Below are 72,089 nucleotides of genomic sequence, written 5' to 3'. Positions count from 1 at the left end.
GTCATGGCATCCATCAACTATCTGGAAAGGCAAGTACTGGTAAAAACATCTGTATAATATAAACTTTACATGGGCCTAAACTTATACTGTTATACATATGGGCTACATTGGTGATTAATGGCCCTTATTTAATTGGAAATAGAATCATAGACACATGTAATTTTAGAGTTAGAATCGATCTTTGACACTGTACAATCCAACCCTTGTAGTTTTTGGTACGATCCAACAACGACAAAGCCACCTACTAATTCACTCACTTATGTATTTATTCAATAACTATTATTCATTAGATATTATGCATGAACTATTGTGTAGGCACTGGAGATACAGTAGTAAATAGGATAGATCTGGCTTTCTTATGGAATTCATAGATTAGGAAGGGAGTAAAAACATTAAATAGCTATATACACAGTTATTTCACTACAACAGAAATACAGACTGCTAAAGGAGCATCTAATAGGGAAAATACTCTCTGGTAAATCAAGAAGGCTTCTCTGAGGAAGTAAGGGTGTGGGGAAGAGTGATGTAGGCAGAGGGAACTGCATGCCTCAATGCTGGAAGAAGTATCTACATCAAAAACTCTGCAAGAATCCAGTGTGGCTAGAGTATGCTAGTGAAGGGGGCAGTGGGTCAGCATGGAGTTAGAAGAGTAGGCCAGGGCCTTATTATGCATGTTCTTATAGATCAAGACAAAAATTAAAAATTTCATTCTAATTAATGTGAATTCACTTAAAAGAATATATTAAGTAAATTATATAGTTTTCTTGTTTATTTTTGTTTCTATACTTAACTTCTTCTATACGTAGTATTCTCAAGAAATGTTTAATACATAGAGTGCACAGACTCTGAATTCTGGCTTTTCAGCACCTACACTTTTTATTTTTTATTGTGAAAAAATATGTAATATAAAATTTGCCATTTTATCCATTTTTAACCATTGAATTTTATAGATATATAGCAGAGACAAGTGTTGTAAAAGCCATGCCTTTGAACTCAAGCATGAGAGAGTAGAGGTCCTTTGACTAGAATCATCAAGGAAGGAAGTGAGCACAAGGTTTATCCAATGAAAACAGATTGAAAAGAATCTGTCTGATAATGTAAGACTTGGTTTCAAACAAAAGGGAATAGTATTGTGTTCAAATAGTTAGAAGGGGAGGGAAGTTAGGAGAGGAAACAACTAGAGCTTAAAAGTAATGAGCCTCTGAAAAGTGCTCGGCACCCTGACCCCTCCTCCATGCAAAGAGTCCTGAAAAGAAGCATAAGGAGTACCCCATGTAAGCTTTTTGGGGACTCACAGACCAGACAGCATCCTTGTTGTCATCTTAAAAAGAATACAGGACACCATTCATCTGTTCAAAAAGCCCTCTACTTGATCAATGGATGATGTCAGCCATCTCTTGCTGTGCAAACTCACCCCAAAAGACAGTGACTTAAAACAAGAACAGTGATTTGATTCAGTCATGGTTTCGGTGAGTCATAAACACAGAGTGGGCTCAGTTAGGTGATTCTGGTACAGGATCTCTCAATGTTATTGGAAAGTTGACCCTCACACCTGTATTCCAGACACCAAGAAGGGAAAAGAGGAAAAGGGTAAAGAGGTTCACCCTCCAGCTGAGGCATTTCCCTTTGATGATTGTCTTTTTTCCAGGAAGGCCTTCCGGGAAGTCTCACATATCATTTGAACTTGCATCTCACTGACCAGAGCCATACATAGCTCCAAGAGATGGGAAAATGTGTCCTTTTATAGAATCCCAGATAAAATCAATGTTTCCTTGAAGAAGATGGGTATCTAAAATATAAAGGGAAAATAAATTGTGATAAGCAATTACCTAGAGCAGACGAAACTTTAGATCATGACAGACTCAGTTGTATGGCAAGACTGATTAATTGCCAGAATCCAGGTGAGAGATGGTGATGACTTGGACTAGGATGGCAGTGATGCAAATATGGAAACACTGAGTTTCATGTGATATTAAAGAAGTAGATTCATCCAGGCTTTGGGAAGAGAATGCCTTAAAGATGACTTGTAGACTTTGGACTAGAATATCTGGATGTGTGTGGGAGGGGGTGGAGGGAGATTAGAGAGGAAGGTAGTGATACATTTACTGAAATAAAAACTATTAGGAAAGGACCCTGCTTAGAATACAATAATACGTTTTATAAAGGAAAAAGGACTCATGGACATGGACAACAGTGTGGTGATTGCAGGGGGGAGGGGCATATAAGAACGTTGAATGGTAATGGAAAAATACAATAAAAATCTTTTTAAAAAGAATGTTAAGTTTAAAGTGTTTTTGAAGCATCCAAGAGAAATGTGAAATAGGCAGCTGGGCATTAGGGTCTAAAGTCCAGAGAGGTCTGAGTCAAAAATCTGTATCTGGATATCAGCCTATAAATGGTGATGGAAGTCATGTTGTGATAAAATAACTTAGGATGAGTTAATAAACTGAGTAGATATTAAAACTTCAAGGAGGTGATTGACCAGCAAAGAAGACTGAAAAGAAACTTCAGAAAGTTGGTGAAGAACTGGGAAAGAGAAGAGGCACATACGCCAAGGAAGCAAGTGTTTCAGGAAGGAAGGAGAAGGAAGACTAACATGTTTGCAAAGGATCTTATCATATAGAAGTCACTGTGACCTTGCCAAGAGCTGTGTCAGGGGCGTAGTGGAGGCAGAAGCTAGACCAGGGTAGAATGAAGAGTGAGGGAGAGGTGAGGAGTCAGAGGCCATGAGAGCAGTCTGCTCCTGAGAAGTTTGTCTGTCAAGGGAAGGAGGACAATGTGGAGTTGGATGGAGGCCTTTTTTTTTAAGGATTAGAAATTCATAAGAAATTAAGAAATTGCTATTGTCTTATGTTTTTTTGTCTTCTTGTCTGTAACTTACTTTAAACTACTTAAGCAATGTGATATTTATGTGTAATTTAAATCTGTATTTTAGGGACTATTAGTATTCTGATTAGGAATGCACTATCTAGGAGTGTTTAGATAGCATGTTCAAACTTCTAATTAGAAGCCCAGACATCAGAGGTGGCTCTATGCTAACATAACAAATATAATAAATGGCTTTTCATCAGTGAGAGTTGGAAGTTCATGATACATGGGTAGGTTAGAAATATTGTAAAATTACTTCTGTCCATGCATAGACAAAATAAAAAAATCCATTCATCCCAATGACCTGTACCCTTCAGAATTATACCTACAGCTTAATTCTCAATCCACTGAGCTACGCCAGCCAGGGCTCTAAAGCTTAATTCTAAGATGGTCCCATGTTCAGTTACTGGTGGAAGATTCTGGACTTCTGAGTCTGACTATAATGTTGGTTGAATCCTGCTCTAAAGTTTTGTAGTATTTGCCTCAATGAACCCATTTTGAAAGTACTGTGAAAGAATCTAAAAGGAAAAAATAACCATAGCTTCACCTAATGTCAAGCTGTTGAACAGGTCATGTGAGTTCTGTGCCTGCAGGTAAATAGCATTTGCATATGGTAAAGAATTCAAACTGCATCTTGACTGTAACTTCTCAGCAAGGTTGTGAAGGGTCAAATCTATAGAGCTTTTCTACATTCAGATATTAGAGGCTACTAATTAGTCCCCCAAAGATTGTTGTAATTGTGAATGAGCGAATCGGCACAGGTGTGTCAAAATCCTGGTGAACAGGTGATAGAAGCCCTAGCTAGTTCTAAGGGGGAATTTGAAAAAAGTCACAACTTATGTGTAGCTTGAGCAGGACACAAAACTCTTTTAGGAGCCCATAACACCTAAACAATTTTGCATGGGGCAGGTGAGAAAGGCCAATAACCTGATAATACACACAATGTTGGCAAAAGGTGGGCACTGGATAGGTGTTAGCTAATGCTTCTGTCAGGCTCCTGGCAGGGAACAGATGACCCACAAAAACTGGGTAATTTGAGAGTTCAGAAAAGAAATGCTCTTAAAAAAGCCATTTAAAATACATGACATATATTTCTCATGGAATATAAGAAAAATGCTGAATAAGCAGAATGAATCTGTTCTAAGTTATGTCTATTGTTATGGACTGGACGTTTGTCCTGAGCACATTCCTATGTTAAAACACTACCCCCTGAGGTGATGGTGTTAGGAACTGGGCCTTTGGGAGGAGGTTGGGATTAGGTGAGGTCATGAGAATGGAGCACTCCTGATGGGATAAGTGCTTCCCTTCCCTGCTTTCTGTGGTGTGAGGATACAATGAAAAGCCAGCAGTCTGCAACCTGGAAGAAGGCTCTCAACAGAACCCGGCCGTACTGGCACATCAATCTCAGATTTTCAGCCTCCAGAACTGTGAGAAATAAGTTTCTGTCTAGGGCTGTTTGATACAGAAGGCCAAACCGACTAAGACATTGATCTTGTGTCTCGGCTCAAGATCTGTTGTTCAGGCTGACCAGTTGTTTGGCCTAGGTTGGGCAGAGGTCATTGGTTCTCCCTTTGACCAGGCAAAGTGGGTATCTTCCTTTTTTACTGTGGTAAAATGTGCATAACAAAATTTGTCATATTAATTATTGTAAGTGCACAGTCAGTGCCTTAAGTTCATTTATAGTGCTGTACAGTCATCACCACTATTTATTTCTATTGCCACTATTCATTTTGTTACAATGAGAAGTTAGTCAGATATTAACAAAAAGGCAGGGAGCAAACAGAACGAGACATCTGATTAAACTGAACTAACTAGAAAAGGACAGTTTCACAGTTACTCTGAGTAAGCAGAAAAGACATTTTTTAGTAACCTGTGGGAGCAAACAGGTTCCAGATTAATGGGGGAGGGGAGGAAATGGTGAAGAGAAATAGTAATTCATGAATTAATCTATAAGAATGTTATAAATTAAAAACAATAATTAGTTGTTTTTAAAAATTAATTGTTAAACAATAAAACAATAATTAATTGTAAAAAGTGTAACCTTTTGGAAAATCTTAAGACTAAAAAAGACAGCTTAAGTATCATTAGCAATTATATGGCCATAAATACCAATAGAAAAGAGAATAAATGTTAGAATAAAGGTAAAACTTAGTAATAGTATATTTCAAAGATTACATAACATGAATAATTTTTAGGAAAACATGAATCACATAAAATAATCTTTAAGAAAGTAGAACACTGAATAAGCCTATAATACAGTACAATTGGAAAGGTAGAAGGGCCCAATAAATTTATGGATGATTTCTACCAGAACTTCAAAAAACTGGTAATCTCCATAATCCATAATTATTCTAGTTCATCAAAAATTTGGAAAGCTATGTAACTAATTTAACCAGATTTCAAAAGTTTAGCAAGGGATTAGGAAATAGATTAGGAAAGCCTAGAACATTCTTACTTATAAATCAGAATGACTATCATCAATAAATCAACAAACAACAAGTGCTGGCAGGGATGTGGAGAAGAGGGGCCTTTCTGCACTGTTGGTGGGAATGCAGACTGGTGCAGCCACTGTGGAAAGCTGTACGGTGATATCTCAAAAAATTAAAAATGGATCTGCCTTTTGACTCAGTGATTCTACCTCTTGGAATATATCTGAAGAAACCCAAAACATTAATTTGAAAGAACATAAGCACCCCTATGTTCATTGTAGCATTAATTACAATCACCAAGATATGGAAGCAGCCCAAGTGTCCATTAGTAGTTGAGCAGGTAAATCAACTATGGGACATTTATACAATGGAATACTGCTTGGCTGTAAAAAAGAAAATTATACTCTTTATGACAGCATGGATGGACCTGGAGAACATTATACTCAGTGAAATAAACCAGTCAGAGAAAGACAAATACCATATGATCTCACTTCTATGTGGAATTTCATGAACAAACTGAACTAACAAGCAAAATAGAGACAGACTCATAGGTAGAGAGCAGGAGGACAACTATTGGCAGTGGGGAGGCAAAGGGGTGGAGGGACTGAGCAAAAAGGAAAAATGAGTCATGGATGTGGACCACAGTGTGGTGATTGCAGGGGGAGGGGAATATAAGGGGGTTAAATGGTAATGGAAAATACAATAAAATTTTTAAAAATAAACAAAATTAAAAGTAAATTGCTTAATCTAAAAAAAATAAAGGCTATCTAAAAATGTTCTAAAAATAAAATGTTAGCAAAGAGAACACTGATGCGGACTCTGGTCCACAGGGTCTGTGTGTTGTGGCTACAACAAACAAATTCACACAGACCGCAGACGTCCTATGGAGAAAAAGGGACAGCATGGCTGCTCTCTAAGTGAGAGAGCATCCCGACCCCTGCCTGGACAGGTTTTTATTGCTTTTCTGGGTACATTATATTGAGGATAGTCCTCATTTACTATGCACAGGTTCACTGTAGGTGATTACCTTTTCCAGATAACAAAGGAAAGAATGTTGCTAATTACTTCAAAGAGAAGGATGTTGCAGATCAAAGGGAAAAGTGGTTGAACTGGTTACACTCTATACTTGGGAGGTTTAGCACAGACTTTAGGAAGCCATTTTTAAAGACATGTAGTAAATTTGCTGCCTCAATCCAGGGTGAGGGAGTTTTAGCAAAAGCAAGCTTCATAGAAGCCTAGGTACAATGCAGGTCTGAGTCCCCACAGGAAAACTGATCCGTGGTCTTGGGTCCTGTGTGCTGACTCGCTCTCCACTGGCTTTTTCGAGTCAGGGGCTGGGCTACATTTGCCATGCCACATGGAATGGTTCCCTGTAGAACACTACTCTGTATTAAAGGAACAATGCCAAGCACAGGACCAAGGAGTTATCCTAGGAATGCAAACATGATCAATGCAAGGAAATTTCTCTTATGTAATTTAGTATATTGATAAACAGATTAAAGGATAAAATAGCTATTGTAACATGAATTTAAGGAAATTCACCTCAAATAAATGCAGAAAAAAAATTTGAGAAAATTCAATGTCCCATAAATCATAAAAATGTTTAGTTATACAGAAATAAGATTTTAAAAAAAAATTTAGAGTATCTAACAGAAATCTAAAGTAAACATCATAATTAAAGGCAAGCTATTAGAATTTTTTCTAATTAAGTTTGAAAAAAGACAAGACTGTCTAAATCACTGAGACTCTAAACTTTGTACTGTAGATATTAACCAATACACTAAGACAAGAAGTAAGAGATGTATTAGAAGAATCATCATTTATAGCAAAAAATGATTTTTATACTAAACATCAAAGAGAAATATCTCAAATCTAGTAAGAGTTTAAAAAGTAGCTAAATATGAGAACCACATATTAAAATTAAGTAGTCTAAAAAATTTCGGGATAGTCATGCCCACTTAAGGATGTTTTGATGAACAACATGCAGTATATACAACAGGGCTGCCATAAGATTATAATGAAGCTGAAGAATTCTTACTGCCTAGTGATGGCGTATCCACTGAAACATTACAGTATAATGCATTACTCATGTGCTTGTGGTGATGCTGGTGTAAATGAACCTACTGCACTGCCAGTTGTGTAAAAGTATTATATACCATATTTTAAGTGCACTTTTTCTACATTTACATATGTTTAGATACATAAATATTTACCATAGTGTTACAATTGCTTACAGTATTCACTATAGTAACATGCTGTAGAGGTTTGTAACCTAGGAGCAATAGGTTATACTATACAGCCTAGATGTGTAGTAAGCTATACCATCTAGGTTTGTGTAAGTACACTCTATGATGCTTGCACAGCAAGAGAATTGGCTAACAATGCATTTCTCAGAACATTGTGATTTCTGAGAATATTGTTACTTCTGAAAAATAACAATATTTCTCCACATTGTTAAGTAATACATGACTGTATTAAAATAAATTCAATAATCCAATTCATTTTTAGTTTTGGCCGAGGTTCCAAGGCAATAGGTGGCAATTATTCCTACATTTCAAAGTGAATTATGGACCACCCATAAACTAGTTCTGTGGCACCTGAATCTTTTACCCAGCTCAAAGGTATAAAAGAATTAAAACTTTGTAGTTGGATACTGAAGACCTTGTTTCTTTGGTGTAAAAGAGACTTCAGAAGGACCGCTAGAAGAGGCTGATATGTATTTCCTGCAGTTGAGAGCCCGAAGGGTAAATGTTCGAAACCTACCTGAGTACCCTAAAGATGTAAATAAACTATATGTGTGTTTTAATATTCATATGTGTGTTTGTAAATCTGTGTGGTATCTGGGATTGGGACAAGGGAGACAAAGCTTTAGCTGAGTTGTTTGAAAGAGACATTATATTGCTGTATCAATGACTTGATTATATGCTAAAAATTTGCTTCTTCAATTATCTGTATCTGAAGAGAAATCACTGGTAGGTCCACATCCATTTGGAGATACTGCTTTTGATGACACCCTAAACCCTTTCCAACAGTGAGGACATAATTCACTTCTATAAAAAACCCTTTATTTTTTACCTTAGAACTTTTCACGAACTTTATTTTAAATCTGACATATTCATATTATAACTGTGTACTTATAAAAATTCAAATATACACTAACATAATTGACATTAATGTTTTCCTTCACTTCTACTTCCTCTTGTCTTATATACCTCTTCTCAGAGGTAACCGTTGTTATCAGCCCAGTGTGCATCTGTTGAGATAATCCTGGTGTATTTACTTGTATATTTATGTGCCTGTAACATGTTTACATAAATTAAATCAAACTACACACATTATTCTGCAGCTTGCTTTGGGACATAGAGATCTGTCACATTCTTTAAAATTGGGAGTAATATTTTAGTATGGATGCCCTATAATTTCTCTAACTATTTCCCTATTAAATATACAACATTTAGATTTTTGTACACTTTTAAAAAGAGTTTATTTATTTATTTTTAGAGAGGGAAGGGAGGGAGAAAGAGGGAGAGAGAGAAACATCAATGTATGGTTGCCGGGGGCCGTGGCCTGCAACCCAGGCATGTGCCCTGACTGGGAATTGAACCTGTGATGCTTTGGTTCGCAGCCCGTGCTCAATCCACTGAGCTATGCCAGCCAGGGCAGATTTTTGTACATTTTTTACTGAAGTGAACATTCTTGTACGTACATCTTGGGTTACAAATTAAAATATTCAGATGGGAGTGGGGTAAAATGGTTTAAAGAAGAATCAAGGCACTCTTACTACCAGAAGGATGGGTGGTGGGTGAGTAACATTACCAGGCAAACCCCCAAGAAGGGGCTTACCTGTTCAAATAAAATGTTTTTTCACTTTGTAATGTGATTGAACTGTGTGAGGATGCTGATGGTGTGCTTGGGTGTTAGTGTTAGGTTGAAAATAACCAACCTACAACACATGAACGGGTAAACTTTAGTCTTTCAGAGGTAAATTGAGACTGACCTTAATTTTATATAGGCCCTTTTATCAATGTGAGCAATAAAATGAAGTTATGTACCATATTGACATTATTCTCTTTTATAAATAATTCACGTTTTACTGTATGTTTTTTTCTCAAAGAAGGTATAGGGTGATATATCATTCTCCGTGATGGGGAGGGCTGGCAGGTCTTCAGCTCATCTTGATGCCTGAAGAACTCTAGTTAGGGTTCGTGAGGCTTCACTGTGAAATATCTATACTAACTTTGTAGCATGAAGTTCTACAAAATTTGATTTTATCAGTTGATTGTGAACTCTACCCTTTACTCTGAGTTTTGTCAATGAAGTCTCAATGACTAAATGGTTTTGATCTAGGAGTTCTATATTAGATATGGGGATCCTCCTTTCAAGTTCCGTACCTTCCTTTAATCTTTCCCCTGGACCCTAATGGCTTGGCTTGAGTGCTAACCTGTTAGCGGGATCTGTAAGACTGGGCCTTTTTATCCCTGGATGGGGTGACGATCCCACTATTCCTTAGCTCATGGAGAATGTCTTGCAGCTGTCTGAGGAACACAGATCATTAGTGATTTTGGCAGGACTCTGTTGGAAGTACAATGCTGAAGATGAAAGGTCAGTTTCATTTAACTGATGAAAACAATGAGTAGCAGATTATGCTGGTTTTCTGGTAAACAGTGCCATTACTTTCCAGTAAATACTGTCATGATGCCTTGATGAATAACATACATGGAGATAAAGAGGAACATCTCTCAGTGATGGAAAATTAGGTATCTCCATAAACTCAAATATGCCTTTAGTTTTCTTCTTGGTGTGATCTGTTCCCTAAAACATTTACCAACAGGTCATTTGGTCATACTGATGGAAAAAATGAAGTATGTTCTGTTGAAGATACAGTCTACAGAAAAGGGCCAGCTTAATTGCTATTCTTTTCATCTGCCTGAAGTGTTAAGACACCAAAATAAAACAGTGTGTTTGTTCTGTGCTACCCCTGCATTGCCCGCCCCCTGTCAAGCTGTGAGATGAGCTGGAATGAAGTAAGACAAGAGTCCATCTAATAAAAATCAAATGCTGTATGCCAACCCTTCAGCATCCCTCGCTGCAAGATGGAAGACACAGTTTTGGCCTATTTGCATGTATTTTTTTAAGCGCATACTAGCAGTGCATGCAGAAAGACAATCTCTGACTGCAGACAAAAAGTACATGGTGATTCCTATCTGTAGCGTTAGATTCTCCACAGTATCCCAGTGGCTGTGTGGTAGTAAATGCTTAGGGTGGGTGCTTAAGAAAGGGAATTAAATCTTGTAAGGTATTTTGGACCAGTAATATTTTTTTGTCATTGTACCACTAATGTTAATTAAAATGATAGCTAGCATTCATGGAATGCTTATTATATATATGCTATGTGGCGTTCACAGTGCTTTTCAGGGATTATTCTATTCAGTCCTCACAATAACTCCGAGAGAGGAAAAAGAGACACAGGAAGGTTGATTACAGAAGTATTCCAAGTTGTATGGCTAGTGTTGAAGTTGGGATTTGGACCCAGATGGTCTAGAACTCCTGGACCACACTCTCATCAACATACATAATACCACTGAATTGTCTCCTGAAGGCCTGGAGCAACAATCTCCAACTTTTGATAATATTTATGGTGGCCAGTTTTCTTTAACCCACTCTGTTTTCCCCTAAAGAACTGTTTGTGGTATAAGTAAATGCTATTTATGATATAAATAAAGGGAAAAACTTGAATCAATTAAACTATGTTTTTTTCCTACTTATTTTCAAGATTTTGCAACACCCCTCAAGACATTTGGAGGCACCCTGCTTAGTGGTGAAGCAGATAGAAGTGCACTGGTCTGTGACTTTAAGTGACCGAATTTCCTGAGCACTTACAATGCTAGGTTTTCCATTTAAAATTATTTTGAAAGATCCTGATGCCTAAAAAAAGAGAGAGTGAGAGTGCACCAGCAAACTGGCAAAGGTGAGGGGAATCCAGCTGCCTCCCACTGTCTGGTTTGTTGCCTCAGATGTTAAGGGGGAAATCTTTTGAAACCATTTCTTAGTAGTGGAGCTTTTTGAACATTGATTCAGAACTGGTTTTGATCTTTTGGCCTTGTTTTTATTGAAATGATATATTGTTTTATAAGCGGTACTGAGCTCCAGTCCCACATTCCTGTGGACATAGCTGTTATTCTTTCATGGTCTTAGCATCTTCTCTGGTAACCCTATGCATAATTTTAAAAGCATCTAGAAGGATATGTGTACATGTCTATGCACGTGTGTGTGTGTTGGGCGTGAGGGTGGGGAGGAAAACCTCTCAGTGGAGTGCAGGATTGGACACTGGAGTCCACGCAGGGCTTTTTTGTTTTGTTTTAAGTATAAACAGAAAAGTGCTATACCCAAAGCACCATGTTTACAATGCAGACAGTTGGTGCAGCATAAGCAAACTGATCCTGCTGGAATGGAATGGGTGACTTGGACGTGTCCACTGGGGTGACATCTGGCTTCAGGAGAGCACGGGGCAAGGCTGTTTCCTTGGGTGAAAAAGTTTTCCCTTGGAATGTTTCTATAGACCTCTGTTAATGTGTTCCTTCTTCTTTCTACTTTCCAAATGGAAATAACAGTGGAGGACAAAACCCAATTGCTTTGTAGCTCTCTGAGACCTTAATCAGTGTTGCTCAACTCACTGGCCAATTTGTATTGTATGCAGGGCATACTGAAATCTCGGAAGTGCTTCTTACATCATTAATTATAACAATACTACGCATTTCTGTAGCATGATGATTTATAACCACCTTCAAATAATCTTGTCATTTGATTTTCCCCTAAATTCAGGAAAACCATGGCAAGCAGTATTATCCCTATTTTATGGAAAAGAAAACTAAGACTTAGACAAATTAAAAGATATGATGAATGCCTCCCAGCTGGTAAATGCTGGTTATGGAACCAGACTCAGGAGTTTTGATTCTTATGTTGAGTTTTTTTTTTTTTTAACTATACTAAGACCCCTCTAGTCTTTAAATATGATATTAAGAGTTCCATAGTTATAATATAAAGTATCACAGAAAAACTAGAAAATATAAAGGAGAAAAATCACCAATAATCATACCAACCAGAGTTATTTGCAATTAAGAGTCTGTATTTTTTGTATACATGGATATGCATGCACACATGTATAATTTACTGTTGTGTATATTACTATGTACATTTATGTATATATACACATGCACATAGATATATTTGTTGTTAGTGCATACACATGGTTTAGACTTCAAACAGTTAGCTAAGGGCTCCATGTTGTACAGCCAATCTCTAGAATTTATTCAGCTTACAAAATAGAAACTTCATTGTGCACTTCAAAGTATTTTAAGAGGACAGATCTCATGTTAAGTGTCCTTACCAATAACAAACAAACAAACAAACATACGGAAACCCCCACACATACCACACAAGAATACAAGGAAATTATGGAAGAGATAAATCTCTGTAGCAGTGACATTGGTTGTAGTGAAGGCCTCATGGGTATATGCACACATCTAAAATCAAGATGTATACATTAAATCTGTACAGTTTTTGTATATCAATACCTCAGTAAAGCTAAAAATAAACTTCAAAAGATGTATAAAGTCTTTCTCTGACCATTATTCTCTTGGCTTACAATGTTTCTATATGCTAAAATAATATTAATTTCTTGAATAGTTCTCTGCAGATATTTTATCTAGAGCTATTCTGTCCATACCAGTAAACGTGTACACATGCACAGGCACATATATATCTATTATATATAGTCACACATAGTATGTATGTATAATATACATATGTATATAATATATGTATATACAGTGATGGACAAAAGTAGGTTTAAAGTTGTAATACAAATAAAGAATATGATAATTAATAAATAAGAATATAAGAAAAAATTCTGCATTTTGATTGCTCAGAACTGCAAACATACTTTTTGCTCACCTCTGTATGAGATGCACACACACATTTTCCTCATCTTGTATACAAGTGCTGTGACCCTTATTGTGCACTTTAAAATTTTCCAAAATTTCTTTGGTTTTATAACCTAACAATTTATCTTGAAAACTTTTCCAATAAATATGTAAAGAGTTTCCTAAGTACTGAGGAACATTTAGATTGTTTCTCAACCTCATTATCACAAACTGTGTAAAGTTATATACAAGCTATTTTTAGTGTATGAGTGTGTCTTTTCAGATAAATTCTGAAAGTGAATTTGTAAGATCACAGGATGTGTAGATATTCAACTTTGTGATGTGTTTATGAATTGCCCTCCACAGAGGTTGAACCGATCCAGGTGCCCACCAACCATGTGCAGGTGCGCCTCTTTCTCCGCAAGTATACCAATCGAGTCGGTTATCAAACTTCCGGATATTCCACAATTTGACACATAAAAATTGTACTTTTAATTTACAACATATCACTTGATATCTTCTTACTCTGTTTTTAATGCAGGGATTTGGAAGATTTAAAGAAACAAGCCCTATGGGGACACGGTTGTCATGTTCTCACAATTCACTTTGCATTTTTTTTTTTGGACAGAAGAGTTAAAAGTTTTGTTGTTGGTGATGGTATTGTTTTGTTTTTTGAATTTTTTTTCTTTTTAGGAAAAACGGGCCTTTGACTTTCAGGTTTTATTATTAAAGTCTTAAGTTTATTGATAGACTTCTAGTTCTGCTGTGTGATCAGGGATGGTTTGTGGAACAAAATATTCATATCAATTTTATCTTTATTGTAAAATGCACCCTTTAGCATCATAAAATTTCCTCTTTTATTTTATTAGTAATTCTGCACCTAAATAGGTTTAGTTTTTGCATATTATTTTTTATTTAAATAGTGAATTGTGCACTAGAGGATTAAAGCTGGAGAAAGATTATTTATATTTGTGGCAGGCAGGATGATGTTCTCCCAAAGCCGCCCACATCCTAATTCCCAGAACCTGAGAATACCATGTTACAAGGCAAGGGGGAATTAAGGTCAAAGATTGAATTAAAGTTGTTAACTAGCTGACCTTAAAATAGAGAAGACATCCTGATCCCCAGGTGGGCCCAATATAGGCATAAGGGCACTTGAATGGGGAAAACGGAGGGAGCAAAGTCAGAATCAGGGAGACATCATGAGATACACGTTATCAGTCATTTCTCGCTTTGCAGCTGCAAGTGGACCATGAGCCAAGGAAGGTGGATGCCTTTAGAAGATGGAAAGTGCAAGGAAACTTTTTTTCTCCTAGAGTCTCCAGAAAGGAATTCAGCCCTGACAACACCTTGATTTTAGCCCTAATAAAACCAATTTCAGACTCTTAATGTCGAGAACTGCAAGAAATTAATTTGTATTAAGCCACTTCATTTGTGGTCATTTGCTAAAGCAGTAATAGGAAATAAATACAATCTTTATATATGTATTTACCATTTCCAGCCCTCTTCATTCCTTTATAAAATTCCCAATTTCCATCTGGTATCATTATCCTTCTACCTGAAGAGCTTCCTTTAACATTTCTGGTTGTGCGGGTCTGCTGTCTGAAAAAGACTTTGTATCAATTTTGAAAGATTCTTTCATCTGCTGTAGAATTTCAGTTTGGGTGTTTGGTTATCTTTTTCTTTAAGCAGTTTGTTGATGGCAATGCATTGTCTTTCGATGTGCATAATCTCTAATTTTGGCATGCTGCATTTATATATATTTTTTACATATATGTCTTTTTTTCCCTCTGGTTGTTTTTACATTAAACTGTTTATCATTAGTTTAACAATCTTGTTATGTGTCTTGCTTTAGTTTCTATGTTTTACTGGCATGTTATCCATCAATATTTTGGTCCTGTGGTTTTATAGTTTTCATAAAACTTGAAAATATTTCAGCCATTTTTTCCCAATACTTTTTCTCCCTCATCTTTGAAACGGCCCATTATACTTATATTGTACTAGTTGATGCTGTCTCTGAGGCTCTCATAATTTTTTTCTGCTTTTTCTCTGTTTCATTTGGAGGGGTTCTATTGATATTTGTTAAAAGTTATTCATTTTTTCTTCTTAGTGTCTAATCTGTTAATTTCATAAAGTGTACTTTTCATTCAGACTTGTTTTTCTCCTATACATGTTCCATTGGGGTCTTTCAAAACATTATCTTTTATTCCTTCCCCAATAATGTTCATACTTTTCATTATATTCTTGAACATATCTGCAACATTTATAATTTTTTTTTTGTAGAAGGGCCTGTGTGCTAATCCGTCCTCTATCTCATGTCCAAGTCTGATAATAGTGATTGGATTTTCTCTTAACTATGGTTCATTTTTTTTCCCCTGCTTTACATGTATGTTAATTTTTGATTGGATGCTGAGCACTGTAGTTTTGCAAGGTAGAGTGATGTGTTTTGTTGTATTTTATTAAAGAGTTGATCTTTGTTCTGGCACACACTTAAGCAATTTTGGATCAGTTTTATCCATTTGAAGTATGCTTTTAATTTCTAAGTCAAATCCAAAGTAACCTTCATATTAGGGATAATTTAGTTCATCTACAAAGGTGAGAGACTTCTGTAACAACCTGACTGTGAATTATTGTACAAGTCCACTTCACGCTGACTCATTTTTGTAAGCTCCAGGAATTATTTGGTCTACTGAGTTCCACTGTTTCTTTCCCTGCCTTCAGGGAATTTCTCCTCATGAATGTGTGTATCACATCACTACTAACCAAAGTCCAAGGGTATTCTCTGCTGACCTTTCAGAACTATCACTCTGCATTTTGCTCTTCTCTGGTCCTCTTCCCCATGAATTACAGACATCTTAGTCTCTCTTACCTATAATCTCTGTTTCCCCTATTCAGCAAGACTGATAGGGTCTGGGTTAACAGTGTCTGAACTCCAGTCTCTGCACTATCTCCAGGTAGTAAGCTGCTGCAGTTGTAGAGCTCCCCTGATTTGCTTCCTCTTTCTCAGGGACGACTACTGTGTCGCTTGCTGACCAATGTCTGAAAGCAGCTATCTTATATATTTTGTCCAGTTTTATATTGGGAGGGCAACTTCTATAGCAATAAATCTTTCAAAGGAAGAAGTAAATGTTCCCTACTTTCTCTTTTAAACACAAATATATGTAGCCTAATAACTTAAGGGAAGTTCTAATTTAATATATTATAATGGCTTATGAAAAGTATATGCTTTTTTTGTACACACACATACATGTGCGTATTTGGGAAAGAAAAAGGGAGGATTTCTGGTTTAGTGTGGGTGCTAGTTTGACTATCCTAAAATCAGAACATGAGACTATTACTTGAGTTCAGTTAGTTACTTGAAGAATAATTCTAAATAATTCTCAACACATATGAGGTCATGGGGATGCGAGGTCAGGAAGAAAAGCCCGTGTAAACATGGATTTAGAGTCTGCTCTGATCTCTAAGAAGTGGGAGAACTATATATCAAAGGACTAGACGTCAGTTTTCTCTGGGGGCATTAAATTCTCTATATTGCCAGGCCGTGTTTGCTCCTTCCCCATCAAACTCCTTTGGCAATGCAGAAGGCCCTGGAGTTCAAATGTGAGAAGAGACCTGGGACACTCTTGAGGTGGATTCAGGCGGTTCTCTCAGGCACTCCTTGAGAATTGAAACAAGGTGGAGCCAGGGAGTTTGGCACAGGCACCGGAAGTGTCTGCTATAGCACAATTTTCAGTGGGGTCAGAACACAGCACCCCTCAATGCTAGACCATGGAAGAAAGTTTGACTTGGCCATTACCAAGGCTTGGTCTTAATGTAGCTTCCTGTAGAGATGTATTATTTTTGAGATAAACAGGTCCTATGGCTATAAGTTCAAACATTTATACATTTGCCATCAGAGGAGAACACATAAAACATAGAGCTGAGTAAAGCTTTGGTGGTTGGTGCTGTATCCCATTTGATACAGAAGGCCAGGACTCCCTTGAGAGATAGACTTCCTTTGGCTTGAATCCTGGAGCTTCCTTTCCAACCTTTTCCTTTTACCTTCTTACCTCACCCTTAGAGTTTGGTGTCTTTTTGTCGCACACACCAGCACTACTGTAAGTATAGCTCTAGTGGAAAATAACCTTAAGCCCTAAATCCTTTCAACCAGATGCTGACTTGCTATCATTATTGAAGAATACTTTAAAAAAGACTTGGTGCCTATTAAAGAGTTATACAATACTAGCAAGACAAATGATTTAACAGCCTGCTGCTTTCCAAATTATTCATCTCCATTTTTCTACGTAAGGGGTACCTTTTCCTTTGCATCTCCTGAGTCCAAGTATACCAAGTCAGCTGTATAGCCATGCTTAACCTCTCTTCCTTCCAACTGAACTCATTTCCCCCAGAATTCAGGTCCTTACCATAAAGGCTTCTCTGGATCAGTTTTGAGTTCTTGACCACAGGGCTACAGATGAAACAGAGTACATGCCCTACCCATGATAAGATAACTGGGAGGTGAGAGAATATATCAGGGCATGTTGGTATTGGCAGTTGAAATCCCGTTCTGCTCAAGAAGATAAGTTAGTGCCTATTCTAAGGAGAAATATTTATTTATTTTTAATTCTCACCCGATGATAGGTTTTATTGCTTTTAGAGAGAGAGAAAGGGAGGGAGAAATATCTATGCGAGAGAAAAACGTCAATCAGTTGGCTCCTGTATGCAACCCTACTGGGGATCGAACCTGCAACATTTTGGTGTATGGATGACACTCCAACCAACTGAGCAACCCAGCCAGGGCTATTATTTATAATTTTAGGAAGCTCTTGAATGTAGATATTGTGGTCTGTTCTCCTGGTAAAATTCTCTGTTATTCTCAAACTTCAGCTTATGGGCCTTCTAGAGGAATAGACTTCTAGTAGTAAAACTTTCCTCCTCTTCCCTCTGTGACCTAACTTGACTTCTGATGAAACAGATGCAAACACCTCTAGCACCTCTGTGAATCTATAGAACTACTGGAATAGGGGCAAGCATGGGTAGTGGCGTTACCAAATCAGCCTACCTTAGGGTAGATTTCTGGGGTATGAAGTGAATGGTATCAGGATACTACAAAGAGTGGCTTAAGTTATACACATCTAAGGAGTAAAGTAGCAGTCTTATTTGAGTTGTGGAGCCAGGGCGAGTCCCAGAAGAGATTGTGAAGCTATCCAATCAAGAGATCAAGCCCTGAAAAACTGAAACTTTTAGAAATACAGTGCAAGATAATATGAAATAAGTTGGGAATGGGAGGTCCAGGTTTACTGTCTTAGAGGGCTGGGACTTTCTTGATGGTGGCCAGGTGGGAGTGATGGATGGAATCCAGTAGAAAAGGCTGATTTTAACTGGTTGGTTTGGCTGAAAGTGAAATGCTTTGAACAGGCCCTTCTCATATTCAGCCTTGCATCGTTGATTGAGTGCCCCATCCAGGCTGTAAGCACTTTGGGTATAATGTAGTATCGGTTATTTTGTATAACCAACATACCACCCATTACAAAGTTTTGCTCACTGCATGTTTCCCAACTGGCTGAAAAGCCTACTAACATAGCAGCCATTTCATTCAGTCTGGCATAAATAACACTAAGTGCTACTTCATGTAAACTACATTTGACAAATCGGTGTTAAATGTTTTATGATTTATTATACCTGGCAATATTTACTAAACCCATTTTACTCTTTAAAAAGTAAATCAAGAACATACTTGCAGGAGGTGTGTGAATTTTAAATCACTTTCACCCACATTAAATGGTCTCATTTAATTTAATGAGAATAGTCTCATTTCCATTAGGAAGTTCTCTTGTATTTTACTACCTCAGTGCCCTAAAGAGGGAGTCACGTTTATATTCCAGCAAAGGGGCAGAGTTCCCTGTGCCACTTTCATAGAAAACCTGCCCGTGTTATATTGAAAATTCTATCCTGCTCTGATTACTGGTCTCAATAAACACATTATTAAGGCTTTTATGGTTACCAGTGCTTGAGAGTTATTAGAAAATATAATGAAAAATATTTAATATTGCCATGTGATTGCTCCCTACATTTTTTTCTATTTTAAAGTGTTAGTTAAAATGGTACTGTTCACCTCTATCATCCAAATGCACTGTGGTTATTGTAAAACTAAGAGACACACATGGACTTTAAAGAGCAGCTGAGCAGCCCAGGTTTGATGTTTTCCAGATGACTGGGTATCAGGCAAACTGCTCTCTCCATCTCAAGGCCATCGGGCTCAGAGTGGACAGTGAGGACAAGCACTCTCGCTTCACATTCCTGCCAAAATCCGACATTTGCTTAATGTAAAAAGTACATACAACCTGAACTTTGGAAATGATGTTTATGGACTAGACATTTGTGTGTGTGTGTGTGTGTGTGTGTGTACATACCCATATACATGTGTAGAACTGACGGGGGTCTTCTTGATACGATTAATTCTATAACCTTTAGAATAAGCTGTCTTAGACCTTGAGAATTTAACTGAGACTTCCAAATATCCAAATTACTTTTGAAAGCACAATAATTATTTTTAGTTTGTGAGTGATGTGGGGAGGTAAGGAAAGGGTCTTCATTCTATGGACTTTTAAACCACTCTGGACAGGAACAGACATTCTCCAAAGAAGAGTTACGTAGAAATCAGGGGCAGAGAGTTCTGATTTCTATCTGTGGTGGCTTCATTAGATATCAGCTTGGCTAGGTTGAATTATGTTTCCCAGAGTTTCCTTTCTCATGTGTTTCCAGGAAGGGCAGGCCATGAGAGGGTGAAGGAGGTTTGGTGAGCCACAGCCAGTTTGCAGCTCACTGGGTTGTTGCTGAGCCACCTCATTGGTGTGAGGTAGGAGCTAGACCTGCAACCGCTTCGTCTTCCTCTGGATTCCCCTTCAGAGTGTACAACTCCTGGGCCAACTGTATGCATTTAGTTCCATGATGAAGGGCCCTGGCTGGCCATTGCACTGGAATCAGAGGCAATAAGAATGGACCAGGTGTTAGTCTGTCTTATGGGACACTAGCTCATGCTTATGGATTCTCCTCTCACTTTATATCCATCATTCCTACACACATGCATACTGTCAAGATTCCACAGGCTACATATATGTGTGTGTAACTACAGGCTATACACATGTGTGTGTATGTGTGAGTATATGCGTAGCCCATGGCTCCACTTCTCCAAGGGAATCCTGACTGATACACCACCTGTCTATGTCACACTGGTATTAAGGCTTGGCTTAGATTTGTTATTTTATTATTTTTTTTAATTTAATCTTTATTGTATTTTTTTCCATTACCACTTAGTCCCCTTGCACCTCCTCCCCCCTGCAATCACAATGCTGTTGTTCATGTCCATGAGTCCTTTTTCCTTTTTGCTGTTTTGTTGCTGAAATCCATTCTTCATTTTGTCTGGGGTGATCTGTAGTAGAGAAAGTGCCCTTGCAGTGGTTTTTCAGCACCTCCCTTGAGAGATGACTTTAAAAGAGCAGCAGTTGTGCAACTTGGAAAGCTTTCCAAGATTCTTTTATTAACCTCTCTTCCATCCTCTTCTCCACTGGCACCCCTCTATTGGCCAGTCTACTTTATATCTACAGAAAGGGGATTATGCCTAAGAGAATGCCTGTGGAAACAGAGTCTTTATTTATTCTATGATTTATACATGTCACTTTAGAGAAGAAAATTCATAAAGAATGTTTCCAGTGGTCAGTCCTGAGAACTTGGTCTAAAATTTGAAAATCAAATCATGTTTAGTCTCACACATTAAAAGTTGGCTCGATTCTCTCATGATTTCTTTTCACTTTGATCTGACATTCAGCAAACAAGATGCAGTTGGATGCAGGACTGCAGACCCAGTGACCTGGCCTGTCAGCTCCTTTGCTACCTCATCACTCAGAAGAAGGGGCATTTGGAATTTTGTTGATAGATTGGCTTATGTAGGAACAAACTCAGAGTGATCCAGCTTTCTCGTCCAGGTCGACGTTGGCTCTGTGATGCTGATGGTAGTAAGAGTTGCTCGTGAGCAGGATTCCCTTCAGCCCTCAGAGAGCCAGGCCGCCCATTCTTGGCGACTGATGTGGTGCTGTGCCATTGCTGTCACAGCAGTCATCTTGAGGTTCCCAAACGTTTTCAGGCCAGATGTGAAGGAACGCTGAACTTGGATCGATCTGGAGCTTCATGAAAGCCAATCCAAGTTCTAAGAATTTAAACTCAAAGTCATAACAGCTCACATTTACAAAGTGCTGATTCAGGCTTGATGCCAAGTATTTTATAGGCATTTTCTCATTAGAGCAACTCTCGGAGGAAGTTATTATTATCCCTGTGTTACAACTGAGAGTGCTGAGGACCCAAGGGGTTAAATAACTTGTCAGAAATTCACATGGCTCTACCTTGAAGAGCTAGGATTTGAACCCAGAATGTTGAATGCAAAGGGCACGTGCGTAATTACCATGCTACACCAGAGACTGGAGGTAAGTCCGGTGGGAAAGAATGAAATAACCCACACTGTTGTTTACAGTACTGGAATAGAAGCTTGCCCTGCTCTATTTCCCTTCTCACCTGGTGGTCAGAGAACAGATGGGAGAGGAACTAGAAGCTCATACTTATTCCCCTCTTACTTATCAGCCCTTAAAGTCAAGGCAGAAAGTAAAAAGGTGAATGGCTACCATGGGGGCACTTCTTTGCAGTCTCTGCCTCTCCTGGCTCTGGCCTAGTCCTCTGTGAGGACAGCGGATTGAAGCAGGGGTGATGTTTCTCTGAAGCTTTACCAAACAAATGGGGAAGACGTACATACAATTTTTCTCAGACTATTAAATTACTTCTAAATTAGGAGGCAGAAGTGAGGTGGGGTGAACAGATTCTACTCCTTTTGGTGAGACAAGCAAACACAAAAATCTGGTCCACATGAATTTAGTCAAATATGCTAAGTACCCTGTTACTCTGAGAGTGCATTTTATGCTCCATGTTAAACTGTCAGGATTTGTTCCGCTGAGTGGTACACGGAGAGGAAAGCCAGTCCCTCAGGCTGCTCCCTGGGCCGTCAGACCTGCTTGGACTGGGCCCACTGCTCAGCATGACCCTGCTGGTTCTCATTAACATTCTCACTGCCTTCTCATCAATATAGAAATAAAATCAATATGATGACTCTCACTTAACTTATAATTTGCAGCGTTCAGCATTGCCTTTGTCCTTCAACTCTTTAAGAACTAATGAGATATATTAAAAATCAAGATTCAGGTTGTAAATCACCTATCCTTTTGTGAGCACTAACATATCAGTCATTGCATCTTAGTTCCACCATTCCCGCTGAGTTTTTTCCTTAAGAAAATCCACTCATTACTTAGATGTACTATATCAAGTGCCTCTCTGTGGTAGGTACTAAGGATACCAAGCTACACTCCACATGGTCCTTCACCTGAGAAGAGCAGAGTCTGGCCCAGAAGACCCATGTCTGTAAATGAGCCACAATCATCCAATGGCCCATGGGCACTGGGGTGCTCTGAGGGAAGCCAGCATCTCTGTCCAGGAGGCAGAATTCCAGGGAATCCTGCAAAAGAGACAGCAGATTGAGCTGAATTTTGAAGGATGCAAATAAAAAGAAGCTTGAGAAGCTAAGGGAATTGGAATGATTTCTGAGGAGCTGTGAGGAGACAAAGGCCATGTGTGAAGGCATTGTCAGAACCACATGGAAAAGTGGGAAGAGGACTCTTGAATGCTGAGCTAAATAGTTTTCACAACGGGGAATTATTTCATGCAAGGGAGAATCATGATAGGAGTAGCATTTTGGTGTTTTGGGAAGCTCTGTCTGCCGCGATGTTGAGAATGGAATTAGAGTGTCCAGAGTGGAGGTAGGCAAGCCAGTGAAAAGTCATTACTTTGTTTTTTGACGAGAGATGGTGGAGAAAAGGAGCCAGGAAACCAACTACAAAGTGGTGTTCAGAGAAGCAGCGGTAGATACAAGAGTGAGGACGGTCAGACAAGGCATTTCAAATTAAGGGCTGGAGAGTTTCATGAGAGTAAGAATGGCTGACAATGTCAAAGCTGCAGGCACACCTGAAAAGATGAAACTAACTATTGTAGGTGGCATTTGGGAAATGGCAGGTGACCTTGGCGAGGTTAGTCTCAGTGGAACGGTGCAGGCAGATGTCTGTAGCGGGCTGGGGGAGAGGGTGGGAAACGAAAAACTTATGAAGTCAGTATGGACTGTTATTTTGAGAGGGTTGGCTATGATGAGGAGGAGGATAGTTCTTTTGTTGTGGTGTTGTTTGTTTTTTATTTTGAAAAAGAAACTAAATAATACCCCTTGAGATAGAAATGGCTATGAAAATGGAACCGAGTCAGCTTCCTATTGTTTTATTAGTTCTGGTACTTTAAACTTTAAGACATATTGAAGGTTCAGAAGGATGAGCCAGTTGGACTCAGCTACCACAAGAATACTATTTGTCAAAGGCAACTATCCTGGTCATTTTCCTACATTTATGCCTGAGTCCATCTTCCTATCCCTTTTGTTGAATGTTCTTCTGTTTACTTGGTTCATGCCCTGAATTAGTCTTTAACAATAGTGTTGACCACATCACACTCCCTGGCTCAGGCACTGACTCTCTGTACTCTGGGTCCTACACTGTGAACAGATTTTATAAGGTCATCCTGGGTTGCAACTCCATCTGTGCCCATGAACGAGGCCAGGATGTGAACCCCTCCCAGGTTAGTTACCATCCTCCAAAGAACTTCAAATGGCAGTATACAGTGGTACACTAAGAGTGGGGGCTCTGTAGCCAGGATGCCTGGGTTCAGATGTTGGCTCTGCCATCTGTTATTGGATGACCTTGGGCAAAATTCTTCACCTTTTTTTATGCCTCAGTTTCCTCATCTGTTCCCTGGGAATAATAACAGGAGCCACCATGTGGCATTGTTTCAGGGATTAAATTTGTTAATATATGTAAAGTCATTAGAGCAGTTTGGCACATAGTAAGCCTTCAGTGCTTGTTCAAGTTCCAGTCAGTTCCAGCAAGGGTTTCTACCTTTTTGCTGCCCTCTGGTGGCCAGTGGACATATTGGAGGACTTAAAATGGGAGGTTGACCCCTTGCTTGCTGGACAAAATGCAGATATGATGATGATGATCATCACCATCATCATGATGAATATGATGATGATGGAAGTGCTTGATTATTATTTCATTCAATTCTCACAGTAACGCTAATGAAGTAGGTAGGGATCATTGTCCCCCTTGTGTAAAGGAGAAGATTGACGTGGAAAAAAATTACTCAAGATAAACTATACATGTATTGAAATAAATATCATATGCACTAAAGTAAACCTTATTTGTAGCCAGCGATTCAATTTGAAAGAAATAAAAAATTTATTTGTTTAGTTAAAATTCAGTTCATGGTAGATTTTGATCTGATTTTGTTCCAGTTCAATAGTTTCATAAAACATATAGTTTTGGCTTCAAATCAAACTTCTTTAGTAGTTTTTTTTTCCTTTTCCCCCAGGGAAGGTTGGTTCAATTCATGGTTTAGTGAAACATTAACATTTGGGTTCAGTTCTATTTGAATTTTGGTTTGGAGTAGAATTTAAATTGATGGACATATGCAGAAAACAGCCAATGGCCAACAAGAACGCACTGTGCCTGCTTCATCAAAAACATTTCCAATGTCACCCAAGTAAATTCAATAAAAATTAACAACAACAACAATGAATATTTCCAGGTCCCTCTTTACTGAACCCGTATGACGTCTGGTTCTCTTGTCCTGAGTTGGAATAATAATGCTAAACATAGTAGTGAGTAGTAATTTTGCAACACTGACACATGATCTCACTTTGCTGGATAGATTTATATACTCAGAAGTTTGTGATTTTTGTCGCACATTTATTTTAAAGAATTGTACATACAGATGGATGGAATTTGGAGGTCCCATGCTTCTTGCACTTGTCTTGTTCTTATTATAACTATGTAAACAGTGTGTGATTATGACAACTGTTTTGAATATGCATAATATCTCACTGGTAAGTTATTTTTTATTTTAAAGATTTTCTTAATTGTGAAGTTCAACTTCATTATATTCAGGGTCCAAAATAATTTTTGAGAGAATTGGGTTCTCAGTTTTATAATAAAATTTAACGGACAAACAGGACTTGCTTTATGGAAATGTGTTTATAGCCAGCATAGCTAGAACATGTCTATTCTATTAAGAAAAGCCTAAATTAAGGTTTTGTTTTGTATTGGGATAGTGGTATTTGGTTTTAGAGCATCAGTAAAGAAGCTGGAATCTGAGAGTATGAGTTGAATCAGTCTTCGTGAAATAATAATTGTAGTAACATTTATTGGGTACAGACTGTATGCTAACTGCTCCTCACCAGTCATATAGGTACTATAATTATTTCCATCTAATAGCTAAGAAAAATAAAGTTTAGAAAACTAGAGTAACTTGTCCAAGGTGTGCCAGTTAGTAAGAATCGTATTTTGAACTCATGCTAATTCATAACTCAATCACTTAACCATCATAGCAAATTTGCAGGTAGTTAGGAATTGGGTGCAAATGTAAATTAAGATCAAGGCAAAGCAGAAATACAGACACCAAGCAGACAAGCAAAATTGAGGGCATGTGCAGCAACCAAGAGTCAAGAGAAGTCAAGGGTCAGAACCTTTTCATGTGGATGAAAACCAGAGAGGGGGGAAACTAGTCTGATGATTAAAAAAAAAAAGTAAACTTAACAAACAAGGGAGCTAGAAAACAACTGTAAGGCCTCAGCCACAAAGGACTCTTGATTGAAAGGCATCTTCTATTCTCTCTCCAGACGCCATCAGCCAAGATAGAAACCAACTCAATATTGTGCTCATTAAGCCTAGTCATAGAAGAAAGTGAGGAAGATCATCCTGCTTGAATAAATGTGTGAACTCAGAGATAAGAACATGTTTAAATTTATCTTGAGATGGGGTAAGGAAAAAAATGTTTTTGGTTACATATCATCAAGTTAAATTCCCTACTCAAAGCAAAAAATTTCTCTTATAGCATCTTTGACTAGGTCATCCAAATCTCTGCTTGGACATTTCCTGGGGTGGCGAGTTTACCACCTTCCAGCCATCTCCATCCTTTTATTATGTTCTAATTGCTGGAGTGTTCCTTCCTGTATGAATTTTATCTATATAACTGCTCTTCATTGTCCTGCCACTGTCTCTGTGGTCACCCAAGAAGACATCTTTTTTTTTTTTTCTCTCTACATGAAAACCTATAAGAGATGAAAATATTTAAGAACACCTAAAATACAAAGTCTTCAGAGATTGAAAGAATAAGCACACAGATCCACAGCTTACAAAGGAAAGAACTCCAGGTGGGAAGCGATGCCGTGCCCAACGATGTCTGTTTCGATTTCTACCCCACCCCCAGAACAGTTCACCCTCCGAGATACCATAGTCATACCAAGTTTCAAGTGATGCCCTGCTGTCTTTGCAGAACCACTAAGAGTTAACAGTGCTTTCTTATTCTCACTAGTGCTATGGAGACAAACTAGCAATTCTCAAAAATAAATATATTAAGACAGAAAAAAAAAGAAAACAATACAAAGATGATGAGTGTATAATCAACAGACCTTAGCCACAAATTCAGCTGGCATTTCCTCCCAACCAGGGCGCCTCCTTCTGTGTGCTTCCTCTAAGGGTGGCGAGGGAAGGCTGCTACGGAATCATGTGACCTTCCTTTAGAAGGACTGTGGCAGTGTTACACCACCTGTGGTGGTGGCAACTGCTGTGTTTTGTGTTCCAATAGGTGGAAGGATGCAAAATGGTCATTACTTCTGCTGAGAAGGGGCAACTAGGAAAATCAACCTTTTAAGGCACTTTCTATGGGACTCTTAATCCTCAAAGTAACCTCGTAAGGTAGCAGGAATTATAAAACCCATTTTAAGGGTGGGAAAGAAACTGAGGCTCATAGCTAACATTAATAATAATTAAAATATAATAAAATGACACCATTTATTAGTGATTTCTATCATGTATTATAAATATGTGATAGTAGTTACATATAGCAGTAACTTAACGTATTCTCTTCACTCATTTAATCAATAAACATTATGTCGTTTATAGCCAGTATGTGGTCACACTGGAATTTGAAGGCAATAAATTTCAGTGTATATAGATTGAATATCTATTGGTAAGCCAGGCATTATGCTAAGCACTATATTTAATCAACAAAATATAATCTCACTTTCAAGGAATTTACTATCCAATATGTGAGACCAACAAATAAATAAGCAATTACAGTATTCTATGATGACATAATATCATGTGGATTTAAAGGCCACATTTCTTCTCCTCCAACATACTCAGAAACATTAAATCTGGAAACGTGCTTACAGCTCCTCAGGCTGGGCTCCAAGGAATTCTCCTTTTTAATGTCTTTGGAGCATGCAGGCCCCCCTGCTTACCCTGCACAGTGCAGCCCAGGAGAGGACAGAGTGGCCACGGAGGTGGCAGTGTGGTGCCTGGGAACAGAAGGAGGTGTGCTCTTGGAAGAGGCCGCTTGGCCACGTGCGTGTGCAGGGGCTTCCAGACAGCGGAGCCCTTCGAGTGAACTGCTCGCCAAGGCAGGAGTGAGCCCTTCTGCGGGGCGCTGCAGAACCGGCGGGGCCTGGGGCGGGGTGGGGGCGGCTGGGGGAAGCTGGTTCTCAAAGACAGAAACATAAATTTTTTTTCATTAAAACAATCTTGAAATTGTTGGCAAGCTCATAAAAAGGATTAGTTAGAGCCGTCTTGGGGCAGCTTTTCTTTGAGTTCAGTTTATTAATGTACGTTTTTACGTGGCTTTTTATTAAGAAACATATGGTACTTTAGGCCATTTAACACCAAGGAAAAGGCTTCATAAAGAAACATTCTGAACACCAATATAATGTAAACTTGTACTGCTGCATTTTACAGAAAAGCAAGTTATTGGAAGATCTGTGAACAATTTCTAATGTTCATTGACAAGATATTTTATCCTCATTTAGAAATACACACACAAGCCTTTCAAAAAGGGAAAGAAGAATCTGGGTAGAAAAGGATGTGTTTGTGTCGAAGGAGGATGGAAATTTGACAATAGGGTTTTTAAAAAATATATATATTCTCCCTTCCCCCAAATGACTTATTGACCTTTTGAGGTGTTTTGTTAAAGCAGCTAAGGAGAATGTCTTGTGTAGTTTGAATTTAGGGCAAGATCCCATAAAATGAGATCCTTCTAAAACTATTCTTTGCTAAGAAATGCAAGCTAATTAGAACAAGAGCCTTCAGGTTGAACTCATTTGCCTTTTTTTTTTTCCTTCTGCTTGCTGGGGCCTGGCTCAGAGTGCTAGCTAGCCTCAGAGGCAAGAGAATTCTCAAAGGAACAGTAGCCAACCCGAACAAAACATCTGCTGGAAACATTCCCATCTCACCTTCTGTTCTATTCGGGATCTACTACCAGTGCCATCCCATCACCCATCCAGGAGGCAGCCATCCAGGACCATATGCCAAGGACTGGAACTATGAACACTAACCCCAAAGGCAGCATGCAGCTGATCATGGGCTACTAATGGAAGGGCTGGAGAGATGAATGAAATCATAGCCTACTGGCATCACTTACGTGGCAATTTGTGTCAGGAAAGCCCGGTATCAGTGGTTCTCACCTGGGAGAGTCTTGTCACTCAAGGGCATTTGTCAATAATATGTGGAGACATTTCTGCATGTCACAACTGAGAGGATATGTTACTGGGATCCAGTGGGTAGAGGCCAAAAGTGCTGGTAAATATCCTGGAATGCACAGGATGGACCCTACAGCAAAGACTTACCCAGACCCAAATGCCAGTCAAGCACCTGTGGAGATAGATACCCTGTTCTGTATGAGTGCAGGGACATGCCTGCTGGTGATTGGGTTGGTGTGCGATGAAGTGAGGGTGCTATTTCCATTTTTCTGCTCTATCCGGAAGAGTACCAGAAGCTCACCTTGAGCACACCTGAGTGTCCCGGAAGGCACTAAGTCAATTCTATTCATCTTGTGGTGGCAGCAGGTAGTACAGACATTCCAGATACAGGTATACCTTTTTTATTGCTCTTCCCTATATTGCACATCACAGTAAATTGAAAGTTTGCGGCAAGTTGGTGTCAGGCAAGTCGGTGTCAGGCAAATCGGTGTCAAGCAAGTCTATCAGTGCCATTTTCTAACAGCGTGCTCTCACTTTGTGTCTCTGTGTCACATTCTGGGAAATTGCACAATGTTTCAAACTTTTTAATTATTATTATATCTGTCATGGTGGCCAGTGGTGAGTGATCTTTGATGTTGCTATATTAAATGTTTGGGGATGCCACACACTGTGCCCATAAAGGATGGCTTACTGAATCAATAAATGGTGTAATGTATGTGTGCAGACTGCTCCACTGACTGGCCATTTCACTGTCTCTCACCCTCTCCTTTGGCCTTGAGATTCCCTGAGGCACAATAATATTAAAATGAGGCCAATTAATAGCTCTCCAACAACCTTCAAGCATTCAAATGAAAAGAGTTTCAGCCCTGGCTGGCGTAGCTCAGTGGATTGAGCATGGGCTGCAAACCAAAGCATTGCAGGTTCGATTCCCAGTCAGGGCACATGCCTGGGTTGCAGGCCACGGCCCCCAGCAACCACACATTGATGTTTCTCTCTCTTTCTCCCTCCCTTCCTTCTCTAAAAATAAATAAATAAAATCTTAAAAAAAAAGAAAGAAAAGAGTTTCATGTCTTAATTTAAGTTAATAGCTAGAAATGAGTAAGCTTAGTGAGGAAGGCTTGTCAAAAGCCAAGGCAGGTTTAAAGCTAGGCATCTTGTACAAAACAATTAGCCAAGTTGTGAGTGGAAAGGAAAAGTCCTTGAAGGAAATTGAAAGTGCTCCTCCAGTGAACACATAAATAATAAGAAAGCAAAACAGCCTTATTGCTGATACGGAGAACATTTTAGTGGTCTGGACTGAAGATCAAACCAGCCACATTTCCTGAAGCCAAAGCCTAATCCAGAGCAAGGCCTAACTCTCTTTAATTCTAGGAACACTGGGGGAAGTGAAGAAGCTGCATAATTGCAAAAAAATTAAAGTGGGCGAAGATTGGCTCAGGAGGTCTACAAAAAAAGCCATTGTCCTATATAACAAGTGCAAGGTGAAGTAGCAAGTGATGTAAAAGCAGCATCAAGTTATCCAGATCTAGCTAAGATGATGAACAACTAAACAACAGATTCTCAATGTAGACACAACAGCCTTATAGTGAAAGAAGATGCCATCTACGACTTTCATAGCTAGACAGAATTCAGTGCCTGACTTCAAAGCTTTGAAGAACAGGCTACCTCTTTTGTTAGGGGCTAGCGCAGCTTCTGACTTTAAGCTGATGCCCATGCTCTTTACTGTTCTGAGAATCCTAGGGCCCTTAAGAATTATGCTAAATCTACTCTGCCTGTGCTCGATAAATGGAACAAGAAAGACTGGATGACAGCACATCTGTTTAAATACAGTTTACTGAATATTTTAAGCCTGCCACTGAGACCTACTTTTCATAAAAAAAGATTTCTTTCAAAATATTATTGCTCATTGACAATGTGCTTGGCCACCAAAGAGCTCTAATGGAGATGTACTATGAGATTAATGTTGTTTTCATGTCTGCTAACACAACATCTATTCTGCAGAAATTTATTTTTTCAAAGATGCTTTTGAGGTTTTATTTATTTATTTCTAGAGAGAGAGGAAGGGAGGGAGAATGAGAGGGAGAGAAACATCAATGTGTGGTTGCCTCTTGTGTGTCTCCAACTGGGACCTGGCTCACAACCCAGGCATGTGCCCTGACTGGGAATTGAACCAGCAACCCTTTGGTTAGCATGCTGGCACTCAATCCTATGAGCCATCACAGCCAGGGCCATTCTGCAGATATTTTTAAGTCTTATGATTTAAGAAGTACATTTTGTAAGGCTATAGCTGCCATATATCATGATTCCTCTTATGGATCTGGTCAAAGTAAATTGAAACCTTCTGGAAAGGATTCACCATTCTAGATTCCATTAAGAACATTTGTGATTCATGGGAAGATGTTGAAATATCAACATTAACAGAAGTTTGAAAGAAGTTTGATTCCAAACCTCATGGATGACTCCAGGGGTTCAAGACTTCAGTGGAGGGAGTGACTGCAGATGTGGTGGAAGGACAAGAGAACTAGAATTAGAAGTGGATTGCTGCAGTCTCACGATCAAACTTAAGCAGATGAGGAGCTGCTTCTTACGGATGAGCAAAGAAAGCAGTTTCCTGTGATGGAATCTACTCCTGGAGAAGATGTGGTGAAGTTTGTTGAAATCATAACAAAGGACTTAGAAAAGTACAGACACTTAGCTGGCAAAGCAGAGGAAGTATTTGAGAGGATTGACTCCAATTCTGAAAGAAGTTCTACTGAGGGTAAAATGCTATCAGATAGCATCACATGCTACAGAGAAATTATTTGGGAAGAGTTAACTGAGGTGGCAAACTTCATGGCTATCTTCATTTCAGCAATTGCCACAGTTGCCCCAGCCTTCGGCAGCCCCTGACCTGATCGTCAGCAGCACCAACATCAAGGCAAGACCCTCCATTGGCAAAAAGAAGGCTTAGATTACGGTCACCACTTTTAGCAATAAAGTATTTTTAAATTAAGACATGTACATTTTTAGATAAAATACTGTTGTATACTTAATAGACTACAGTAAACATAACATTTTCGTGTACTAGGAAACCAAACAAGTTGTGTGATTTGCTTTATTGCCTTATTTGCTTTGTGGTGGTTGTCTGAAAGTGAACACACAATACCTATCAAGTATGTGAGCAGCCTCCTTAGGAAAGCTGATGGTTGGATCTGTTGTATTGTGAAGGCTTGAAAAATAAGACAGCAGAGGCATATAAAGATGGGGAGAGAAAAAGGAGTTTTTGTACTCTTGTCCTGTAAGATGAAGAACCCCACCCTCTAGGACGGATATACAGACCTGGAGGTGGCTGAGTCTCTGATCAAGGGGCGGGTTTCAGGGGAAAACATCATCGCCACCCCAGATGAGTGGGGGAAGACAAGGCCAGGACAGGACCTGCCACAGAACCTCCCTCAGTCATCCGTTGCTCTCTCATGAGTTCACCCCTTTTTGCTCTCTCACGTGTTCCCTGGCTGACTGAGGAGACTGGCACTCCTGTGGTCAGGAAATTACCATGTACTGGGCAAGAGGAAAGCAAATACTCAGCTTACATGATGCTCAGTTTTTCTTTGATATAATCTAGCAATAAAATTCACAAATATTCATTCAACTTCTGCTATTAGCAAGACACTGTCCTGGACTCTGTGGGTGAGATATACAGAGGAATCGGTCATGGCCCCTGCCCTCAAAGACTCATTTCATAGTAGGAGAGACAGGCATATCCCCCACACTATAGAATATAACTATAATAAAAAACAGATTGTCCTAAGTGCTGTAATCAAGGTAGTACAAATCAAATGTAGGGGGACAATGGGGAAGCAGAAAATAAATTTATTCCAACTGGAAGCATGTGGAAAGACCTCAGAGAGAAAGTGGTGTTTGTACAGAACCTTGAAAGATGGTAAGACTTTGACAGATGGAGAGATTAGTGTGTGCCCAGAGCTAAAAAAGTATATGGACTATTTGGGAAATCACAATTAATGTGGTGTAACTGAAGCAGACAGTACTTTCAGGAGAGCTGTAATGAAGCCTAGAAAAGGTATTTAGCATTGAGCACAGAGGACATGAGTATGAAGGGGTGGAGTTTGCATGTTATCCGATTATCTGTAGCAGCAAACTGAAAGTATTTGAGCAGGGGACTGATATAATCAGCTCTTTTCTTTAAAGAAAATTTTGTTAATAGTATGTAACATAGAGTGGAGAGATGGGAGGCTGAACAACCAGGCAGGGAACTTTCAAAGCAATTTTTCTCCTTCTTTTTAAAGAGACACTGAAGATGAAGCTGCAAGACCCAGGCCATGTTTGAGAAGCTGGCAGAACAGTGTAGCAGGTATGAGCTGGGGCCCACGAACTCTGTGCTCACATCCACATCCTGACTCTGCAGCTTGGTAACTGTTTGATTTTGGGCAATTTATTTAACCTCTTTGTTCCTCAGTTTCCTCATGTGTAAACTATGGCGAATAAACATAATCTTCCTTACAAAACTGTTGTCAGGAGTTTCAAGTGTGTTACAGAAAAACACTTAGGATAGAAATGGAACTGATTATTAAATTTTCAGGAATTTTGCAAGCTGGTGGACATCACATTGGTAGCTTGAAATAAGCTGTGGTTGAAATGAATATTTACACCATGGAAATTGGCAAATGCTAAAAATAAGAGAGAAAGAGAGAGAGAGAGACATTAAATACCTCTTCTACTACTTTTAGCTTGGGTAAATTATTTACCCGTTTTTTGCCCGAGTTTCTGCATCATAAAATGGGGTAATAATAGCACCTCCCTTGTAAGATTGAGTTGTACAATAGTATAATATATACATTATATTATACTATTGTACATAATATATATTATATTTTATATATAATATACAATCATATAATATACAAATTATATATTTATAATTAATTATAAATATATATTATGTAGTTATATATAACTATATATCCTATATATAGAACATATATAGCATATATATGATCTAGTATATATGGTATTATATATACTATACATAGAACAGTGCTAGTCCATGGAAAATACAGTGAAACTATTAGCTATTATCATGTTTCCAAATATTAGCTGTGCAAATTTCACTAAGTCATGTGATTTCTTTCAGCACTGGTTTTCTCATCCATAATATGGAAATAATATTAACAACTGACTCATCTATCTCATAGGGTTATTACGAAGTTTGAGTTAAATATATTGAATGTGAAAGTGCTTTAGAAACCATAAAGCATTAAAGAATCACCTTTGGTGATGAGAGTAAATATAGTTCAGAGAAGCAGTCTCGGAATGCTATTCCAAGAAATGAGATAGCTATTTTTGAGCAAAACCCACAGGCTTATTGTGAACACAAGAGGCAAATTGTAACAGGCTGTGCAAATCGGGAATGCCTCTGCCAAGCACACATCAGCATGCACATGTGCCCAGCGTGGAAAGGAGTCTGACCACACATTAGGTTTTTTGGCTACAAACCTATAAACAGATAGCAATCACTGTAAGCAGCACCAGCACAGTAAAAATGTTCAATGTCTTGTAATATCTGAAACTGCAAGAACCACCACAGAGTGAGAAATGATGTGATGTTATGGGCTCTAGGAAAGTCTCTAGGGAGTGGGAGCCACTCCCTTCCCCCAAGCCCAGCTATTTTAGCTGAATAATGTCTGACCCCAGAACTCAGGACATCATTCCTTTATTCCCAGGAGAGCTACCAGTTTAAGCTGTTACCAGCTATTTAAAACTTGGGATGAATAAATTAGAAGGAAATTTTCACCCAGATCTGGGCATGCTATGAGATAATACTCTCTACCTCTCCTGTTGGATAACTTCTGAGGTGTCATCTCTGTGTTGATAGAACAACTTCACATGCGACAGGCCCCATTAAAGTCTTTTACCTCCACTCCTACCTTGTAAAACTCTTTTCCTTGAGTTCCATGACATCACTTTACTTGGTTCTTCTCTTCTCTCTCTGGCCATTCTTCCTTCATTCCCTTTATTGATACTTCTTCCTATTAAATGTGGGTATATTCTTAATGTATTTCTCTTTTCATTCTATACTCTCTTCTTGGTGATTTCATTTATATATTTGTGGCTCTCACATCTAAATATTTAGCCTAACTCTATTCTATAAAATCCACTCTTATTGTGGATGACTTGAAAGCACTATGACATCAACTGCCAAAAACCAAACTCATTTTTTCCTCCCCACCCCAACCTTCTCTTTCAGTTGCATTCCCAACTTTATCAACTATAGTCAATGTCTTCACCTTTCACCTAGTAACCTAAGTTTGGAAGCTTTGTATTCTGGACTTTTTTTTGCCTTACATTCAAATAACTACCAAGTCACTTCTGTTCTCTTGAATATATATCAACTAATACTTTTTTAGTGCTCCTCTCTTGCTGTTTTCATTCATGTCCTCATCATGTTCAACTTACATAATTGCGGTATTTTCTTAACCTATTTTCCTGACCTGAACCTGTATCTTCAGTGGAATTCATTTTTTTATAAGGAAAAATGTTGGGAACCACCCTGCCTGGTTTCAGAAGCTATAACCTCCCCCCATGACTAAGGCTGAGTGAACGACCTTGGGACCATAAGCCCCTGAAGAGACAAAGCTTACCTCCCTGACAGGAGTGCCGCTTCTGCTCCTTTTACTTCATCCATAACTGGCCCCCAATGCTTGGTCAATTAGCCAATGATGGGTAAGATTTCCCAAGGGGGGAATGATCTAAGACAGGCACGATCACGTGGGAGGCCCCCAAGGAAGGACTTTGGGGGGTACAGCAAAAGGGGGTGATGGACTCTCGCCCCTCGGCTTTGACAAAGCCTGAGTCCTCATTCTGTCTGTGAGAAAATCTCTTAATCTCTTGGCTGCTTTAATTCCCTTGCTCCACCTAAGCCTGAAACAATGACAGAGGGCTGTGCAGCCCTGTGCTGGAAAGGGTGGGTTCCCCGGGCAATCAGGCCTAAGAAAGAATATGTAAAATCCTATGAAATCTGCTTTGTTTAGAATGCACTCAATTAAGTGATAAGGGTCCAAGCAAGATGTAAGTTTGTTCCTCAAAGTTTTATAGCTCTTTAGCTATCTGACCCTTACTCAAAATAGGCCCTCAGAGTTCTTTGTGATCTATTGTTTGATCCTTTCTGCCTGACAATGATTAATGAGCTTTATCTGTATTCCTGTGCAAATGAACCCAATAAAAGCCCATTGAGGAACAGGCTCCTGGCTCTTCTCCTTTGAGAGATTGACCACCTTTCCTCCCCAAGCAGATCATGTCTTGGTAGACTTATTCTCATCTGTGGCGGCCGGAGGAGGAGGGCCTGTGGGGGGAGCCCCGCCACAGACAAAAAATTATCTTTGTAAAGTGCAAAGGCTATTATTCTACTCTCCTATTTGAGCTGTCTTTTAAATATTGAAATATGTGCTGACTAACATGATTTGGCTCTCAGTACCATCCTAGCCCCTCTCCTATCTCTGTCCAAAGATTCCATTTATGCTCTAAGTGCAGAAAATTATTTTTTCTCTGTTCTTTTTGGCTTCCACACTTTTATGTGCAATGTCCCTGTGCCCTTCTCAACCCTGCTCCCACCCCCACACTTCAGATACATTGCTTCCATTGTGAGAAGGCATTGCCATTTCTTAGGTCTCCAAGTTGTGGTCTATATAATGTTGCATATGATGATTAAAAATAAATATATGTGAATATCAACTTTGCCTCCAATGCCACTGAGAAAATTGAAGCAGTCGAGGGAGAACATCCGCAGACTCTCACTACCACCACTACCATCCTCCCACCAGCATGACACCCCACAGTGGGCATACTCAGCCTTCCTGCTGCAGCTATAGATCAGCATTCTATTCCCCTGCAGAAAGCCACTTCCTCTCTTTGTATGTTTGCTCTCACACCACATCACCTACTAAAAGGTAACACTCCAGCAATTCTTCCACTCTCACACCATCAACTTTTTTCACTCCTTACTGGTCACTCCTATCAGCATTCAACATGCTGTTAGTTCTCCTATCCTAAAAGATGGACTTTCTTTGCCTTCACTTTTCTTACCAGCTACCAGCTCATTTTTTTTATTCCTTCAGCAAAACTCCTCAAAAGAGTTTCCTATATTTAGTTATCTATTTCTTTCCTCACGTTTTCTCTAAAATTTTCTCCAAGACTCCCTACAAAATGCTATTGTCAAAGCCACTAATGATGTAAAGTAACTCAGTCTTCAGATCCTTCTCTCTGTTTATACTCATTCTCTTTGTTGAGTTATCAGTCCCAATGACTTTAAAGGTCATCAATATGCTGATGATTGCTAATTTTATATCTCCAGCCCAGACCTCTCTCAAATTCTAAATTCCTAAACACCACTCCACCTGCTTGCTCTGCAAGTCCATTCAAATGCCTCATAAGCATCTGTAAATAAAGTTTCCAGAACAAAATCCCTGATCTCTCTTTGCCACCTTGCTCCCAACACAGCTATCTCCATCTCAGGTAATGGCAACTGTGTCTTGCTATTTGTTGGGGTCCAAAATCTTGGAATCCAGATTTCTCTCACATCCCATTCCTGGTCCATCAGGAAATCATGCTGGAGGTACTTCAAACCACATCCAGAATCTAACTGCTCCTCACTGTCTCCACTCCTACCACCTGTCCTAGACACACCATCCTCTCTTATCTAGACTATTGATGTAGCCTTTTAGCAAGTTTCTCTGCTCTCACCTCACCCTACTACAGTCTAAATTCAACTCATCACTCAGGGTCATCCCCAAATTAAGATTCAGTGCTAGATAAACTTAGCGTCTTTTCCTCCAGGCTCTCTTAGTGAACATTGAGAATATACGATGAGATCTGTCTGGAAAAAGTCCAGCCATTGTTAATATGATGAGAACAGTTTGCTTGACATTGATGTAACCTGGCAGCCAAGGAGAGTGGACTGGAATGAGCATGTGTGAACAATGACAACTTCACTGTACTAGTCAGCGGAGGTGGTAGATGCTCTTGAGTGAGCATGTGTACTGTGTGGCTATCATACTCAAAATAACTTAGTGAGTAGAGCAATAGATCTGCATCAAATTTTGCATTAATCTTGAACATTCAAAACCAAACAACCCAATTAAAAAATGGAAAAGGACCTGAATAGATACTTATCCAAAAAGGACATACAGATGGCCAATAGATGTACGAAAAGATGCTCTATGTCACTAATCGTCAGAGAAATGCAAATTAAAACCACAGTGACATACCATTCATCTCACACCTGTGAGAATGGCTGTCACAATAAATCAACAAACAAGTGCTGGTGAGGAGGTACAGAAAGGGGGACCCTTTTGCACTGTTGGTGGGAAGGCAGACTGGTGCAGCCAGTGTGGAAAGCAGTGTGAATATACTTCAAAACATTAAAAATGAATCAGTCTTTTGACCTATTGTTCCCACTTCTAGTAATATATCTGAAGAGACCCATAAACACTAATTCAAAAGAACAAAAGCACCCCTATGTTCATTGTAGCATATGTAGCAACACGATATGGAAGCAGCCCAAGTGTCCACCTGCTAAGTGGATAAAACAACTATGGGACATTTACACATTGGAATTCTACTCAGCCATAAAAAAGAAAAATAATTACCTTTTGCCACAATACGGATGGACCTGGAGAACATTATGCTAAGTGAAATAAGCCAGTTAAAGTCAAGTACCATATGATTGCACTTATATGTGGAATCTAATGAACAAACTGAACTAACAAGCAAAACAGAGACAGACTCATAGATGGTGAGCAGATGAGTTAAACGGGGGAGGTGTTAGGGGGTGAAGGATTGAGCAAAAAGGAAAAAGGACTCATGGACATGGACAATGGTGTGGTGATTGCTGGGGGGAGGGGAATATAAGGGGTCTAAATGGTAATGGGAAAAAATACAGTAAAGATTAATTTAAAAACAAATAAATAATGTGCTCAACAACAACAAAAGAAAACCCAAACTTTTTTCAGGTATGGTGAGTCCAAGAAGTCAGGAGATGACTGCCATTGAAAAAGTAGTTTGTTATATTTACAGACTTCAAGAAAAGGGGCATCACAGAGACGCACCAGGTCAGTGTGGGGTTCGCAGGGAGGAGCACGTGAGCAGGAGCCTTTGTTGTGCTTCCCATGGGAAGGAACAGAGGAGGTTTGACAAGCTGGTTTGATTGGCTAGTTTGAGTAATTTCAGTGGGTTGTGTGGCACAGGGGCTGTCCCTAGTTGTCTGGTCTTAGGACAATTAGGACAGGTGGATAGTGGCCCAGAGTGTGAGAGGTGATTGGGGCTAAGGACTGGATTGGTTAGTTTACCTATGAAAGGGGCCATCAATGGGTTTCTTTTGCTAGGATTAGCTAATGCTGGGAGGGGCAGTCCCTCCTGAGTCAGCAAGATCCCAAGATGTCAAAGAAGCAAGAAATGTAGGAAATTAACATGAGATTTGGAAGACTGAAGAGGAGCAGAAGTCAGGCATTGTTCTTCCATGTAGCAGAAGGCAATGTGTGGACTTTGGCAGAGGTGAGATTTTGTGGTAATCCCAGAGACATTTCCTGCTAAACACCCATCTTGGTGCCATGATCATTGCCTGCAGTTTCTTGGAGTTCCTGCAATTCCTCAACTGCAGGCAGTTTCTTGGAGTTCCTGCAATTCCTGAAAGCTAACAGTACCCCTGAGATCTAGCAGTGGCCTTCTCTGACTTTTTTGCCATTCTTCCTGTGCTTGCATAAGTACCCAATTCCTTGCATTAAAATCTTCCTGCTTGAAATGAATGGAGTGATTTCTGTTTTTCCTACTAAAGCCTGATTAAACCCACTCTGGAAAATGTGGAGATTACTGTGTACTTTTTATAGTTCCTTGTTAAGTATGCTAATTGAACTTCTCCTGTCAACATTCTGGTGCTACTCTGCCTGTTGTGCCTCAGTTGGTTGGGCATCGTTCTGCAAAGCAAAAGTCACTGGTTCAATTCCTGGAGACCCAAAACACATGCCTGGGTTGCAGGTTTGGTCTCTGGTTGGGACATGTACAGGAGGAAACCGATCGGTATTTCTCTCACATCAATATTTCTATCCCTTTTTGCCTTCTCTCTAAAAATAAATAAGTAAATAAATAAAGTATTTAAGAAAAAAAGATTCCAGTGCTCAGAGTCAGCAATGTGTATAATTAATTCCCTGTTTGAAATTCTATCTCAACAGGGCTTATCGCTCTCTGGTGAGCTATATGCTACAGAGACTTTGTCTCCTGTACTTCCAAAGCACTGTGGCCTTTTTCCCTACTGTGGTATGATTACTTAGTACCATAATAATTTGTGTATGTACTTTTCCTTCTGTAAAATCTGTGAATTCCTTTAGGACATGGACCTGGTGTAGCTCACACTATAGCCTCAGAGTTTTGCATGCTTCTTGACACACTGCAAATGAATGGATACACTTCACAGTAAGTGGGCATGTCCAGGCCTGGCTATAAGCAAGGAGTGCATACAAATAATCATAAAAATGGCTTCTATTTATTGGTTGTATGACATTTTGGGTGTTTTAAATGTGTCATACAATTTAATCCTTACAAAAACCTTGTCAGGTAATAACGACTGAAAATGAGGCTCAGAGAAGTTTGGTCTCTCTCAAAGTCACACAGCAAATAAATGCCATGGTCAAGAGGTAATCCCAGCTCTGACTTCTTCAAAGCTTTATTCTTTCCACTATACTATTCATCCTTCTTGAGAGTAAGTAAGGTATCTAGTACAAGAAAAGTGGCAGTAAAATATAAAGGTCATGGAGTGTAAGCATACATGAGACATGCATACATATGTAAGCACACATATGCCATCTTTACAATGTCAGCATAATACAGAGAGTGTGTGAAATGTAGTCATCCACAGTCAAGATGAGGAGGCAGAGATAAGCAGAGTAATAGACCTACTGTGTGAACAGAAGAACTCAGAGCCCAGGAACCAAGGGTCAGTGAGTGTGGGGAGGATGGAACAAGAATAACTGATGGGGGTGAGGCCAGCTAGAGTCTTTTATTTCTCCTGCCTCATAAAGGACATGAAACTGCATGGTATTTACAGCCCAGGCGAGAAGAATAGAGACAGTAAGTGGTCCTACTCACTAGCAGGTGAAATTTTTTTAAAGACGTGTGGTCCTTGCCCTCCCCCTACCTCTCCTCAGTATTGAAAACAAAAGAAAACAAAACAAAAACAACACCATAAAAAGACCATGGAAAGCTACTTAAAACCAATTGAAATACCAACACTCTTGGAAGAGGGGATTGGGGCAGAGTGAACTCAAAGTTACTTGCTCTTGAAATGAGAATAAAGAAGAAAATGAAGAACTTGGCTTTCAAGGATTTAGAAAGTTACACAGAAGAACAAAATTCCCAGTTGAGTGGGGATTTGTTTTCTACACTTATCTGAGATCAGAGCTAACTGTCTCAGTGATTCTAAAGAGCCCAAAATGTTTTTTTCAACTTGGGTGGAGCATTTTTGGCCTATTTGGAAGTGACCACATCTCTGTAAATCATACTATATCTTAGTGGTTGCCCACTGACCTCCCTAAGAGCTCTTTGAAGGCAAGTACAGTGTCTTACTCATCTTTATATTTTCATCACTTAGCAGAATTTTCAATTTGTGTTAAAGTAACAAATGATAGCTAACGAATAAATAAATATAAATAAATAAGTAGATAAATGCAAATAAATTACTTTCCCTAGGATGTATATTATCATCTGCCCTATATAAAAAGACATAAACAAAATACTCATGTCTTAAATTTATGTGATAACAGATATTGGACAGACTCTAAAAAATATTTCTGACAAGTAAGATTGGTGGACTGATAACTTCCCAAAGTTAATCTGCACAACTATTTCCTGTTTGGTGGCCTGGCTCTTAAAATCTTGAGATTATCACAGGCAGGTGAGCTGATGGAACTAATATGATGAAGTTTTCTCATCCAGTATGGAAGTGCAAATAAAATCAATTTTCAGAAAAATGATGGGTACTGAGACTTGACCAAAGAAAAATTCTACTTGCAGTGACCTTATTACTTACCTTTAAAACCACGAGTACTGTTTCTTCCCTTGACTTTTGCTGCTGCCAACTCTCACAGAGCAGTACACACACATTATCAAACTGTACAATACTGTGTATTGGTTTTCCAGGGCAGAGTATCACAAGCCCTCATGAGGAAAGAAAAGGTTTTTGTAGAGTGACACTGGATACTCTACATGTTCTCGTATTCTTTGCCTTCCAAAACTGGAGCTCTCTTCTTATCCTATTTTACATTTGAATATTTTGAATATAAGACATTTAGGGCAGAAGAACACTGTCTTCATTCTGCTAATATTTTGACATATTTTAGGAAAAAAGGAGAAAAAACAAGAAAGCCTTCATGGACAAAAAAAAACTTCCAGAATACTCAGTAAGGGATTTCTTATTTTTAATTCTTTTATGTATATAAAATTAGTTATGTCAGTAAGTGATCTTGCCTTTATCCTACTCATCATATTGATCAATGGCTAGCTCTGACAATGACTTACTCTACTCTATTTAAAATCATGCTAATGGTTTACAGTGAAATCATATCCACCTTTCCTTTGGAGACTTTGGAGGAAACAAATATTACATTTGACTTTATAGAACTTTTTTAGTTAACTAGGCTAAAATGTTAAATTTAAAAGATTTGTCATTATCCACGTCAACCAATGAAGTTCAGGCCTACACACTGGTTTTGGAGAATGTATGCTAAGGCAACAATTTCCAACATGGCTTCCAAAAATGAGCTCTTTTTATTTATATTATTTATCTCTTGCACTATGGACTAGCAGTACTCTCCTTGTCACTTCCCTTCTAGAAGAGCCTAATCAGAAAAGAGAGTCCCTGAAATATGGTCCTGATAGATCATAGGCATTCTGTAGGACATTTGTTCTCAAAGGGAACTTTTCAGATGCAAATTAAGAACACTAACAAGCAATGGGTAGGTCAGAATGTGAAAGCCTTCTCTCTTTTTTTTGTTTTTGTTTCTTTATTGTTTTAATCATTGTTCAAGTATAGTTTTCTCCCTTTTATTCCCAGAAAGTCTTCTTAATTAATAAACGTTCTTGAATGCTGAAATCAAAGTGCTTGAACTTGAGACCCACATGCCTCTACTTTCCTGTTAAATCCATAAATAACCCTTTTCCATTCACCTATGTTTGTTTTAGGTATACTTAGCTTCCAGAGGAATTTAAGGGCATTAGTCTTGAAAATGAGATGAATTAAGAGAATCAAATAGTCTCAGGGCCTTTTTAACCAAGGAGATTAACAAATGCCAACTTTTTCAAATATTTTATTTATCTATCCATTGTTTTTACTAGTCCATGGTATTTTTTCATTCTATTCCTCTGGTTATGTCATTGCTCTATGTTTTCCTCCATGTGCCAAAGTGGTCCAACTCATACTAGAAACAAAATCTTTCATAATAAAAAACAAAACAAAAAGAACTGTTTATTTTTAGCGATTTTCAACTTTTCTTTTTTCCTATTATTTATGCACAGGGAGTGTTAGCTAAAATAAGAATCCACCAAAAAGTGCTTCCATGTTTTCTATTGAAAAAATAAGGCTAACAAAAGAGACCTCGTAAATTGGGAAATTCGCATAAGTATCACCCTGGTCTGGTCTCCAGGAGCTTACAGTCTAGCACCCAGGACAAGTGGAAATGTAGGCCAAGCTGTGCATGGCAAACAGCAGTGAATGAAGAGGAGAATATATGGTATGGATGCTCAGGGGAGACAGAGGTGCCAGTAGGACTGACCAGAGAAAGCTTCAGAGAGGAGTTCAAATTTAAGACAATGTACTTGTTCCTGTGGCTACTGTAACACACCTAGGTGGCTTATATAACTGGGCCATGCTGCTTCTGTAGGCACTAGGGGAGAATGTTTCTTTACTTCTTCCAGCTTCTGGTGGTTTTAGACATCCTTGGTGTTTACTCGTGGTAGCAAAAGTCCAGTATCTGCTGCCATCATGACATGGTAGTCTTCTCTCTTTGTATGCTTGTCTATGTCTCTATCTGTCCTCTTATGGCAAGACTCATTGCATTGGGACCCATTCTAATCCAGTATGTCCTCATTTTAACTTGATTACTTCTGCAAAGACCCTATTTCCAAATAAGGTCAAGTTCATTGCTACTGAGAGTTAAAACTTGAACATGTCTTTTGGGGGAACAGGATTTAACCCCAAATGAATCTTTGATCATATTTCCTAGAAGCTAAATCTGAAATGGGGAACCATGAGCAGATGAATTTTGAAGAAAGTGACCCAAGATATGAAGATGAAGATAAGCAGACTAGATATGCAGATGGAGGAAGCCAGTCAATGAAGTGGCCATTACATCCAGGTAAGGTTGCTCTCATTTGGCCCAAGGCAATTCTCTGGAGAAAGAGGTAGCTGTAAGTGGCTAGCAGCTAACACACAGCAGCTGGGAACTAGGGGCATCAGCCTGGTGAAGGGGATGTGGTGGGGCTCCAACAGCAATCACCTCATTCCATCCCAATGCTGCTCATAACTGCTTGCCTTTCACATTAAGTTCCTCCTCCATTCAGGCACATTTTCCTCCAGATTTTTGTTGTTGTATTTTATGATAAAACTTTTAAGAGGAGGATTAGCAGTTAGTGGCTGCTACATGCGGTTGGTCCTAAGAATGTAGCTGATTCTCACAAACTCCTTCCCTTTATATTCTCCTGACCACTTGACTAGAACTTTTGCTAATCTAAATGGTTTGATGAGGAGGGGTAAGGTGGGTGGGTTTGAGCTTCTGTCTACCATCCCCTTATGCCTTGGTTGCTATACTTAACCATTTAGAGTAAGAGCCTGGCATTGGGAGTATTAGGGTGACCTACTAGACCATGTTCCCTGGCTCCATTTAGTAACAGCAGACATATGTCCTCATGATGATCAGAATTAACGACTCCTTGCCCATGGGGTGATTTCCTTCTGCACATGCTGGTTGACTGTCACAAGTAGCCCAAAGGGCTCAGGTAATAGTCTTAGCTTTTAGGTTCAGTGGAACTCTTATTGTATCCCCTGATAGAAGCATATTTCTTCTAGGATCCAGGACTTGTAGACCCACAGAACATAAAGTTTTGGAGATGGGAAGCACACATTCCCCAAGTAGGTCAGTGGAAGGGATGGTCAGCTGTTTGACTCTTTACTTGTACATCTTGGCTCTCAGACCTGCATATTCTTCCCATTGGGGATATATCACCCCACGTATGATGGTAACTGATTTAAGATATTTACCGTATCCTTAAGGATAACAGTCCATTATTTCAGGGTCCTCTCCAATCAGAAGCCTTAGATGTCCCTTCAAGAGGGCATTCCAGTGCTGATAGCTTCTGGATGGTGCTGTATATGGTGAAGCCAGAAATCTCACTGTGATGTCCCACTGCCTCCTTGTTATAGAGGAGGCACTTTGGTCTGAGGCACTTTAGGAAGGACCCCATGTCACTCTGTGAGCTCTTGGAGAGTGGTGCTAGTTGAGGTGAGGCAGGCATGAAAGGCAAACCCAAACCCAAAATATGTGTCCATTTCTGTCAGGATAAAACATTTGTTTTCCTTACAAAGGAAAATTGATCTAGGCGAGGACTACTGAAGACTTTTGAACAAGAGTGAAAAAGAGAAACTGATGACATTAATGTTTGTTGCACATTGTTAATTACCTAAATATCCACTTCTCCCTACTTTTTTACTAAATAAATCCCAATTTTTTCAGAGCTGCTCCATGCCAATGTCTAGGAGTTGGGTCACGATTGTCTAAGCCCAAGCCCGTCAGTGTAACTCTGACCCACATTCCCAGCCTCCCTCCAGATCTGGCCAATGAGAAATAAGGGGTAATCTACTGGGAAAATTCTGGGAATGTTTTTGTTTTGATAAAAGTTTACAGATGCAACTGGACATATCCCTACTCATTCTTCCTGTCTTGTACATGGATGTGATAGATGCAACTTTTGAAGATATTTTGTTATCATATAAGAACACTCAAGAGAAAAAAACATAGATGTTAGTTCTAATACTGTTGTCTGTTAAATCAGGGCTGGCAATTGCCTACCCGTGAATTCTTAAGTAAGAAAACTAAACCTCTATTTATTCAAGTCACTATGATCAATTTGAAGCCACATATATTCTTAAAAATTAGTTTGGTTTAGCCCTGGCTGGCATAGCTCAGTGGATTGAGCGTGGGTTGCAAACCAAAGTGTCACAGGTTCAATTTTTAGTCAGGGTACATGCCTGGGTTGTAGGCCATGACCCCCAGCAACCGCACATTAATGTTTCTCTCTCTCTCTCCCTCCCTTCCCTCTCTAAAAATAAATAAATAAAATATTTTAAAAAAGGGAAAAATTAGTTTGGTTTAGAGAAGGAATTAAATGGAATTAATAAAGGCGTTATCTAGAAAGCTACTGGGATCAAGATTATGGTGCTGGAGACTAAAGCAAAGGTATCAATGAATGTGAGAGAAAATCCAAAGGAAGTATTCAGAGTATTAGTGCAAGTTCATGTATACCTTTAATTGATATTTGACCTTATGCTTAACATCACTATGATAGTGTGATGATAGAAAGACGTATTTTGGTATTTATCCCCAACTCATGGAAAAAGCTACTCAAACACTTATAATTTCCAAAGTGGTAAGAGCAATAGGAGTATCTTCTATTGGCTATAAGACAGTAGTACCTTATCTATGGTTTCACTTTCCATGGTTTCAGTTACTCCCAGTCAACCATTCTCCAAAAATATTAAATAGAAAATTCCAGAGTAAATAATTCCTAAGCTCTAAATTGTGCACCATTCTGAGTAGTATGATGAAATCATACTATGCTACCTGCCCATTAGCCACTTAGTAGCCATCTGGCTTGTCATATCAACATTGCAGTATCACAGTGCTTGTGTTCAAGTAACCCTTGTTTTATTTAGTAGTGGCCCCAAAGTGAAAGAGTAGTGATGCTGCCAATTTGGATATGCCAAAAAGAAACCATAAAGTGTTTTCTTTAAGTAAAAATGTATGTATGTATAAGAAAACATGCTGTATGTGTAAGGCTTAGTATTATCTGTGGGTTTAGACATTCCCTGAGGGCCTTGGAATGTGTCTTCTGTGGACAAGCATGGGGCAACTCTATTGATTGTTCCCAAATCCTGCAACAGCTCTGGAGTGATAAAAACAAATGAAGCATTTTCTTTATGATTCATAACATGTTCCTTTCAACCACACCAGAGTGTATGTTAATGAGATAAATTTTGGAAAGTCTCTAAGGATTGGGGCTGGTTGCCAGGGAACCAACCATTAGAGGGTTGAAAATGTCAATCCACTCCCTCACCTCTATAGAGAGGGAAGAAGGGTTGGAGGTTGAGTTAATGACTAACTGCCAATGATTTAATCAGTTATTCCTGCTCGAGGCAGCCTCCATAGAGAATTCTGACTGGAGGGGTTTGGAGAGCTTCCAGGCAGGTTAATACCTGGAGGAGCTGGGATGGTGGCATGCTCAGAGAAGCATGGAAACTCTGTGTCCCTTCCCACAACCTTGGCCCAAGCCTCTCCTCCATATAGCTGTTTCCTTTATAATAAAAGGGTAATAATAAAATGCTGTTCTAGCTAATTATCAAACTCAAGGAGGAGGCCAAGAGGACCCCCAATTTAATTGGTTTTGTAACAGTGGAAATTGTAACAGTGGGAAATTGTAACCCATCCTACCATTCTTTTCACATTGTTTCTCAAAGTGCTGACTCTAATACATAGCTTGTAAATGAACAGCATGTTTGTATAAGAATCACAGGATTGTTTCAAAAGATACAGACTCCAACCTTCAAGGATCCCAACTCCCAGAGATTTGCAGGCCTTCAACCATGGAATCAGGATGATGTAGAACCAGGATAATATGAAGCCAGGATGATGTGAAGCCAGGATGATGCAACCCAGACCATTATTTGTCTTATTGGAATGGACTGTGCTTGTCTGCACGTAGAGAACTTTTTACCCCCTCCTTTGATCTATTTGTTCTGTTCCCCTCTCCCTCCTTATAAAAACCGCTGCCCCCATTGAGAGGTGAAGAAGGGCTCTGAGACATGAGTCCCCCATTTTCTCAGAGAGATGGGCTTTGACACATGAGCTTCCCATCTTCCAAGTGGCCAACACCTGGAAATAAACCACTTTCCTTTGCATCAGCACCTGCCTCTTGAGTACTGGCTTTTGTAGTGGCAGATAGCTGGATCTGTGTTTTGGTTACTGTTTGTCAGAGGTACAGATGACAGTTTGTCAGAGGTACAGATGACAGTCTGAGTCTTGTAATGGGTATGTGAAAGAGAGGGGTAGCCATGTGGGACTGAGCCTTAACCTGTGAGATCTGTGCTCACTCCAGACAGTTAGTGTCAGAACTGAGTTTACTGTAGAACACCCAGTTAGTGTCCACCAAGCACTGGGGAATTGCTTGGTGTGAAAACATTGTCATACCTGGTGTTAGATGTGTATGAGAGTAGTAGAGGAGTGCCGCAGTTTCTCTTTTCAAGCACCATGCCAATAACAAAACTAATAATAATTTTTCAATAACACATAATAATTATTCTATATTCAAATTTCTGCAATTGCTTCAAAGATTTCTCCCCAGCTGATTTGTTTGAATCAGAATTTAAAGCTCACCCATTATGTGTAATTCTCTCTTCTTCTTGAGCAGATTTTCTCCCCACCCTGTTTTCAAGTTGTTGACTGGTTAGACAAACCAGATCATTTGTCCTGTTGACTCTTCCCCCATCCTGGATTTGACTGAGGGCTTTCTTGTGGTAGTGGTTAACTTGCTTCCTGTATGCTTTGTATTTCCTATAGATTTGTAGTTCGATTTAGGGGCCTTATTAGATTCAGTTTTAACTCTTTTTTTTTTTAAAGATTTTATTTATTTATTTTTAGAGAGGGAAGGGAGGGAGAAAGAGAGAGAGAGAGAAACATCAATGTGCAGTTGCTGGGGGTCATGGCCTGCAACCCAGGAATGTACCCTGGCTGGGAATCGAACCTGGGTCACTTTGGTTCCCAGCCTGCGCTCAATCAGTTTTAACTCTTTAGGCAATAATTATGCACAGGTAGTGCTGTACCTTTTCTACAGCATTATATTATGATGTGTATAATTTTTAGTGATGCTGTATCAGCAAGATCCTTCCATTATTAAGTTTCACCTTATGGGTTTAGCATCCAATGGGGATCATGTCTGAAGCTATCAATTCATTTGGAATGGCACAATGATGATTCTCTAATTCAATTATTCTTTATTCATTGGCTGGAATTACTCTATAAAAAGAACACTACCTTGACATCTGTTCCATTACTCTGAAATGCAGGTGTATGGAAAAGGCAAAATAAAGGTTTGATTCTTTTCCTTTATAAAGGTTTACACAAAAATAATAGTTAGTGTTACACCAGCCTGAATTATGGTCCGTTAGGGTTATTTCTTTGTAAAATTGCATTACAAATGCAACTTTATTTTAACCCTGCTTTTGAGAGCTACTGTTCATAAAAAAAGATTCTTCTCAAAATATTACTGCTCATTGTCAATGCACTTGGTCACCAAAGAGCTCTGATGGAGATGCACAATGAGACTAACATTGTTTTTGTGCCTGCAAACAAATCCATTCTGCAGCTCATAGGTTAAGGATTAATTTCAAATCTTATTACATGAGATATATATTTGTCAGTTTATAGCTGCCACAGACAATGATTCCTCTGATGGATCTGGGCAAAGTAAATTGAAACCTTCTGGAAAGGATTCACCATTCTAGATTCCATTAAGAACATTTGTGATTCATGGGGAGATGTCGAAATATCAACATTAACAGAAGTTTGAAAGAAGTTTGATTCCAAACCTCATGGATGACTCCAGGGGTTCAAGACTTCAGTGGAGGGAGTGACTGCAGATGTGGTGGAAGGAGCAAGAGAACTAGAATTAGAAGTGGATTGCTGCAGTCTCACGATCAAACTTAAGCAGATGAGGAGCTGCTTCTTACGGATGAGCAAAGAAAGCAGTTTCCTGTGATGGAATCTACTCCTGGAGAAGATGTGGTGAAGTTTGTTGAAATCATAACAAAGGACTTAGAAAAGTACAGACACTTAGCTGGCAAAGCAGAGGAAGTATTTGAGAGGATTGACTCCAATTCTGAAAGAAGCTCTACTGTGGGTAAAATGCTATCAGATAGCATCACATGCTACAGAGAAATCATTTGTGAAAGGAAGAACGAATTCATATAGCAAACTTTATTGTTGTCTAAATTTAAGCAATTGCCACAGCTGCCCCAGCCTTCAACATCCACCTCCCTGATCAGTCAGCCTCCAACAACAATTGAGGCCAAATCCTCCACCAGCAAAAAGATTACAACTGGCTGAAGCTCAGCTCATTTTTAGCAATAAAGTACTTTTAAATTAAGATGTGTGCAGTGTTTTCTTAGATATAATGCTATTCACACTTAATAAAGTATAGTGTAAATGTAACTTTTATATGCACTGGGAAACCAAAAGAGTTTTGTGACTTGTTTTATTGTGATATATGTTTTACTGCAGTGGTCTAGAACTAAACCATCTGTATCTCCAAGGAATGTCTGTGTTATTTTTACTTAGCCCTGATGAGAACTTTGCTATGTGCCAGGTGTAGTCTGAGTACTTCACATTTAAACCTCACAAACACCCAATGAAATATATATGTTGTTAATATTTCCATTTTCCAAATGAGGTAACTGAGGCACAAGAAGTGACTTAAACAAGGTCACACAGACAGTAAGTGGCAGAGGTAAGATTCAGACTGGGCAGGCTTACTGCCAAACAAGTAGTGTCAATCACAGACCAGGAGCTCAGTTCATGGCAGTGGTGATGCTGGTGATAGAACAATAGTAGTAGTAGCAGCAATTGTTGTCATTATGTAGGCAAAACTTCTCATTGAACTTGGATTCTGAGCAAACACTCCACAGGAATAGAAAGTATTGCGGTATATAGGGTAATAGGAAAGATGGCTTTGACTAGAAAGCAGGAATAACATGTAACAGAGGAACAAGCAAACATAGTAGAAAGTGCTGCTGGGAGAGGGTGAGTGTGGGGGTAGAGAGTGGGGCAAAAGTCATGCTTAAGCAGGTAATTCAAGAGTGTGACTCTTACAGTCTTTTAGCTCAAAAGGAGAAAATGACAGAGCTGGGCCATGGGTGATTTACTACTGCAACCAATCAAGTCACGAGTTCACAAAATGTGTGACTTATCACTGCTCCACATTACCACACTTCCTCTCCCCAATTAAGGGAAATATCCTTTTCATTCATGAAGTGGGTCATGGGCATCCATATGATCCCACAGTTGAAGAGTCCTGATGAGGGTCATATCAACATGACCAAGGTCAAGTGGTCTGAAGTTATTTACAGCCCATTAGGCACCATTTATGTCAGCCAGGCATATCCTGTGCAGCCTTTCCAAATGAAGTAAATATGCTGGATCCCAGACTTGTAGCATGGCTGTCACCAGAGATGTTTGTAAATTATCTGAGAATTGCAAACAGCAACAACCAAAGTGGTAGATCTCCATGTTCCAGATGAGTGTTCATGGAGCACCTATCTTGTCCTAAGAAATAGTCATAAATTTTTCTGATAGTCATCCAGTATAAATTCTGGAAGAGAAACTAACCCACTCATTTTAGAGATGCATAAGGTGATGGCTATCAAAGCAAAGTGACTTGTCCAAAGTCATATAGCCCACTGGTGTCAGAGGCTGGGCATAGACCTATGACATTTTGTCACTCTTTCTACTTGTTTTCTCTTAGAATATGTGCAGATTCAAGATTATTTAATACATGCCATTGGAGTGAATGGATACCAAATTAAGGTAAATGCTTAGGGTCATATACTACAATACAAAGTGAACTCCAGACTAATGACTTAATTATAAAACATCATCACAAAGAACACAGTGGGAAATCTGCTGGACTACACCAGGCACTCATCATGAGTGGAGGAGCAAGCCTGCAAAACCTGTCCCTCGGCCAGCCATCTTCCATGGGTTTCAAAGAAAATGTGCAAAGGAAATGGGGCAAAATGAACATTTCCTATGTAATTCAAGTTAACCTGGAGGCCCTGTAGTTCAGTCTCAGAACATTGTTGTGCCTCAGAAACAAATTTACAGCCAAGAGTAAATAAAAGGCAGTTCTTGTCTTGATGCTCTAAGGGACATTAAAGGAGATCCATAGAAAAGGAGATCCATAGAAATGTTTCTGCAAACCCTCTCTCCTCTCCCATCCATTTCCCTTACTCTTGCAGCTTCTCCTGAGCCTCCTCTCCAGCCCATGTAGTTTTTCTCTCCCTCTTGCCTCCATGCCTGCACCCCCCCTCATTATACCTTGTTGTCATCAACTTAGCTTTGCTCCTGAGAAGAAAGAAGCCTTCTTCTTTATAAATGGAGAGGAGGCTTTGGAGATTGCACTGACAAATAATGGATTTTCTCTGCTGGTGAGGTTGGGGCTTAAGTCAGTGAATGCTGTTATCTCAGTATTTATTTTATCACTTATTACGAATTAGAGCTTTTTATGAAATGCTTATCTGGTCCTCTCTTCTCATTAGCTAGTTAGAGTGCATGTGAGCTGGGAGGATCCTTTTGCCTAGACTGGACACTCCAGGCAGCAGCAAATGCTCTGAATCTCTTTGATCCTCCCACCAAATGCTTCACCCCAGACACTTTGGTCCAGTTTTTGTTCTTGACCCACTCATCACAACAGAACTCTTCCTCTCTAAGGTTTGGGGACTTGAACTCCCTCTAGAGGCTGAAGTTCGCCACTAACAGCAAGTCATTAAAATACAATATAATGCAAAAGGTTTGAAAGGAAGCCAAATGCGAAAAACTATGAGAATAATGAAGAGGCAGTGACTTGGTCCAACCCAATGATTTAAAGAAGGCTTCAAAAAGAAGACAAAAGAGAAATTTAGTAAGTAATTGAATGAATGGGCATATAGGTGTTGCCTTGCTCTACTTTATATTTGATTTCATAAATTTTCTCATTCTGAATGCTTGAAGAAAAACTGTAAGATGCATATTCCTATTTGGGAGATGAGACATTTCTTGATTCTCTTCCTAGAATTTCAGTAGTTTTCTCCTTGCTATTCCTGCCTGGCTTGTTTTGCAGAAATGCTTGACTCTTCCTGAGAGATGGTATATAGTAATAGTCCCTTGGGGTCTGTTGGGCAAGCACAGCTTCAATTTATGTCTGCAATATTCTAAAGGGTTGTGAAGCTCCAGGTGCTCTAAAGCCAACACCAGGTATTTTGAAATGGGATAATGATACGGGAACAAGCAAACTGAATTCCCTCTCCCCTGCCCACATCTCCTCTGAATTAGTTTAAAAAGGGTGATGGTGTTTAGGAGACAAGAGCCACCCAACAATAAACACAGAATAATCGTTTTCCTCAACACTACATAAAATAATGGCTTTACTTTAACGATGTATGCTGGGAGTGGGCGATTGTCAAAGAGTTAAACCACTTTCCAAGTTGTTTTTAACTAAAACTTTTGCCCCAGCATTTAAGAAATCTCCCTCTAATTCATGTCTTTAGTCAGTGGTTGCTTATAATCAAGAAGATTGCACTTAAAATGTATAGAGGTTGGTCTTATTATTGGCATTAGCAGATTTTGCTTTATAATTACAAGTCAGGAAGTCTAGAACCACCACATGTCATACAGGGGGACAGACATTTTAGTGTCCAACCATGCACATTCATCAGAAAAACTTTCTTGTGCTGTGCTGTTTAAAAAAGGAGTACCATTGGCTTTTCATCTTTGAAGCTTCTGTAACACCATCCCATTTGTTCAATGATGAAAGTGGTTCTATTCATTCATCAAGCATTTATGAATAATTTAGTATGTCCCAGGCAATGTGTAGAAAGCTTTTTAACCCCACTGAATTCAATAAATTTTTTAAAAGACAAAAAGTTAAATTAAATTTAAAAATAAAAGCAAAAAGTTAAATTATATGAACTTATAATTAAATAAATTGTGTTAAAAACAAAGGTTTAAAAAAAGCTTTGTAAACAATGAACTGAAGATATAGATCCAGGTGGACAAGCAGACTGTTGAATTTAAGGCAATATGATCAGAAAGACTTGGGGAGAACATATATCAAGGGTATTCAAATGTTTCATTAAGGGCTAGAACACAATATCTGAAATGAAGAATATATTGGAAAGAATAAACAGTAGTGAATGAAACAGAGAATTGAATCAGCTATTTGGAAGACAAGGTAGAAAAAATACACCCAATCAGAGCAGGAAAAGAAAAAAGAATCTTAAAAAATGAGGATAGTTTAAAGGACCTTTGGAACAACATGAAATGCAACAATACCCACATCACAGGGCTACCAGAAGGAGAAGAGAGAGCACCCTTATAGCCATTACTTTGACCTCTATATCTGATGAATTGCTTGCCTCCAGTTCATCCAGTTCTTTTTTCCCTAGACAGTATTCCTGTTCTTTTATTTGAGGACTGTTTCTCTGTCTCCCCATTTTAGTTGCCTCCTTGTGTTTGTTTCTACATATTAAATAGATCTACTATGACTTTCAGTCTCCACGTAGTAGGTGTCTTTTGGGACCAGTGGTACAGTGTCCCTGATCATCTGAGCTGGGTGCTATAGGAATGATCTTGTCATAATTGAGCCTTAATTGTTATTGGCCCATTTGTGTGTGATATTGACCCTCGGACTGGCTAACTGTGAGGTTCAACCCCAATCATGGCACGTGAGCTGCTGTGCAGGTGCTGACCACACAAAGTGGAATTTGCCTCGATAGTGTTTGGTGCCCGCTGATATCTCCCTTTGGACATGTGGCTTTTGAGCTTAGTGGATCCTTCTCTGATGTTGTTTGAAGCTGGACATTGGGTGTATTGGTTCTGGGCCTCTTGGGAAGGACTCTGGACACACCAGAGTAAGACACTGCCTGTGACTGGCCTTCAGCAACCTGTTTGGAGCTATCAGTGATCTACAGTTTGTGGTTGCCTCTGCTGGGCCTGGGAGCATGCAGGAAGGACCAAGCTCTGCACCAAGGCTGTTTTCACTGGCAGTGTGCCTGGGGGCATATCAACAAAAGTCCCAAGTCACCCTGAGCTCTGCCTCCACCTGCCTCTGCTTGCCTGTTAGGCTCAGTAACGGAAAGAGCTTCTGGCTGTCTGTACTCCAGCAGGGTATAAGCTCCACATGGTGAAAGGGAGTCCAAAGGGTGGGACTACTGCTTTTCCTCAGGCTGATGCTGGAGAGAGAGTGTTCTACCCAAGAAAAAATGGCATCCGTGGTGCGGGAGAATAACTTTGCACAGGGATTTTGGCAGTTGTCCCTTAAGCTCCCTCCCTAGAACAGCAAACCCCAGATTCTCCTCACAAGAGTCTAATCCACTCTGCCCTCCCTATGCCAGAGTGCTGGGTGAGTGGCTGCAAACAAAATTTTGTGTGTTGGCCCTTTAAGAGGGTACCTATGTCTCTAGCAGACACAAATCTTGCTGCTTTTCACAGCCTGATGCTATGTGGGTGCCTCTTCCTGGCTTTGGTGCTCTGGGATGGGGAGCCTGGCTGGGGGTTCAGATCTCACACTTCTTGGGGGGAATCTTCTGCAGCTGAGATATTCCTCTGAAACCTTAGCTGCTTATTGGTGGGAGAAGACCCAGCCCTTTTCACGGTCTCTGCCCTTCCTTCCAGTCTTGATCTAATTTCTTCTGTAAATCCTTGGTTATAAGACTTCTCTTCAGCTAGTCTTTAGCTGGTTATCCAGGATGATTGTTCTGTAATTCAGTTGTGATTTCAGTTTGGTCCTGAGAGGAAGTGAATGTAGCTTTCACCTGCTCTGCTGCAATCTTGGGTCTCCCCACTATTGACTTCTGATCTTAGGAACCAAATACTTGCTAAAGGGGATGAAGTCTGAAAAGGAAAAAAAGTATGCTAAGTTTTAGTTAAGTGAGTCCCAGTGGTAAGCATTTAAATTAGAGTACAAGGAAGTCTTATAAGCCAAGTGGCGAAGCCTCCCCCGACCTGGACTCTCAGGGTCCAACCTTGAGAAAAAGGGTAGGTCCCCAAGGCTGCTCTCTCTTGCGCTGGCTGGATGAAGCGCTGTGTCAGCGCACCGTGCATCATCAGCCGGCCTGGAAAGCCTCCAGCTGCCTTCCCCTTACACTTTCTCTGTACCTCTCACTTTAAAAAAGCTTTCATCAACATCATCCCAAACATCTTTTGTTTTCCCAGCTGGATAAGCCTTTCTTTCTGTTTGCATCCCATCTCTAGCTAACTAAGTTCTTTTGCCCTTACGAACTGCAGCCATGAATCAAAGGGAATCATCACCTGTAAACTCTAAAGTGAATCTGAGCGCTTTGGGATTCCACATCCCATATATCTTCTTGGAGCTGCCATATTTAGTTACATTTCCTGTCCACTGTAGGTGGTCATTATCTTCCTCTCTTTCCACCCTGTGTATTAGAGACAGCATATGAAGATCTCCCCAGAAATACTTTCTTCTAAGATTTAACTTCAATACAACATAATCCTCTCTGCTTGGTGGGTTTTCTCAATCCCTCTGTCAGGCAGGGCTGAGATATCTGTCTGGCCTCTGGTTGAAATCATCTCTAGTTCTTGGGTATTCTCCAAATTCCCTGCAAATGGTTTTACAATAAATCTAGAAAAGAAAATCAGAGGGTTTTTTGTTTGTTTGTTTGTTTGTTTGTTTAAAGATTGATACCCATCCTTGTTCACACAGCATCCTTGTCTTTTACTGTCTTCATACACTTTAATTCTCATCATCCAAAGCCAGATGAAACATTTAAAAGTTATCTGCTTATTCTCCTGCTTCCAGGGAGGAGACTCTGCTTTGATTTTAAACATTGTAAAAACATAAAATTCTGCTACTCCCCTCAGGAACCCTGATACTTCAGAAATACTTGCTTACAATGATTCCTTATGCCCACTTCTTATTTTGGATTATGGTAGAGATAGTGAATAAACTATCACTTTCTGAGACATCTAACTCGCAGGGATGAAAATATTTTTTGAGATTAAAAATCTAATACCCAAATCACAAGTAGAACAAACCCAGGGAGCGGAGAATAGGTCAAGCCAAACACATGCAAAATTGTTAGTATGAGTAGATAGTTTTTTGTTTAAGAGATTTGAAATGTCCATGTAGGTGAGTTGTGAATGAGACTAAAAGTCTTCCCTGGTCTATACATACCTTTCTGGATGTTTATGCTGAAATAAATTTTCAAGGTGTCAACAGGTCACTTTCAAAAGCTAAATTTATTGTGGCAAGTTAAAAGTAGTGACTCCGATTATGTGAGAAAGACCTCCATTACTCTCCCAGATAATTTCTGAGCAACAGAAAGGGAAAAAATGAAAGAAACTTGGTGCCATCGTGCCCCTTGAAAGGTAGGGCTTTTATGCCAGTAATCAGAAAGAAAAACTGCCAACATGACAATGAAAATGTATCGAATGTTCAAGTACATGAGCCTGGTGGACGTGCAGCTTTGACAGAGATTTGCAAACTACAGTCTAGAGAGGTGACATTTTAGACAAGTCTATGTAGCTTGTAACTGGTAAGACTCAAATTTCCTTTCTCTTGACAGTGGCTGATAACAGCCACTCACTGGCATAGTGGTGCCCCTGCTGCCCTAATTCCCCCAGCCTTGGCCCTGGGACCCACCCTACCAGCAAGCCTTCCTCACAATCCTTCAGCTGAAGGCCAGTCCCTGGCACAACAGGCAACCTCCGGGACACAGCTGCTTGCTCCATCTTGGCGGTGGCTGGTTTTCAGACTGACTTATCAGTACCTGTACCATATTCAGTATTTTAAATATCACTCTTGCTCTCCATTGTAAAACTTTGCTTTATCTGCTATGCTGGCATGTGACCACAGAAAGTTAGTGAGTCTCAGCATCTCAGATTTTGGAATTCTTGACCTTTTGAAGAACTGAGCCATTCTCAGCTTTATGAACTGCTTTGTATATACTTTCATCTTTGTATTCATTATAGGCTGAAATGTGTCACCTGTCCACCCCCAAAATTCACAAGCTGAAGTCCTGACTCCCAACAGGTCAGAATGGGATGTATTTGTGGATAGGGTCTTTAAAGAGGTAATCAGTTAAAATGAGTTCACTAGGGGAGGTAGGCCCAGTGAGACTGGTGTCCTTGTGTGAGCGAGGAAATTCAGGCATAGGCACGTACAAACGGAAGGCCATGTGGAGATATAGGGAGAACACGGCCATCTGTAATTCAAGGAGAGAGGCCTCAGAAGAAACCAGCCAACTCTGCTGACACCTTGATATTATACTTCCAGCCTCCAGAACTGTGAGACAGTTTTGTTGTTGAAGCCACACAGCCTGTGGTGCTTTGTCATAGCAGCTGTAGAAAACTAATACAGTACGTCTTCCTGACCTTGTCATTAGTTCATACACAGTATTATTAAGTCCCTTTGCCAAGGAGCATTGTGGCATTGTGTTTAGGGTGACCACACATGCTAATTTGCTAAGATAGTTCTAGTTTGTGCTGCTGTCCTGCTATAATATTCATAGTGCCCCCTTTCTCTCAAAAAGATCCCAGTTTGGGCAATAAATTACATGGTCATCCAGAATTTAACTCTAATATTTGTAATTTTTCCCTCACATTCTTGGTTTCTTCCTTGTCAATTACTTGTCACTGTTTTCTTCAAACCCTGATACCTGTGTTCCCTCGGTGCCCTGAAATAGTCCAGTTCATGACAAGGTCCGCCAAGCAATGGTATTATTCAGTGGATACACACTGAGCAGTGTCTACGGGCAGTTGTACAGAATGGAGATCCACTCCTTCCCTTGAAGAGTGGTGGCCCAAGATGAAACATACATAAATCAGAGTCATCCTATGTCAGCTTATTTCTGTCTTACACAAACCATTATTTTGTATTCTAAGAATTTCCTGGAAAACGTTCTTAAATGTTGTTTAATCTCCCCATCCAGAGAATTTATGGCAGACTTCAGGATACAAATAATGTGTACTTCTGCCCCATCCCATCTTGCAGCTGACTGTGGCAATATAGTGCTTTCTGGCAAGCTGACAGGAGAAGAGAGAAGGGAATCACCGTGCTTAAGGAAAATGTTAGTGATGAATGAGTTGGCGATGCTTCAAATGGCACTGGGAAGCTAGTTCACAGTACTATATATGTGGCCTTAACCAAACATCTCCACTAGATCATGACAGCAAATACCCTCTAAACCTTGCCTCCCATGTGAAATTAAAATTACAACAACAGCAAAATTGCATTAGCAGCTTAAGAAGTCATTCATCTATCAGGTCAAAACAAGCATCACATGTAAAGCTTGAAGACTGTGAATGAATCAAGAAGGACCAGGACGAGAGGACATAAAATTCTTCCTTTTCTTCATACATGTTTTGTTTTGTTTTGGTTTTTGTTTGTTCGTTTTTACAGTGCAGAGGCACAGGTTGGTAGACAAGGTTTAGAAGCCTCTACTTTAAATCAAGTGGAAGATTTCTCCACAGCAACATTTTTCTAGAGGAAGGCCGGGTTCACTTGGCTAATGAGGGTATAGCCCAGGACTGAGTCCCCCAAGCTCCATTTCTAAACAGCCTGTATTAACTTATATACATCAACGTGCCTTCTTGGCCCTCAGTGTCACTGCCAGTACGGAGGACACCATGGCACTCAACGGCCCACTGAACTGTGTGTGTGAGCGCAGTACAGATGCCAGCGAGAGCTGGCACATACACTTGGGCCGCAGGCCCTGGACAGCCCTACAGATGCGCGTTGATGATTCTCCTGGCTAGTTCCCCACTGGCAATATTTTCTTCATCTGTCCACATATGGATTTAGAAAACTGTTCTTTTGAAATTAGGATTGGTGTTTCTAGCCCCAGGAGATAATTTATGTAATTATGATGAGGGAATGAACAGAGCTCAGGATGGTTTCCAGTCTTTATGTCCTGTATTTTGTCAAGAGACATTCTGGCAAGCTTGCCTTTTACAACATCTCTATTAGAGAATCTAAGAAGCCTGTTTCTTCATGCTCCAAACACATTTGAAAGGAAATGCTGTGATTGGACATCATCACAGTCAATCACAGCGGGTGTAAAAGAGGGAGGGCAGCCATTAGAAAAGGAGAAAGAATGAAGAATAACCAGAGCATGTCTGTGGACAAAGCTTTCTGTCTGCATGCTCCAAGTCTTGACGGAACGGACTTGTGTGGGGTTGGGGGCAGGGGCAATTCTCAAATCTCTGTGTAGAACTCACAGACATTTCAGAGTACTACTGGAGGTCTGACAGACAAATACTGTCAAATACTTTACTACTTAATTTTACTGAGATTTTTAAAAAAGAAAAGAAATAGTGATGATTTGACTGAAAACATTCTTTACATTTGTATCTGTTCTTAGAGCTCTAAATCTTTCACTCACAGATTTATAAAACAAGCAAATAAGCAAAACGACCAAAAATAAAATAAAAAATCTACTTGAATCTTTGAAGACCTGGCAGGAAGAAAAGAGTCTACCAATTTTTTCCCCAAGCATACCACTTTGACGTTATCAATTCAGAAACTCAGAAACCCAGAAACCTCACTTTCATAAGGGCCCATGAACGGGCCCTATTCTAACCCCATTTGGCTTTAGGAAGGAACATCCCCTTTGTGAAGGGAGTCCATTTTATTTCTTCAGACAATGGAAGGCTTATACCTTGTAAGAGTCTTTAACCCACAAACCATCACAGTTTGGCATTAGGACAGACTTGCCACAACTTCCCCCAATGCTGTCGGCCAGCATCCATTTCCCAGTCTTCATATCCCTAAGATGGGGCACCAGGCTCTGCCTGCTGTGCTTCCATCTGGGTCTCTTGGGGTCCCTGGGGTTTCTGTGACGCTGGGCAGGTGGGGAGGCATTCTTGTCTGCTTCCTGGGGAGTTTGTTCAGCTCTTTCTTGACTTGTTTTGGGAATGAACTGGCAGCGTAAGCGACACTGCTGATAACTCTAGCATGCTCACTAAAAAACGTATCCCATCCCCTTTTCGTTGATCTGATGCCCCCTTGGTTCTCTGTGACTGCCGAGGAACTGGGTTGATTTGGTCCTCTCTTAGCCTTGGTTTTAGCCCCCTCTTCCCAGGGCAACCCTAGGCACTAGATCCCATGAGAAAAACAATGAAAGTCTCCGGGACAATGGAGTAAAGCCTTTTAGCCAAAGAAAGGAGGTGTGAACTGCTTCTGAACCCCAGGGGCAGAGGAATGGTGCCCTGAGAAGGATACGCTGATGGTCCAAGGAGACTGCTAAAAGGAAAACTCAGGGTGCTGGCATTTAAATCCTTCAGGCCACTCTCTGGGAAACTCCACAGTTTCTGAGTAAAAGCTGATCTTTTAGAAATCTGGGATGATGATATAAAAAGCTTGTGTCACTTAAATGCTGAAGGGGCAATGGCTTCTGACTCTGAGAAGCAGGACACGGTCTCTTGCATGGAGCATTAGGAGCAGCACCAGGAAAAGCAAAGGCAGAGAGAACAACAGGTGGCTTGCAAGAAGCAAAAAGTGTGAGGCACCCAGGGAATAGGGCTGAGTGTTTTGTAACTACAAACTGAAATCATGTTCTACTGTGATTGCATCCAAAATTGATTAGCAGGAAAGTAAGTGTCACACAAGCATAGAATTATTTGATTTAATATCTGCAAAGACACTTTGAGACATTCAGATGTTACATTTATATACATGAGTATGTGTATATCTGTATACGTATAGTATAGACATATACTATATCAATATGCTACATGTATTAATATATGTTAAACACTGTTAATAAGAGTTATTTTGTAAAATTCTAAAGAAGAAAGATTTTAGCACAAAACTGACTGACTTCAGGAGGTCTTCCTAGATTAACTTTATCCAATTTCTACATATAATAGAAATTGATTAATTTGTGGTTTACTCTTTCATTCAACCTAACTGTTAATGGCAGTTGACAGTTCTGATTGTATTTATCCCTGCTGTTTGAGGCCCCTCAGCAATCCTGTGGTCTCTGCTGTGTGATAAAAGGGGTTACATACAATCAGGCTGCAGTGCAGCTTTAAAGACAGCACCCTACTCTCCTGTTAGTTTACAATGTATCTTTTATGCAATTGTTCTTCCCCATCTCAATGATTTCATTCATGTATTCATTCATTTCATATCTGTTTAGTAAGCACCTAAAAGCCGCACACTGTATTTGGCATTGGGGTCGTCATAAATACAAACGGACCCAGTTATTCTCCTCTCCCTGCACTCAGTCCAGCTCCATGCTAGTACCATCCCTATAAGCCAACCCACCTGTTTTCTCCCACCTGTTTTTCATAGTCCATGGGCTCAGTGAAGACCATGGCTGGCTCTGCCAACACTGTATGCACCCAGGCAGCTCATGGATTATTGATGCACAGTGGGTATTGTTAGATTAATCTCTGGACTTCGTAATAGTCTAAATCATTTTTGTAAATTGAGAAAAAACTTCATAAATTTTCACACATGTTGTTTATATGTATAGTCAAATAGATTGTAAAGTGTCTTGAGCATAGGTAAGAAAGGAATTCTTTTAATTCTTCCAGCACCTAGTATAGGGCATTGGATATTTAATATATGCTACTTAATTGAATAGATATGTAAAAGAATGCACCTTGTACATAATGTCTGTGGGCCTGTGGTTAAAAGTTCCATATTAATACCATGAGTTTTTTTCCCCCCGGAGAAGTCAAGAAAAGTTGCATTAGCACCATTCTGACTCAATTATAGGCTCAAATTAAGGAGAGAAAAATGTGTTGGAGTTAATTAACTTAATTCTTTCTCGTGCCTCACTTCAGCTGCCAAATTCCATGACATCAAATACACAATAGCAAAAATGGTCTACAAAAATGTCATGATTCTACTATATCCTACCAGTTCATAGTGTCTCCTGCTCCAAAATGCCCAAGTATCCCTCACTTCGTGGATTGGATCTACAGTCAAGTCCCTGCTACACACACCTGGATCACTACTCTTCTATGTGTGAATTTTTGCATGTAGGGTTTTCTAGAAACAGAGAATTAAAGTGGAAGCTGAGACATCACCTGCAGTTAGCAGTTCCAGAAATCTAGATGGAAGTATAATGATTGATACCACCGTATATCAGTGCTCTCCAGAGAAACAGAACCAACAGGTTTTATAGGTGTAGATACAGATACAGATGCAGATACAGATACTGTATAGATGGTATAGATATAGATAGACATAAGAGATTGATTATAAGCAATTGGCCCATGAGATTAGAAAGGGGGGGGGTCCAAATCTGCAGCTCGCATCAGCAGCCTGGAGACCCAGAAGAGCCAAAGGAGCAGATGAAGACCTGAAGGAGTCTGCTGGGTGATTCTCTCTTGCTAGCAGAAGCTGAACTTTTTGTTCTATTCAGGCCTTCAGCTGATTGAATAAGATCCACCCACATGATGGAGGTCAGTCTGTTCACTTGAATTTCACCAATTTCAGTGTTAATCTTATCCCAAAACACCCTCCAAGTTGACCCAGACAACTGACCATCACACACTACGCAGTCCCAAACAAGAAGAGATCCCCCAGAGAAAAGTAAGCATCAGTCAGAGATGGTGGTGGTACCCGGCTGGCTTTGATAGGTGTCCAAGGTGGAGGGGGTTAGGGAAACATGGAGACAGAACAAATGTGTGCCAGTCTGCACGTGCTCAGTGCCACCGAGAGGTGTTCAGCGCTTGTGGACACACTCAGTTGCAATCCTGGGGCAGACCTGGACACTAGTTATAGAAGCCAAGCCCAAACAGCACAGCTTGTTTCTGACTGAGTACGAGAGTGAGCCTGCACTCAGCTACTGCTCTGCCCTTGGATTCCCAAGGAGTTGATAAGGATGTTAGCAGAGTTCTCAGCTAAGACTGCCTGGGTGAAGTCTTGATGACGATCACCTCAGGTCACCTTTGCAGTAGCCCGGAGGAAACATTCAATTTCAGCAAATGTATCAGACATGGGTTTTCCTTTATCAAACCATGCTGACTGACCTTTAATGAATTAGAGAGAAATCCATTCCACATTGCCTGGATAAAGATGTAAGACTGATGCATAAATCTTGACTTTAAGATGAGGTAAATTCAAACCAGAGTTAGGAGCTCATGCCTTTTGAGGCCATAACAAAGGTATTAGTAACTCACAGTTACATAATTATTTGAGTCTGTTTATATCTCCAGAACCCTACATTCCATTTCTTTAGCTCTCGTGGTATCGACTCAGACACTCCGAGCGTGGAGTGTTCATGAAACGCACCCCCTTCCATCTCTGCCCTGTTCACAGTCCTTCACTGCGTTTCTTTGTTAGACAGCAGTCTGTGGCTTCCTTTGTCCTTTTGTTTATTTGTGCTCATTTGGTGGAAGAATAACTCATTCATCCCTTGCTGAGCCAGTCTGATTGAAAAAAGAAATTCAGAACTTGTTTTCAGTCTGTTTCTTTTAAAACTGTCCCCTTCATCCCAATTTTGCTCTCAAGAGATATGGCCATTGTGGAAATTAAATTATAATTAGGGTCAAGGACTTTGAAATAATGACCCCCAGACTGACCCCTCTGTCTGTACTCTTAAGTGTCTCCTGTCGGTGCACCCAGTGTTGGGTTCTGGGCCATTTTAAACCTGTTTCCAGAACTGCCACCTGACACTTAACCGTCACACAATGTTTGGCCTTAGTAAATGCATCTGTTATATAGTACAGCACTAAATGCTTTCCTGAAACCCAGATAAATTATGTCTGCTGATTTTGTAATATGGCCCAAGAATTCAATTTAGGTGAATTTATCAGACATGGCCTTCCCTTTATCAATCCATGCTGACTGACCTTTAATAAATTAGAGATAAATCCATTCCGTATTGGTCGTCGTAACATCTGAGTGGAAGAGTAATCGGCACCGGATCTACAAACATGCCCTGCCTAATTTCCTGCCCTTAATGTGCTCCAGTCTGTGACAGGGTGCAGGGAGGCTCATTCAAATTGCTTCAGACCCCTGAAGAGTCCAGTGGGATGTGAAGTTGAAGGAAACGCGAGGTTCTTTATGCTGAAGAGGTAGGGAGGGGTGGTTTAGTCATCTGGGTGGGCTTTGCAAGGCTTGGCTGCTAGAAACAAAGGTTGGGTGATTTCGAGGAAGTTCTTTCCCATCTCTGGGCCTCAGTTTCTTTAGCTGCAAAGTGAAGTTGCTGGGAGAGGCAATCTCTAAGTTCCCTTTCACCTCTAATAACCTCCAGCTACAGGGAAACAAAGCAGGGAACAATTACTTGTACTCCAAGGTCAAATGAGCCTGGCATTAAGACTGGCCTGATGCTCAGCTGGGATCCTGAGTTTAGTCAAACTCACAGGGCCAGGATGAAATTGATCCAGTTTTGAAGATCAGAGGGAGTCAGAAGCAAGCAACGTGAGAGTTCTGTGTTATCCCAGAAGCCTTATTAGAGGTGTTCTCTGTAATTCCTGTCCTTGTAATGATCTATTTGAATTCCAATGTAATTAAGATTTTGACATCTTCTGAGTCAAAGGGAAATTTAACTCAACTTATATGAGAATTTGGCAAGATGATCAAAAAGAATATTGTCCTATGATGGAATAACTTTTTAATGATACACTAGTCAATCCCAACCCACCTACAAACTCTGAGATTCACAATCCCACTCACATATGATATAGGATGTAAAAAGTCCCACTATACAGGAATCTGTTTAACTTTGTTGAATGCAACATTTTGCAAATTTATCTGATATTGGGACCCATTTTTTTTGCTTGCTTGTATTTTCTTTTTCCAATGCAATGACTATTCGAAGCACTCAGAACTAATTTTTCACAGAGCACACTTTGGAAAATGCTTGTCTAAACTTTCCAGGGATCCTCATGTCTGCCACATGTCGTGGTCTTTAAGGCTGTTGCCACTCTTCCTTCCTTCGGAGAAGTATCCATCTCTGAAGTGACCTTCAAGTTGCACTTGTCTTCAAGTCCTGAGAAGAGATGTTCTCCAATTTGGCTGCACACTGCTCTCTTGGTGAGGTTTATAAAATTTGCCCAATGCAAAATTCCTAGCTTAAGCTACTTTTGAGTTGCCCCTGGAAGGTTTTAATACAGGATGGGGCAAAAGCAGGTTTGCAGTGGTTTATATGGAAAATAATATGATTGATAAATAATAATACAAGAATAAACTGTTTCATGTACTCCCAACTATAAACTTACTCTTGTCACACCGTGTATTTAAAGATATAAAATGAGCACATGAATAAGTAGAGGGGTAAACATTTATTTATTTTAAAATCTCTGTCTCTTTAAAAGTATCTCATGGCCCCAACCCCTGTGGGGAAGAGGAGGGTAGCAGAAACTCCTCTGTTTGAACTGATGGCATGTAGAGGAACCCTGAGAACGTTGGGTCTTCAAGTAGCTCAGAAGCAGAAGTGCTGGGCATGCTCTGGGGACAGCAGGCTGGGTGCTGCAGTGAGTCTGAGACACAGAGCCGTGTACTGAGAAGGGGACAGTCATTTCTGCTGGCTGGCCCCGGTATCCACAGTAATTGCTAACAGACCACATCTCTCCTTCCCCTCAATTTTTTTTCACCCCATACCCCAATTCCTAGCATGCTAACAGCATACTTTATTTCTGAGTTATTAAAAATTACATCTTGCTTATATTGATTTTTGACAGTTGCCAGCTGACCTCTAATTGTTTCCAGGTCTGGGGTTTCAAATTTACTGATTTCCCTTTTGATATTTTAATCATTCTTCTATCTCCTCATTCCCTTCCTTGCTCATTGTGCTTGTCTTCATAATTTCTCTAAGCAGCTGTGAGACTCTAGCTCCACTTTTCCCACTAAATGTTTCTTTAAATTCTGATGGGAAGTCACCAGCCACGCAGATGGGCATTGCAGTCCTGCACTTCTCTGATCTGCTTTGAGCCGCTGCCGTTCGCAAGGGAACAAGAGGCCCGTGAACTCCCTCGGGACACAATGTGCGTGTGTGGCTCTCCCTCTCTTGTTCTCAGGTGATGCTGGGGCAATATTAAGAACTTAGCACTGAAGCTTAAACAGGTGATAAGATAAAATGATAGAATATAGACAACATGTGTGAATGCAACCAAGTTATTCTGAGCAACTTGGGAAAGGCAAAATTGGGATTGATGTGTGGCCAAGTGAGCCTGGCTGAGGCAAACTGTAAGATGAGAGGTCAGAGAATTTGTCTGTTTGTTTAATGTGGTAGCCTCCATGCCTGGAACAGCCTGGGGCTACTAGAAGGCACTGAACAAATATTTGGTGAGCCGAGTATGGGGTTTTCTTCCTTTTCATGATTCTGACCAACAACCAGAGTTTTGGAACAAATTTAATAAGTAAAATCTAACAAGAAACCTCCACACTTCTCCCAAGCAACTTTCCTACTCTCTCCACCATAGTGGTCACTATCTTTGGCCCGAGAAAATATCCTAGAAATGATATCACAAAACCTCCTTTTTAGAATGTGTAGTCTGAGTATTCAGATCCACAGACTGTTAGAAACTTTAGAGTCCATTGCGTGAAGTGCTTTCATTTCACAGGGGCACCACGGAGTGCTCGAAAGTGAAGTGATTTCCCCAGGGGAGCCCTGGGCTGTGCAGAGCTCAGGGGGAGCACTTTGTCCATGCAGTGAGCACTCATGGTAAGCATGCCTCCTGCAAGGCCCAGTTCTGGCCCCAGGCAAATAGGGGGAGTCATCTTATAAGCACTTGTTCAACCAACCAGGTTAACTGAAATTTAACAGTTTGGGGTTCTTTTTTCTAGTTATAAAAGTTAATGTATTCTCTTCTCAAAATATAAAGGGGAGGGTAAAAAGAGAGTGCAGAGAGTAGTTTATTTGCCTCAGGGAGAGGAACCCTCCCACCCAACCATCCTTTCCTCACAGTCATGGAGCATTTCTTCTATAACTTGTGTCCCAGCACCTATCGCACTTCTTGGCACTAATAAGCGACTCAAGAAACATTATAGAATGGGATGACTGTTGATTTGGAAGTATTGTGGATTTGTGGATTTGAGCCAGAGTTGTGCACAAGGCTGGATCCAGGCATGAACTTGGGCAAATTTGTCTGGCTGGTCTGTAACAATCAGCCTCTGCAGTTTATGTGGGTAAAGGGGTCTATTGGAAGCTGCCTTTACCCTGGAAAGCAGGGCAGGGATACAAGATACCTGGAAATGACAGACTGGAAGTTTTCCAAATCAGCCCTATGGGGAGAGAGAGAGGGTAGAGGCAAGAGTCAAAGGAATCACTTCCCTTGACTCAGCGGCTTGGTCCGGTTTCTGAGAAACTGACCCTGAGATTCAGGAGGAAGTAGTTTATCTAAGGGGTGAAATTAACACAAACTGAAGAGCAGAAAGTGATCCAGGGAAGGAAGAGAGCCAATAAAACATAGGTATTATGCTGACTAGCACAGTAGATGACTTGGGCTTCATTCTGCCGAGAAACTCTGGGCAAAACTCAAGCCACAGGATTAACCCACATGGAGGGGAAGGAAGAATAAACCTTGCTTGAGAGACACTGGTTGCGGGTGGCTGCTAATTCCCTGGCACCTCTGGCCTACCACACGTGAGGGCAGAGCAGGCTTTCCCATCTCCCCGAGTCACAGAGATGCAGGTACCAGAAGCTGGAAGTTAGCTGGAGCGGAGTAAATGATTTGAGAAACCTATCAGGGGGCACTGATGACACCTGCTGTACTTAGTTTCGCATGAGGATGGTAAGCAGCTCTTCTTCAGAATATGACAAAAAGGGTGGCGGAACGTGGCAGGGGAACATGTAGCTTTGTTTCCCTGGCCTCATCATAGAAACTAGGGGAGTGCATTGCCTGTTTAAAATGCTGAGGTTTAGAATTTGAGAGCTCTGGGAAGCTGTCACAGGGGCTCTGGGAATACTGGATGATTTATAGGCATCTGCATCAGCATCAGCGTCAACAACAGCAAGGGGCTGCCAGAGCAGGACAAAATGAGTCTTTCTGACACCGTGTCAACCACTCCTGGGGAGTCCCAGGTTTAATTGGGGGAAGTTTTTCAAGTGGATCTTATATTATACCAATGGGAGCATAACTCGTAAAGTTAGAGTTGTTATTAAAGTGACTTAATTAGTACACATAGGCTAGTAAGACCCAGGAAAACTCCAAATATTAGAGTAAATGAAGTAGAAGGTGAGGAAATGAACATAATATCTTATAGTGGCTCCATATTCTCCACGTCTCCTCTTCCCACCATGGACCAAGACCTGGGGCAAGACCAGGCCTTGGAGGAGAATGTCGAGTAGATTGGCTCATTGGTGTCCAACTGTTCACTCATCTCCGTGACCTTTGCCTTGTGACTTTCCTTTCTTCCTCTAAGGTGGAGTGTATTTCCATGCTCCCTATGGAAAGGGAGCCTATGACTGGTTTGCATTGGCCCATGGGATATGAAAGGCAGTGAAGCGAACAGAGGCTTAAAATGTGTATTTCGTTTGCCCACATGAGCTTCTTCTATCTGCCCTGAGGGCTGGCTCCAAGTAGCTGCTTGTCTCTGTATGAAAAAGGAAATGTAGGGCATAGTGGGGCACACCTGCCCACAACCCAGAGCCTGGAACCCATCCAGAAAACACATACCCCAAAGCACAGCCACTCGGCTAGCTGAGCTCAGATCAAATTAGCCAAAACGTAGTCCACCTACTGACCCATGAGGTCCTGAGATTTTTGAGGTTGTTACTCAGCATGAGTTGACTGCTGCACATGCCACATGTGTGCACACATTTTGAAAAGTGCCTGGAATAAGGAGAATCCTGGACAACATGGCTGTTTAGGGCAACCACACTCAACCACCCCCAAATCTTTGAGCACATAATTAGTACAGGATTTGAGAGGAAGCAGAAGTTGGAAGGAAGCTCAAATGAACCAGCAATATGGGTAGAGGTGGGTCAGAAAGTTGAAAGGGAGGCAATGGGGCTTTGCAACACTAGGAGCAATCAAAACAAAGAGTTGTGAAATCAGGAGAAGGCCGTCCCCAACACAGGGGCCCACTGCTGGGCCGCCTCGGCTTTGGTACATTTAATCTATCGCATTAACACAGCTTTTAGAGTTACAGTCCCTCAAAAGGATTTGGACTCCATTTCTAATGCAGTTGCCAGGGCCTAAAACTGTCAATTAGAAAACCATTTACCCAACTAAACCCCTCCACTGGCTGTCAGGTGGAAGTTACTACTCCAACCTTCATTTTGGCCTTTTCTTTATGTGCAGATCCAAACTGTCCAAATTTGCTTCACCGTCCAAATCACATTCCCAGAGCATGTTGCAAAAAGGAATGCATGTTGAAACAGTTTGCATCTACGCTTTGTCTTTGAGAAGGTGTGACGCGGAGGTTTGGTTTGGCATGGATTTGGGCAACCCTTTTCCATGACTGCTTTTCTTGACATTTTTTTTTACTCCCTTAGTTCTAGTTTTTTATTGATTGAATAAAGTAAATAGAAATGACCTTCCTAGTCCCCTAATTACATTACCTTCATGCTTCTTATGGAAAAGTCATTTCTAAACATGGCCCCTTCTAGTCTGGGATGCAGAGGACAGTAAGTTGTTCCTTGCCCCACTTCCATGAAATGTGCCACCTCCAGGGACAAGGGAAGCTAACATTTCCCAAATGCTTCCGCCTGTGCTGTCTCATCTAATCCCACAGCCCTCCTGAGGGGAGGGATCATTAGTTCTATTTCATGGAGGGACAACTGAGGCTGGAGAGCTGATGTGACAGAACAGGATTCCTATACAGCCTGTCTTACTTGAAAGCCAGCTACTTTGTTTACACAGTCTGCTAGGAGATAAGAGGATTCCACAAGAAAATATCCTGAGGTCTGCCCTCAGGCACCCTGTGTAGGCACAGGCCCTCTACCTCTAGGTCTGTTTGCACAGTAAACTCAGCAGTTCTTTTTCACTCTCTGAACTCAACTGCAGTATCAAACTTTGGAGGCATCCTGTATGGTGTTATACCTGCTGATCTCCTTGCTTCTGCTCCTACCTCCCTCATAATATTGTCCACAAAGCAACACAGCAGCCAGCAGGGTTTTCTAAAAGTGTAAATCATACCACACATACCTAAAACCTTCCAAGATGTCCCCGTCTCACTTTGGGCCATATCCAAAGTCCAAGCCTTAGCCTACCAGGTTCTACACCATCCAGCCCCTGCTACCCCTGCTCCTCATTCTGCACCCATAGCCCACCATCACTTATTCATCAGGCACTCGTGGCTCTATAGGGACACTTCTGTTTCTAGAACATGCCAGCCTTTTCCTGGCTCAAGGCATCTACAGATGCTACTTCTTCTATCCAGAGTACTGTCACCCCAGACCTTTGCTCAGGTGGGTTTCTTTCACTTTATGCACCTCACACCCACCACCACGGCTATTGTAGGCCTTCCTGCTTGCTCCGCCCTGGTCACTCTCAAGTTCATGATACACTTTAATTTCTTTTATGGTCCACCTTGCTCTGGATTTACCAGATTTATTAATTTACTTGTGTACTTCCATAACATCTATTTTCTCTCACCAGAGTATGGGCTATTTGACAAAATGCAGACCTTCGTTAAACTTGTTCATGACTAGTTAATGTTACTGTTAATTCATCATGCACTGTTAGACATCAATGCACATAAACATCAGTGCTTGGGACATAGACAATACTCATAAAAATTTGTCAAGTAAAGAGAAATATTTGAATATGTTTATTATGTATTGTTTATTGTAATGTTAGAGCTTATCCAACTATTCTTTGAGCTGGACACATGATAATCACAATGTTAAACTATTAAGGAGAATATGGATAACCGTGGGAGCCAGGAGCAGCTATGTAGCCTTGAGTGAGCTCGAACTCTACTGCCTTGTGCATCATCACGGCCCTGGGCCTAGCACAGTGCCTGGCGTATATATAGTGAGAGAAAGAGGAACTTCAAAGACAAGTGAAGTTCTTGGCATATATATATATGCCAGGAATGTAATTTTTGAGGGAAAAAATGAAGGGATCATATAAATAAAAATGAATGTGAGCAGTGCCCCTCTTTCATCTTTCTCCCCTCTTTGTGGTCCTCTCTCTGCTATTTCATGATGAAGCTGTGGTAAGGTGATGCTAGAGCAGGGAGATGCTCTCAGCCGGTCAGTCAAGGCAAAGCCACTGTGGAACCCAAGAACAGGAAACCTGGAGC

General features: G+C 40.1%; 1 long non-coding RNA gene across 1 annotated transcript; it reads left to right on the top strand.

The window, feature by feature from the left end:
- Positions 1–39,067: 39,067 nt before the first annotated feature.
- LOC118501887 lies at positions 39,068–49,805 on the top strand. Its single transcript, XR_004904550.1, has 4 exons — positions 39,068–39,079; positions 40,115–40,119; positions 47,663–47,669; positions 49,595–49,805. It is a non-coding gene; the product is annotated as an uncharacterized LOC118501887 (long non-coding RNA).
- Positions 49,806–72,089: the final 22,284 nt, after the last annotated feature.

This window comes from Phyllostomus discolor, chromosome 7, assembly GCF_004126475.2.
Source record: "Phyllostomus discolor isolate MPI-MPIP mPhyDis1 chromosome 7, mPhyDis1.pri.v3, whole genome shotgun sequence".
Classification (NCBI taxonomy): Eukaryota; Metazoa; Chordata; class Mammalia; order Chiroptera; family Phyllostomidae; genus Phyllostomus; species Phyllostomus discolor.
Note: the sequence above shows the minus strand (reverse complement) of the source record. Positions and strands in the feature narration are given on the sequence as shown.